The sequence below is a fragment of the Canis aureus genome, chromosome X (genome assembly GCF_053574225.1).
Source record: "Canis aureus isolate CA01 chromosome X, VMU_Caureus_v.1.0, whole genome shotgun sequence".
NCBI lineage: Eukaryota > Metazoa > Chordata > Mammalia > Carnivora > Canidae > Canis > Canis aureus.
Window position 1 is genome coordinate 68,466,659 of NC_135649.1, and position 72,089 is coordinate 68,538,747.

General features: G+C 40.4%; 1 protein-coding gene and 1 pseudogene across 2 annotated transcripts; one reads left to right on the top strand and one right to left on the bottom strand.

Annotated features, from left to right (window-relative positions):
• Positions 1-1,233: 1,233 nt before the first annotated feature.
• OGT (O-linked N-acetylglucosamine (GlcNAc) transferase) lies at positions 1,234-37,672 on the bottom strand. Of its 2 annotated transcripts, none has more exons than XM_077887575.1 (22): positions 37,411-37,672; positions 34,426-34,576; positions 33,313-33,556; positions 26,826-26,894; positions 23,413-23,529; positions 20,974-21,053; positions 20,030-20,225; positions 19,634-19,774; positions 18,957-19,057; positions 18,648-18,801; positions 18,457-18,558; positions 17,677-17,856; positions 16,457-16,615; positions 15,630-15,719; positions 13,142-13,267; positions 12,380-12,550; positions 12,158-12,274; positions 11,895-12,065; positions 9,642-9,794; positions 7,509-7,761; positions 7,138-7,261; positions 1,234-3,529 (listed from the first exon to the last, which is right to left on the bottom strand). In XM_077887575.1, exons 1-22 carry the CDS (start codon positions 37,445-37,447, stop codon positions 3,355-3,357), a joined length of 3,111 nt encoding a protein of 1,036 aa, XP_077743701.1. In that variant the 5' UTR covers positions 37,448-37,672; the 3' UTR covers positions 1,234-3,354. The 2 variants fall into 2 exon arrangements, with proteins under 2 accessions (XP_077743701.1, XP_077743700.1); XM_077887574.1 differs by having other exon boundaries at positions 34,426-34,606.
• Positions 37,673-39,883: 2,211 nt separating this feature from the next.
• Positions 39,884-41,910, top strand: LOC144308884 (suppressor of cytokine signaling 6-like; annotated as a pseudogene).
• The last annotated feature ends 30,179 nt before the right edge of the window (positions 41,911-72,089 follow it).

A 72,089-nucleotide genomic window follows, 5' to 3' on the forward strand; every position in this document is an offset into this window, starting at 1 on the left:
GGTACTTTCTGAATGGATCGGGAATTACCTAAATGGGGCTTGTCATTAAAACTCAATTTCTTGGGATCCCTGGGTGGCTCAGAGGTTTGGCGCCTGCCTTTGGCCCAGGGCGCGATCCTGGAGTCCCTGGGTCGAGTCCCGCGTCGGGCTCCCTGCGTGGAGCCTGCTTCTCCCTCTGCCTGTGTCACTGCCTCTGTCTATCCTGAATAAATAAATAAAATCTTTAAAAAATAAACAAATAAAAATCTCTACAATAAACTTGTAAGTTTACTTCTACAAGCCTTTTTTGTAAAAATGGGGGTTACTTAACTGTGTGCCTCAGAGGTTTGGGCAAAGAACCTTGATGTTAGCTGTAGTTAATATTAAGAGGCATGTGCTTCAAGTAAAAAGTGGCTTAGGACTGGAATCGAATCATGTTACCCGACCTTATCCCAGATGCCCAAGCAACTCCTTTAGATTGAAGGCAGGAGGAGATAAAGTGGGCTGAAAAGAAGGGAGGCATATTCGTGACATATAAAGAGGGTAGGGGTGAGAACCTTTGATTAGGCTACTGGACACCTTTCTCCACCCTGTTCCCCTGACCTTTTAGTAAACAAACAACTATCCACATTAGGGCTTTGAGGGTCACAACCCAGAACTTGGGAGGTAAATGAGCTGAAATTTTATTATTATTATTTTTTAATGTAAGCTCTATGCCCAACATGGGGCTTGAACTCACAGCCCCAAGATCAAGAGTAGCATGCTCTACTGAGCCAGCCAGGTACCCTTGAAATTCTATTGAAAAAATTTTTCTCATTTATGATCTCTGAGAAAACAGGCAGCTCAAACAGCCTGTTCTGGTCCCTGCTGCACTATCTTCCCTCCTATCTGTGGCTGAGTTCAACCACCACACAGAACATGAACAGTCCACACGAAAAATAAGACTATAGCAGTTTGAAGCCAGTGCAGTTGTAGGCCCAATAAAAACAATCATGGATGGGTGTGCTGGGAGTCACAGGCTTTGTCATCATCTTAATGCCAGCCCCACCCCTCTACCACACCTGGCTGAGAAAACAAAATAATCCTTAAGACCATAGCTACACTAGGGAAAGGTGGTCTTCCAGCTGTTTGGAGCTGTTCAAATAGAAGTTTGGTTACTGGATGACCCTATTGTTCTGTCTAATGCTCAATTTAACAGAACACAAAATACATCAGCCACCAAAAAAAAAAAAAAAAAAAAACCCATCAGCCATATTAAGGGCAAATCATTCATTTATTGTTTAAAGATCGCAAGACAACATCTGGATTTCTGTAGCACAATTTAAATGTTTTACTTTTTTGATAAAGCAGAGTATAATAGAAAAAACAATTAGTTTCCAGTAATATCTATATCTCTATTCAGAATTAAGTCTTCCACAGACATGTTACCTGGAAACAAAAGCCTATTACAATAAGCAAAGCTTCAACCAGAGCGGCTACTTTTCGTGCCAGGAAAAAGTTCATCCCTATAGGAGGAATGATGTGCTATGTAAAATGGCTGTAAGGTCACAGCCTTGAGGGCACTGGAAGTATATTATCCTATTCCACATTAAGTAGTTTGGTGAATTTCAAACATCAGTTTATCTGCAACCATGCTGGCAACCTTGAACTGATAGTTCCTTCGGGTAAAAAATAAATTAAATCCCTAAACTGATGTTTCTTGATTTATATATTGTTAAAAGGTACACAGTTCATTAACATGTAATTCTGGCAAGAATTACATTTGAGTCTCCTTGCTCAGATTTTGGTTAACAGTAAGAATCTTTCAGAAATTCAAGTTCTTAATAATTTGTCAGCTAGGATACATTCAGGCATCAGCTGCAACTACAAAATAGATGCACTGCCTCAGCACTTTGGAAAGACATAATCTAGAACACTACTAGCAGACAAAAAAATTATCTGTTACTGGATAGCGTAAGTACAGTACAGCAACACGAAACATATATTCATATGTTGGCTTGTTTAAGCCTCAAGCCTTCGATCCTTTGTTGTGATTCAATAATTTTATTCCTATGGTTTTTAATACCAAGAACTCAAGCTCCAGGAGGGCTAAAGTCTAATTTGTACTCCAAGTAGCAGTGCTGTTTGCTACTACTGAGGCTGATCCATACAGACTCTTCAAGACCAAGTCCAGAAGACAGTTATTATATAATACCCGAGAAGGTCTGAAAAATAATTACTCATTTACACAGCTGGTCCTTCAGAGCTTTTTACCTCTATTTTGCTTTTTTGATGAAAGTTATTTAATGTATTGAAGAGAACTGTGACTTACTGATCAAATATGTGAATACTTATACTTACCTGGGATTTCATTTCTGCTGAAAGAAATAGGAAGAACAAGACTCACTTAAAAAAAAAAAAAAACTTGAGAAAGGAAGGTAAAAATCGTATCATACACTAATCACTTTTGGAAGCAGCATAGAGGGGCAAAGGTAAAACACTGGTGAAATAGGTCAAAACTAGGCCCAAAAAAATCTATATTATTATCATCATCATCATCATCATCGACAGTACCACAACTATGCCCTGCATAATTAATAATCACTCCTAAGAATTTTCATTTGGCACCAGATGATGTGTTTAAGAGAAACACTCTGGGAGGTTTAAAATCAGACTTCGCTCTGTTAGCTGAGTTACAGGAGAAACTTTAAAGTTGGGGAAGGGAAGGGAAGGAAATGGGAAACGGACCAGAAAAAATTTTTGAGTCATCATCTAAACCAACAATGCACTGATAGCTCCAAACATTAGGTCAGACACTAAAACGACTGATATAGGCTCAAGTGGTTTATAAAACCTATAAAAAGACTACACCAGCAAAGTCCCCATTAATCTGTAGAGTTCAGAAACTAAAACAAGGAGCAACATTTTAGCTTAAAACCTTATCTCAAGAGAATCATATACACTTCACATGAATAAAAATACCTGAAACCAAACGTTTTTAAAAGCTCCAATACCCAAAATATAAAGAAAAAAAATTAATTCAGAAGACTCAATCAATCCATGGAATCACAAAACGGCTGGACAATCTCTATCTCCCCTCCAAACTAACCATCCCATGGAAGACCAAGGGAGATCAGACCTTCCAGGCCTATGCACCACCTGGTTGCTGCAAAATTCTGTGGAGATTCCTTGTGGAACGGCAGTTTCCCATCTCTTGTGTCTCTCCCTATCATGCAGGAAGCAAGTCTGGCTGTGCTATTCTATTATCATTTGTCACCCATCTGCAACATGATACCGTACAGATAAGTAAAAAGTATGTTATATCTAGTTAGTTCCCTTTCCCCAGAAGGTTGAGGCTCAGGTATTGGGGTAATCTCCTGTGCATACAGTCTTTATTTAGGCCGACTCAGTGACTTCAACAGGCTTAATCATGTGATCAGGTTTGTTGCCAGCTGCATAGTGCTCCCACATCTGTAGATAGAGCCGCTCTAGTTCCATTGTGTATTGTTTGGTGTTGAACAGAGGGCTGGATATTCTCTGCTTCCAGACTTTGCCACGAATTTTCTTCAGGCTAGGTAATAAAACAAAAAAGAACCAAGTTTAAAAATCGGAGCACTCAGTACCAGCCCTCAACAAATTCCTAGTCACCTTTATGGTAAACTATATGACTGGACTTCACACACTTTTCACTTCTGCCTGGCCATCCTGACCTCAATGCTGAAAAAGGAAAGGATCACAGCTAAGGTAATGCTAACTAACACTTATAATCAAGTTCACCTCCATGTCCTCTGAAACCATTCTGTTCTTTCCTAAAGAAGTACATCCATGAGACGCCATGCTCTCTCCATTTCACCTTACTTCTACCTTTATTTATTTATTTATTTTTTTATTTATTATAGTCACAGAGAGAGAGAGAGAGGCAGAGACATAGGCAGAGGGAGAAGCAGGCTCCATGCACCAGGAGCCTGACGTGGGATTCGATCCCGGGTCTCCAGGATCGCGCCCCGGGCCAAAGGCAGGTGCCAAACCGCTGCACCACCCAGGGATCCCCTTGCTTCTACCTTTAAAACAAAGAATTGGACATGTGTCTGCGTACTACTGGTTAGAATGTATACTGCCTACCCTTTTCTTAAGTGATTTAGCAAGGTGTGTGTTAAGAAACTTTAAATGTTCACAACCCTCTGACCGATCAGTAACACTTTTACATCTTTTCAAAAGGAAATCATCAGAGATGCAGATAAACCTGGCCATCAGACATTCATTAAGCATCATTTACAATAGCTAAGGGACAAACATAAGATGAAGTATTCAGTTTATGAATATTTTAACTAAGTAGGAAAAATACTCCAGGGGATAAGAAATGTACTATGTCTACTGCCATAATTTTCCACTTATACATGAATTATTTAGATATTAACAAAAAGCGCTCCTAGTATCACCAAAGCCATGGTTCTGTTCAAAACTAGGGAAAAGTAGCAATTAATTCTTCTGGGAACGGGGGGCTGGGGAGATTCTCCTCTATCTTCCAAATAAAAATACTTCTGTGCTCTATTTTATTTTTCTAAGTTTTCTCTATGTCAACAGGAGAATGATTGAACTGTGTGGTACATCCATATAATGAAATACTACTTGGCAATAAAGAAGAATGAAGTACTGATATAAGCCAACATCATGGGGACCGCCTGTGGTGGCTCAGCGGTTGAGTGTCTGCCTTTGGTTCAGGGCATGATCCTGGGTCCAGGGATGGAGTCCCGCATTGGGCTCCCTGTGAGGAGCGTGCTTCTCCCTCTGTGTCTGCCTCTCTCTGTGTGTCTCTCATGAACACATAAATAAAATCTTTAAAAAAAATAAAAAGTCAACATCATGGATAAATCTCACATTACTAAGTGAAAAAACCTTTAGAGTGCATACTGTATGGTGTCATCTGTAGAAGTTTCTAGAAAGGCAAAAACTAAGTTATAGGGAAAACATTCAGGCCAATAAATGGTAGTCTCTGAGGGTTGGTGTGGAGGACCAGCTGAAAAGGAACACGAAGGAACTTTTCTGGACTGATGATAATGTTCTACATACTGCTATAGGTTTGGATTATAAAGGTAGGTCTCAAAACTCAAATTTAAGATTTGTGTATTCCACTGTATGTAAATTCTGCCTCAAAAAATAAATATTAAACCAGTTAATAGGGATGCCTGGGTGGCTCAGTGGTTTAGCATCTGCCTTTGTCATGATCTCGGCATCCTAGGATTGAGTCCCGCATCGGGCTCCCCACAGTGAGTCTGATTCTCCCTCTGCCTGCGTCTCTGCCTCTCTCTGTCTCTCTCATGAATAAATAAAAATCTTAAAAAAAAAAAAACTAGTTAACAATGCCCATTCTGATGTATTTAAGAGTACGGATGTCTGCAATTTACTTCAAAATTTATCAAGTAAGAGGGATTACTAGATGGATAAAGGAATAAATGGATAGATATGTGATCAAGTATAGTAAAGTGTTAGTGGTAAAATCTAGGCAGTAGGTATAGAAGTGTTTATTTCTACAACAAAATGTTGGAGGAAAATGTCATATGAAATCAACTAAGCCCCCAAATTTTTAAAAATACACTAAAATATTTACGTAGTTATCTCTGGAATGATGGACACGAATCAATTTTTTTAAATGGCTGGGCTCGGGCAGCCCCGGTGGCGCAGCGGTTTGGCGCCGCCTGCAGCATGGGGTGCGATCCTGGAGACCCGGGATTGAGTCCCACATCGGGCTCCCTGCATGGAGCCTGCTTCTCCCTTTGCCTGTGTCTCTGCCTCTCTCTGGGTCTATGAATAAATAAATAAAATCTTTTAAAAAAATTGCTGGGCTCAAAATATTTACTCACTTTTCTTAGATGTGTAGATGTTCAATGGAGAAAATTTTGAAAATAATAAATGCTTAACATCTTTTGAATGCTTAACAAGAACTTTTAGAAGTGTTTACATGGAACACCCTTTTTTTTTTTTTAATCCTCACATCTCTGCAAGGTACGTACTATCATTCATCCCCATTTTGCAGATGGAAAAGGCAAGGCACATAGAGACTAACTTGCCCAAAGTCACAAAGCTCATAAATGGGGAGAATGTGGATTTAAACCCAGGCAGTCTGCTCAAAGAGGGTGCTTCTTTAAGCTTCTCTAGAATATGCTACTTCTCAGAAAAACACAAAGAAAAAAATTACTAACATTCAAAGAAAAGCCTCGTTTAAAAAAGAGACACTACTTCATTGTATGGCTAAAGCACTGCTTATCTAAGCACCACCCCTCTAATTCCCACCTACTTGAGGCACTGAAGTTATGCTGGTTTTTTCCTTATGCTACAGTGAAAATGTAGCACTAATAGAGTCAAAGGTCTGGCTGGTGTGTGTGTGTGTGTGTGTGTGTGTGTGTGTGTGTGTGTGTGTTTTAAGGCTCTTAAAACTTTGAGGAAGGGTTGTACCAACTTACTCCCTGTATGAAAAGGCCAGCACCTCAATGCTCCCTCATCATTGGTATAATACTAAAAATATTTTATTTTCTAGGCAAATAATGGCTATAGTACAAACGTTATTTTAGATTTACATTTCCACTTACAGAGGTTGAAACTTTTTCTTAACCATTTGTAGTTCTACTTCAGTGAGTTGTCTGCACATTTCTGTATTTAGCTTCCTTTTAAGGAGTTGATGATGTGAATGTTCAGTCTTTATATAGCCAGGCTATTATTTGACATAGGAACAAAAATTTGGGGGCGCCTGAGTGGCTCAGTCGGTTAAGCATCTGCCTTCAGCTCAGGTCATGATCCCTGGGTCCTCAAATGGAGCCCCACAAAGGACTCCCCAGGGACCTGCTTTTCCCCTCTCCGTGCTGCTCTGCCTACTTGTGTGCTCTGTCAAATAAATGAATAAAATCTTAAAAAAAAAAAAAAAGCTTTTCTGTCTCTCTTGCTTGCCTTTTCATTTTCCTGACTCACTTTTATTCAGCCAATTACTCTTTCCATAGTCAAATCTATTGCTCACTGCATTTATGAAAGTTTAGAAACTAGTTTTCTCATCTAGAGATCATACAACTAATTCACCTATTTTATATTATCCATATTTTACTATTTCATTTTGTAACATCTATATTCTAAATTTTCCTTATCTAGTCTCCTTTACCATAAAATTTGTTTGTGAAGAAGTTTACTTACTATTCTAGGTCAGTTCCCAGTTTCACAGCTATGTCTTCATAGTCTTGTCTATTTTTAGCAATAAGCTCAAGACAACCTAAACAAGTGAGCTGGGAAGCTGCAACTCGAGAAGCAAGAGTTTCTCCTGTAATAAAAAAAGAGAATAAACTGCATGTCTGAGAATGCAAATAGCAGTTATTAATGGTATTTCTGCTAAGCACCCACACAATGCTGATGAGAATGGAGCAGAGTGCTTAGACTTGAACAAAGCTCATTTTTTATCATCTTGCCCTAGTGCTGCTTCTAGCACATAATTTCACCTAAAAATGTTTCCCCCAAAAGGAGGTTTGAAAAAGAACAAGGAAGATTCCAATGATTTATTAGCAACTCACCTGGCATAGTCACCATGGGTGTTCCTGCCCAGAGGACATCCATCCCCGTGGTGTGTCCATTACAGAGTGGAGTATCCAGGCAGACATCAGCCAGCTGGCCTCTCCTGACATGTTCCTCTTTAGGAGCAACAGGTGAAAAAATGATACGGTTCTGGGGAAGGCCCATGTTTTGCGCATACTGTTGAATATTAGGTTCTCCTACTGCTGGAAAACGCAACAGCCACAGCACACTATTGGGAACACGCTTCAGAATCTAAAACGGGGAAAATGAGAATAATTTTTAATAGCAGCTCTGCCCTTCTCAAGAAGGATTCCCATAGAGCTCTAATAATTTTACCAGTCTATTCTTGTCACCAGGGTAGATCCTACTGTGAACTTTTGTCTTTCCCTTATAGATGGAGTTAGATCAACTGAATTATAGGTTTCTTTTCTGCTTAGCTATCCCCAGAGTTCAAAGAAAGAAAAGACTGATGTGAGACACAAAACAAGTTACTAATTGGCAAAATCTGATGCAGCTGTGTCCTGTGGGAATTGTTACTGACCGGGGTTTTTGTTGATGAGATAGAAATTTTCCATTTCAAATTTTAAGTCCCCCAGCATGACACAACAAATAAGGTTAGTTCACACTTGCCTGACTTTATGTGTGCCTACTCAAGATGAGGTATCAGCAGACTTTCTGTACAGAAAGGACCAGAGAACAAATATTTTTGGCTTTGCGGCCACATGGAGTCTGTCATAACTGCTCAATTCTGCCCGTCACTGGAAAACAGCCACAGACAATATGTGAACAAGTAGGCATGACTGTGTGTCAATAAAATTTTATTGACAAAAACAGGCAATGCCAGATTTGATCCATAGGCCATAGTTTGCCAACCCCTGATTCAGATCTATGTCTCTTCAATGTTACAAGTCTACCATCCCTTCCCTGAAAGGCATGAGAACAGCAATTTCAGAATCCGAGATACTTTAGATTTTTAAAAAGTAGTACAGTGCAAATATATAACACCCTCAGCAGCAACTCCCTACAAACAAACACATTAGTACCTCTGCAAGAGATGTAGGAATATTCATACTGAATGGAATATACAAAAGACCAAAAGACAGCCTAACATCAGTTCTGGTAGTTTTGCTGCCGAAGAAATTTCTCACAAACTTCTGAAAAAGCTTTTGGTTTTGGGATTATTTTGAATGCTGGGAAGTAAAGATTAAGGGACAGTAAGCCTGTACTCACCTGGTTCCTATCCCACTCATACTTCTTTAAAAAAACAAACAAACATGGGATCCCTGGGTGGCGCAGCGGTTTGGCGCCTGCCTTTGGCCCAGGGCGCGATCCTGGAGACCCAGGATCGAATCCCACATCGGGCTCCCGGTGCATGGAGCCTGCTTCTCCCTCTGCCTGTGTCTCTGCCTCTCTCTCTCTCTCTGTGACTATCATAAATAAATAAAAATTAAAAAAAAAAAAACAAACAAAAAACCACCCCATTATCAAAAACAAAAACAAACAAGAATTATCTCTATTTAACCTTATGGAGTAAGAGCCAGTTATGGATAGTAAAGTTTAGAACTTTCAGAGGTCCTATTTATGCAAACTGGTCTGATGAACTGAGAGGTAACAACATAAATCAATTCCTTCCTGGTTACAACTCTACCATACTGCGAGAGTGTCACACATGGGTGGATATACATGACAGCTTCTGCTATCAAACTTAGGCCACGGGTTGGCAAACTATAACCTATAAGACAAATCAGGCATGTTGCCTGTTTTAGTAAATAAAACTTTACTGGAACACATCTATCCTCCTACATTTACATTATGTCTATGGTATTTTCCTGTTCCAATGGCAGAGTTAATAAGCAAATGTGAGAGTATGGACTGCAAAACCAAAAATATTTACCATCTGGCCCTTTAAGAAAAAATTTGCTGATCCCTGGTTTTGAATACATAAATTAAAAAGGTTCATAATGTAATACTTAGACACTGGAAGGAGAAATAAAAAATGGCTGCAAATCTACTATTCTTATAGAAACGAGCACAACAGCTCCTGAAGGGGGGTGAAGGGCAGCCTCAGCAAGATGGGTCTATGTAATCTTTACTAGTCTCTAGACATGAATAATCAATCTACACATACTCACATTTGCCCACATCTGCAAAGTAGAAGGGTCAATTTTGTATAACTGATTAAAATTACAGTACACAATGGCATCTTCTGGTAACCCATACTGAGAACGTGTGGTAACAATAATGGTACGAGGAACCTCCTCTCCAGTGGCAGCTTTATTGTTGATCTGGAACACAAAAAACAATAGGATGTTTATATTTAAAGTCAGCAGTATGTGGTATTTTTTAATTAATAAAGAATCCTTGGGGTGCCTGGGTGGCTCAGTCGTTTAGGTGTCTGGCTCCTGGCTTCAGCTCAGGTCATGATCTCAGAGTTGTGGGATCAAACCTGGCATCAAGCTCTGTGCTTAGGATTCTCTCTCTCCCTCTACCCTCCAACCCTGCTTGTGCATATATGTACACGAGCACATGCGCACATATGCTTTCTCTAATAAATAAGTCTTAAAAAAAGAATCCTTAAAATGCCAAATAGTATAACCACTAAAAGTCATGTCATTTGAACTGTGAGAAAATATTCATGACATATTAAGTTCAAGAAAGGAAAAACGTTACGGTATTATCTTAATGGGGGCAAGCGGAAGACTTTACCTTGAAACTTATCACTCAAGCCAAAAAGTTCTTTTCAAAATCTTATTAATCTAACAGCAAGCTTTTGCTCACTTTTTTAATGAATGTCCTTTTCTAAATCACATCCATCCTTGAAAGTTAAATTATTCCTCCAAACCATCTTGACTGTGTCTCCTCACATTGATCACCACTATTTTTAAGTATCTATGTACACAATTATAGTCTTACCTTGCAATTCCCATACATCGAGGTACTGCCTTATATTGTTATCTAACTATTCCAGGTAGGTTTCATACATTTGGGCATCATGTTCTACACCCAAAGTTCTCTGTCCCTGTGTATTTCAAGAACTATATACTTTTTTTTCCTTAGGTCAAACACGCCTATCCTATTGTTTCAAATGACAGTTAATCAGAGATTAAGAAAAAATATGGCACTGTCTTTTTAGCCCAATAAACCTTGTAAATGATTATTAATTCCTTTATCTTAACAGGAACTTGCCTGAGAGAAAAAGAGTTCATTTTAAGCATCCGTGGTATAAACTGTTATACCACTAAAACTGTTAACTCCTAAAGAGAGAGATCCTTGCCTTATAATCTCTTGACAGAGATACATATACACTTATTCCAATATGCAACATGTTTATTGAACACATACAACATTACTGTGGCTAAGGTATGGGCCCTAAAGTAATTCAATTCAGGGAAGAATACACAAACATAGGGAATTATAACATGCTGTGCTGGATGTAAAAATGCATTTCAAATATTACAAAAGCAGAGAAGACAGGTGCCAATGGAACAGGGAAGGCAAGATTACTAATAGAGACAGGAATAGATCCTGGAGGAGCTGTATGAACTGAAAGTCTTCAAAGGGAGTAAGATTTAACTAAGGGAAAGAATTGAGTTACAGAAGCAAGAAACTGTACGAGGTCTACAGATAATTCACCGCTGATAAGAGGAAAGCTACAGGCAGGAAGTAACATATTATTAACACAGTAGACCCTCATTAAGTGATCTAATGACTGAATCCAAGAGCCTTTTATTTTATTTTTTTTTATTTTTTTTATTTTTTTCCAAGAGCCTTTTAAAATAAAAGGCTAGGGCAGCTCTTGTGGCGCAGCGGTTTAGCGCCACCTGCAGCCCGGGGTGTGATCCTGGAGACCCGAGATTGGGTCCCACGTCAGGATCCCTGCATGGAGCCTGCTTCTCCCTCTGCCTGTGTCTCTGCCTCTCTCTCTCACTCTGAATAAATAAATAAATAAATTTTTTTTTTTTTAAAAAAGAGCACTTCCAAGGAATTTCCAATACAATAAATTACTTATAAAAATAAAGTAAAATAAAAAATAAAACGCTAATAAAAAGCCTTTAAAAATAAAAGGCTTGTAAGATGTCAATTTCCACCACTCATTTCCTCAATATAAGACAGGGATAATGGTGCTTACATCTCCTAGAGTTATTAGATTTAAAGAAGATAAATGAGGGCAGCCCCAGGAGCTCAGAGGTTTAACGCCACCTTCAGCCCAGAGTGTGATCGTGGATATCCAGGATTGGGTCCCACATTGGGCTCCTTGCACGGAGCCTGCTTCTGCCTGTGTCTGTGCCCCCCCCCTCTCTCTCTCATGAATGAATAAATAAAATCTTAAAAAAATAAGATAAATGAATACTTGGTGGTATTATGCTCTATTATTCTCTTCTCACCTGGGTAGTTGCTAGTCCATTGCTAATACTGAATCCATTAATTGTTATCTGAATTTGCCCCCTGTTAATCATCTCGATAACCGCTTCTGCAATAGTATTCATAGGAATAACGGGCATATTAAGAGCTGTATTACTGCTGTCTCCATTGTCTCCTCCGTCAGGACATTTCATCTTTAAGAAAAAAATGACAAGATGTATCATTAGGGAAAAGATCCCAAATGCAGATAACTTTATTTCAATGACGATATTGACCAGGTTCTGACCTTGACAATTTTCACATCCGGCAGACTATCAAGAAATGCTTTGAGGTCAATGCCATTCAGAACAATCCGATTATCATAAATGTGGCCATTGGACTTAAAATCGATGACAGCTTTTTTCTAATCAAAAAAAAGTTTGAGACTCTTTTAGGATGCATAGGGACAACAGCAAGGAAATAAACGACTACAGTTCTTTGCAATGTCCACATAGCACTGTTTTTCTACCTTCAAGTGAGGGAACATATTCGCATGATCACCAATAAAGAAAGTATGGGGCATATAAGCCAGTTTCTCAGAATACTGCTCAGCAACTTCAGCTGGTGAAGTTTCCTGATCAGTGATGATATAATCCATGAAAAGCGCACCACTGGTCCCAGGGTATCCCAGCCACATTGCCTAAAAGATTAAAAAAAAAAAATCAGGCCAAAAGCTAAAAAGCCTCACCAAAAGAGTTCAAAATAATAAACAAACAAATAAGGAGGGTTGACTTCTTTAGCTAGGAGGAATCAAGTAGTATTTCAGCCTAACCTTCTCAGTGTTAAACGTTTTCCCAATTTAAAAAACTGAACTGTTCGTATTCAACTATGAATTGCATATCTCTATACAAATGTACCTGTGGGCACTGTGTTCTACATTAAAATTTCTTTGTCTTGGGACACCTGGGTGGCTCAGTGGTTGAGCATCTGCCTTTGGTCACAATCCCAGGGTCCTGGGATCTAGTCCCGCATCAGGCTCCCCGCAGGGAGCCTGCTTCTCCCTCTGCCTATGTCTCTGCCCCTCTCTATGTATCGCTCATGCATAAATAAAAATCTTTAAAAATAAAAAATAATAAAATTCATTGTCCCTGTGCATTTCAAGAACTATACTTTTATTAAGTCAAGCATATCTGCCCTATTGTTTTAAATGCCAAGCAACTGGAGGGTGGAAAAAAATCACCATCTTTATAGCTTAATAAACATTGTAAGCAATTACTATTAGTTCCTTTACCTGAATAGGAGCAGGCCTGAGAGCAAAGAGTTCATTTCGAGCACCCTTGGTATAACCATTCATATTGACAAGGATGTGTATACCATCCTGATGGATGCGATCAGCTGCTTTTCCATTGCATGGAATCTATGCAATAAAAAAACAGAACTCACTATGTATAATCTCAAACTAATTCAATAAGTTTTAATGGCATTAAATAGAATTCAGAGTCACAGGTACAAAACATAGTAAGAAGACAAATTACATTTATGCAGTATAAAAATATGGTTAAGTCATGAGAGACTCCTGACTCTGTGAAACACAGGGTTGCAGAATGGGAGGTCAGTGGGGGGGTAGAATAACTGGGTGATAGGCATTAAGGAGGGCATATGATGTGATGAGCACTTAGTGTTACGCTATATGTTGGCAAATTGAATTTAAATTTAAAAAATGTGGGGATCCCTGGGTGGCTCAGCGGTTTAGCGCCTGCCTTTGGCCCAGGGCATGATCCTGGAGTCCCGGGATCGAATCCCACATCGGGCTCCTTGCATGGAGCCTCCTTTTCCCTCTGCTTCTCTCTCATGAATAAATAAAAATCAATTAATCAATCAATCAATCAATTTATTTTTTAAATGTTGGGATGCCTGAGTGATTCAGTGGTTGAGCGTCTGCCTTCAGCTCAGGACGTGATCCCCAGATCCTGGGATCGAGTCCCACATCAGGCTCCCCATGCAGAACCCTCTCCCTAGGTCTCCACCTCACTCATGAATGGGTCTCTCATAAATATATAAAATCCTAAAAAATAAATTTTTAAAACGTTAATAAAAAATTTTTCATTAAAAAAATATGTTGGGCAGCCCCGGTGGCCCAGTGGTTTAGCGCCGCCTTCAGCCTGGGGTGTGATCCTGGAGACCCGGGATCGAGTCCCGCGTTGGGCCCCCTGCACGGAGCCTACTTCTCCCTCTGCCTGTGTCTCTGCCTCTCTCTCTCTCTCTGTCATGAGTAAAAAAATTAAATCTTTAAAAATAAAAAAATAAAAAATAAAAAAATAAAAAAATATGTTTAAGTGCCATTAAAATGGGCCTAAAACATTACAGAAATAGAATACACAGGAAAGAGAATTTACTTCTAGATTGAATGCATGAATAACAAGGCTTCATAGAGGAGCTGGATTTTGAAATGGGCCTTCAAAGATGGATAAGCACTTGAGGCAGTTGGACAGAACAGAATCTCAATAGAGAACAGTACGAATATGGAATGCCTGGGTGGCTCAGCGGCTGAACATCTGCCTTAGGCTCAGGGCATGATCCTGGAGTCCTGGGATCAAGTCCCACATCAGGGTCCCTGCATGGAGCCTGCTTCTTCCTCTGCCTATATCTCTGCCTCTCTGTGTGTCTCTCATGAATAAATAAAATCTTAAAAAAAAAGACAGTACAAATAAAGAACCTGGGTAAAGTGCACAGATTTTTAAAATATTGAGTAGATCACTTCTATTTGGTACAGAGTATATATGAGGGCAAATGGGAGGTGAAAAGTATTGGCAAACATGGTTGTGCTCAGACTTAAGACTGTGAAGGCTGGGGCGCCTGGGTGGCCCAGTCGGTTAAGCATCAGCCCTTGATTTCAGCTCAGACATGATCTCAGGGTAGTGAGATGGACCCCTGTGTTGTGCTTCTTGCTCAGCATGGAGTCCACTTGAGATCCTCTCCCACTGGCCCTTCCCCAGCTCGAGCTCTCACTTTCCCTCTCCAAAATAAATAAAATCTTTGGAGGGGGGAAAAAAAGACTGTGAAGGCCATGCTGAAGAGTTTAGACTCCGGTCACTAAGTAGAGTCCCTTAATTATCTCAAAGGTGGAAGGCAGTATGGTTCTTGTCATGAAGAGTCCAAATCCTGCATTGGTTGAGTATAGTCTCAAAGCAACAGTTACACTGCCAAAGATGTTGGTACACACCATTCATTAAATGACAAGAATGTCACAACCCTTTTGCTAGAACTTCAATGATTCATGTATCAATTACTAGATATACCATACACTGCATATCTCTATTAGTCACCAAAGTGGCCCAGAGTCCATAAAAAACCTCTACACTCACCAAATTAATTCCTCCACAGCTTTCAATCTTAATTTATCATAAAATTTATGCTCCTAGAAATAGCAACAGAACAAGTATAGAAATAAAGATAACCAAAGGCAAAGGCCCACAAAAATAGATTTAACCACGATGAACCACAGTTCCTATTTTAAGTAACCTACCTAATCCTCTTCCAAGCCACCATTTCCTAGAAGAGTTTTACATCCAAGCACAAAGAGACCCCATTTCTATTTCATTTGCAACCTCAACACAATCCATGCTCATTATAAATGATGAAGGAAATAAGATCAAAGTAATTGTCCATATGTAGTGGCTGATATAAATACCTATTATGAAAAATACAAGCTACACACCAATAGTTTCATTCGCTATTTGCTCAAAATTAAAAGTCTGAAGTATAGGAGTTTCACCTACCTGAGAAAGATCAATGAAATGATTGGCTTCTGCCATAACTTTCACTCTGAAGTTTGTGCCATCATCTGGGCTCAGGGCATAACAGAATACCTGAAAGGCAGCACACGATATGTTTAAAAACCTTGGCTCAACAAGATATGCAAGCAACCTCTTAAGTGTCCATCAACAGATGAATGGATAAAGAATTTGCCGAGGGTGTGTGCGTATATATGTGTAGCCATGGAACCATAAAAAAGAATGAAATCTTGCCATTCATAACATGGATGGGCCTAGAGAATATTATGCTAAGTGAAATAAGACAAAGACAAACACCATATGCTCTCACTTATATACAGAATCTATAAAACAAAACAAGTAAAAAGCACATAGAAACAGACTCATAAGTACAGAGAACAAAACTGGTGGTTGCCAGAAGGGAAGGGGGTGAGGAGAATGAGTAAAACAGGTAAAGGGGATTAAGATGTACAAACTTCCAACGAACAGTTGGAACTTAACAAGTCACAGGGATGAAAAGTACAGCACAGGGAATACAGTCAATAATGTTTATAAGTTTGTATGGTAATAATCAGTAACCACACTGCTGTGGTGAGCATTTTGTAGTGAATACAATTGTGAAATCACTAAGTTGTACATCTTAAACTAATGTAATACCATATGTCAACTGTATTTCAAACAGAAAACTAAATTTTAAACTAAGTAAAAACTTTGGTTCAAATCTTTCAAAGACACTGGGATGAACACCCAATGGTGATGCTAAAACCAGAAATGGTTTATTTGTTGTTTTTTCTAAACAGAACATGGTGCCTCTAGGGAAACACTAGCCTTACCTCAAATTTATCAGGATTGTGCATGCCTGGAATAGACTGCATAAGGTGAGAAGTAGGATGATTCCCAAAGTCAGAACTCACATATCCTACACGCAGTCGACCATCACTAAGCTTCAAGTCTTTTGGATGTTCGTATGGTGGTTTATGAAGGACGTTAATCTATCAACAGAAAGCAATGTTTGTTAGTACAGTTGAATCTGTACATAAATATTCATCTAGGAAAATTAAAAACAAAACAAACTTCTACTTCACACTTGTTGGGAATGGTTTGCCCAGAATACTTCTTTTAAGTCATACAGCCAATTCAATGCAAACTTAGCAGTTTATATAATACGCTCCATACTCTGACCTGTTCCTGAGACCTACAAAATCTAAAACTTGGAAACAGGGGATCCCTGGGTGGCTCCGTGGTTTAGCGCCTGCCTTCAGTCCAGGGCATGATCCCGGAGTCCCGGGATCGAGTCCCACATCGGGCTCCCTGAATGGAGTCTGCCTCCCCCTCTCCCTCTGCCTGTCTCTGCCTCTCTGCCCTCTGTATCTCTCATGAATTAAAAAATAAAATCTTTAAATCAATCAATCAATCTTGGAAACAGGGACACCTGGGTGGCTCAGCAGTTGAACGCCTGCCTTTAGCCCAGGGCGCAGTCCTGGAGTCCCGGGATAGGGTCCCCACATTAGGCTCCCCGCAGGGAGTCTGATTCTCCCTCTGTCTGTGTCTCTGCCTCTCTCTGTATCTCTCATGAATAAGTAATATCTTAAAAAAATAAAAATAAAAAAATAAAACTTGGAGACAGGAGGCAGTGCAGAGTATGATAAACCCTGCATTTTAGAAAATTCTGTAGAGAAGCGTTTTTTTTTTTAAACAGAATTACATCTAGCACGCCAATCTATTCTGCTGTGCAAATTTCCACCTTTCCACAAGTAGTGCTCTAATTTTCAAAGCAGAGTACAAAATACCAAACACCTTATTAAACGTTATGGTTTTCAAACTATAGGAAAACACCATCTATCTATTGTTATGATTCTCTTAGGGGACAGAAGGGGTTACGATCGAGACAGACAATGGAAAAGGCTTCTGGGGTGGCTGACAAAGTCTCATTTCTTAACATGGGTAGTGTACACCTAATGAGTGGATAACTCATTAACCTACATACGTATGATTTGCGTCATTTTCCGCATCTGTATTTTACTCTGCAACAGAAAGTTTAAAACAATCGCACCTTATCCAAGCAGAGGTTCCCATGCCTCTCAGCAATAGCCTTCCTGAAGCCATGAGAAAGAGGATATAACATACTATGATGAGGATGCACAGATGGCAACCTATTCTTCTCTAACTGGTCAGCCACAATACTGACCAACTTCTTCATTCGCTCATCATAGTCTGTCCAATCACAAACAATCTAGAGGAGACAAAAAGAAGTTACTATCCAGAAAACCCTTTTCCAAGATTTAACATTTTATAGGTCTTTGGCCTAATGTAACATCAGATAACCCTTTAAAAAACACCATCTCTTGGGGATCCCTTTGTGGCTCAGTGGCTTAGTGCCTGCCTTTGGCCCGGGGCATGATCCCGGAGTACTGGGATCGAGTCCCACATCGGGCTCCCTGCATGGAGCCTGCTTCTCCCTCTGTCTTGTGTCTCTGCCTCTCTCACGGTCTCTCATAAATAGATGAATAAAATATTAAAAAAAAAATCTCCAGCCAGGTTTGGATCAATGCGGCACACAGAACAATTAGAAAGTGATTGTAGGGCAGCCCAGGTGGTTCAGTGGTTTGGCACCGCTATCAGCCCAGGGTGTGATCCTGGAGTCTCGGGATCGAGTCCCACATTGGGCTCCCTGCATGGAGCCTGTTTCTCCCTCTCCCTGTGTCTCTGCCTCTCTCTCTCTCTCTCTCTCTCTCTCTGTCTCTCATGAATAAATAAATACAATCTTTAAAAAAGAAAAAAAAAGAAAGTGATCGCAACACTGAAAGCCAATTACTGGCCTATTATTCTTTACCTGTAGGCAATGAGCCAAGTTACAATAAGCATCAGGAAAATCAGGCTTCAGTTTCAGAGCAGTGCGGTAAGAAGCTATTGCTTCTGGAATATTCCCTGAATCCTGGAAATACACAAAGTGGGATGGTTGAAAGTCTTCTTAAAATTAAACATTAGGTGTCTAGATACACGTATTATAATAAACAATAGTACCTTATGAATGGAAGCCAAATTGCTGTGGGCATCTGCAAATGCAGGGTTAATCTGAATGGCACGAGTATAACACTGCAAGGCTCCCTGAACATCCTGCATCTCCTTTAGAGTGTTTCCCATGTTAGAATAGGCATCAGCAAAGGTAGGACTAATTCTAAAAGAGAAAACAAAGATCTTCTTTAGGACAAAAGTCGTTAACTCCCTGTGATATTAGTCTGTTGTTCTTAAAAGTCATTTAACACAAGCCAAATGTGTCAAATGCCAAACATTATAAAACGTTAAAAAAAAAAAAAACAGTGAGGGTCTTACCGAATAGCCTCCTTATAATGCATCAGAGCTTCCTGAAGTTTTCCCTGCTGCTGCAATACGCTTGCTAAATTGGAATGGGCAGCAGCAAACTCTGGGAAGACCTACAGAGTCAAGATGGTATCTGAGGTTTAAAAAAAACTTCTATACCAGCAATAACAACTTACCACAGTAAGTAAGTACCTTTATATCCCTACACTTATCTACCTTCTCCCAGTCTACTCATTCTTCAAAGCTGCGTACCTCAAATTCTCCCTCTTCATTTTGTACCTCTCCTTGTTGAAAAACATGATGAGGTAGCTCTCTCCTCATCCTAGTTTATGCTGATTACTCTAGTATCTCTCTCCTGAAATCTCTTGCTCTTAAACTCCAACCATACCCACCAGCCACCGTTACAGCCATCAGGCACTAAAATGATATATTTATTAACAACCTCTCTTGAACTGTAACTTACGGTTAATTTTTCTGTGCAGATCTACCTATAAAATAACGAATGCAATATAGAGACTTTCTTGACTATCACACAGGCCTTCACTCATACCTTAGATACTCAATTACTGGGTCAATGAATTATTCAACCACTATTTTTACAAAAAGAGGTGGATGACATGTCAATCTTTAACTGCCTTTCCTCTCTTATCACATAGACAAGATATTCAGCCACACCACCCTGAACATACTTCCAAAGCTTTCCGATATAAGCGAACAGCCTCTTCAATATTTCCCTGTTCTCGTTTGATATTGGCTAGGTTATTCAGAGAGTCTGCATGGGTGGGACACAGCCGGAGAGCTGTATTGTAACAATCTTCTGCTTCAGCAACCTAGAAAACAAAACAAATTATTCAAAACCTATAATGGAGGAATCACAGAGCCACCACGGATGTTATTCTAACAACTGCTTAGTTAAGCCTGATGGCTGGTAATATTCTAGAAAATAGGTATTTTTGCCATTCTCCTCTCAACCAAAACTCAAAAGTAAAACAATTTGCCACTTCAATACTTAATCACAATAGGTACAACAACGGCTTTTTAATCCTACCAGGTAACAAAAAAGTAGACTGAATAAATGTCCTTACACTGCCCTTCTCTTTGAGAGCATTGGCTAGGTTGCAGTAAGCATCAGGAAAATGTGGTTGCAGTTCAATAGCTCGCCTGTAGGTGTCTATTGCCAGATCTATCAGGCCTTGCTCATAGTATACACAAGCCAGGTTGCCGTGCACCACCGCATGATTTGGACTCAAGCTTAGGGCACGAAGGTAAGCTGCCACAGCTCTGTAAATAAAAAAAACACACACACACACACAATGCAACTAACTTTTAATGGATGCTCTGGTACAATTAATTCATGCTATACTATACCAAAGTATATCAATTAATTGTAATTAATCCAAGCTATACTATACTTAACCTCGTATCAAAATTTCACCTTAATAAAATATGTATTTCTAAACTGAAAAATTTCCTATTTCCACATAAGAAATCAGCTCTCCTCTAACAAAAAAAAAAAAGTCAAAAGTGAGGATTTACTTAGCTTTCTGAATCAGATCAAAGGAATAATTTAGTCTAAAAGGTAACCATTTCAACAGCTTTACAATAAAAGAAATTTCAATTAAATTCCCAGTGAGGGGATCCCTGGGTAGCTCAGCGGTTTCGCACCTGCCTTAGGCCCAGGGCGTGATCCTGGAGTCCTGGGATCGAGTCCCACATTGGGCTCCCTGCATGGAGCCTGCTTCTCCCTCTGTCTGTGTCTCTCCCTCTCTCTCATGAATAAATAAATAAAATATTAAAAAAAAATTCCCGGTGAGAAGGATAATGGCTTTGAGGAAAGCCAACAATGAAAAGTCAGGCAACAATGCTCTAAATAAAAGGTTAATAACACAGCAGACATGATGAGGGAAAAGCAACATAACTAGAAATGGAAAATGTATTTCAGTGGATCACTGTCATAATTTTAGTCCAAAGTTTCAAGTGTCAATATAATACACACTCAAGAAATGTATCAAATAGAGCATTCTCTCACCTGTCAAATATCCGTGCCTCTTTCAAGACATTTCCTAAGTTGATATAAGCATCCAGAAAATTGGGGTCAAGGGTAACAGCCTAAAAATTACAAGACAGCTACTTAGGACTAAGTTAGGATTTCAGGTTAACTTTTTAATTACAATTTTTTTCTTCTGAGATAATTTTAGGTCTCCATTTCATGTTCTAGCATAATTAAATATTATTTCTTTCATTAAAAAAAAAACAGGGGGTTGGCTGGCTCCATTGGAAGAGCGTGCAACACTTAATCTCGGGGTTGTGGGTTTGGGCCCCACACTGATTGGGCATAGAGATCACTAAAATAAATAAACTTTTTTAAAAAATCAGTTATTTCAGTACCCACTCATTATTCACAAATCTCAATGTTATCAAAATAACTTGTATAATGTGAGAGCAAAACATGTCCTGAGGGTAAAAAAAATTTAAACTAGGTCTGTTCCAATTTTACTGAGCTAAATACTTCTAATGGTTGGCCCTATTTTATTCAAGATTAATAAGCCTAATTCTTCCAGGAGTGGCTGGCTGGCTCAGTCTGTGGAACATGCGACACTTGATCTCAGTACTGTAGGTTTGAGCCTCATGTCAGATGTAGAGATTACTTAAAAATAAAACATTACAGGGACATCTGGATGACTTAGTCATTAAGTGTCCAACTTTTGATTCTGGCTCAAGTCATGATCTCAGGGTTGTGAGTTCAAGTCCCACGTTGGGCTCTGCACTGGGCTCGAAGCCTACTTAAGATTCTTTTCCTCTCTCTCTGTCCCTCCCTTCAAAAAATTAAATAAAAAATAGAATCTTAAAAAAAAAGCCTCTTTTAAAAAATAATGGTAGAAAGATGCAGCAGGCTCAAACTGAAAAAAGAAACATATCGCATTAATAAGAACTAAGTATTCAGGGACGCCTGGGTGGCTCAGTGGTTGAGAGCCTCCCTTCTGCCCAGGGCATGATCCTGGAGTCCCGGGATCAGGTCCCACGTCAGGCTCCCTGCATGGAGCCTGCTTCTTCCTCTGCCTGTGTCTCTGTCTTTCTCTGTGTCTCTCATGAATAAATAAATAAAATCTTTAAAAAAGGAACTATGTATTCAGTAAGACCCTAGTAAGATATGTAATTAGAGCTGCACATGCAGTAAGACACATTAAGGAGATACTAACCATTAAATGATTTCATCCAAATAAATCTGAAGTAGTCTTAAAACATGGCCAGATATACACAGAGCAGTGACTCTCAACCCTTGCCATAACATTAAGAATTCACCTCCTAAAGGGTGCCTGGGCTCTCTCACGTACCAGTTAAATTAGACCCTCTGAAGATGGGACCAGGACATTCCTATCTTTTATGAGCTCCTCATGTGCAATCAAGGTAGAGAACCACTGAGCAAGAGGTAGATACTCCTACAGTGTAATAAATGCAAACTTTAACTGAAATATTGAAAAGGCAAAGGTTATGAGTAATTGTGAATATATTAAAGCAGCATAAAGAAATACTTCCTCTTAACTTACTTCTATCATAAAGTACATAGTGTCTGGCTGTGTCTCTTCTGCCACTGATAAATGCCCAAATCTATTAATGGTGATACTCTGATTCTAGTATTCCTTTTTCATTCACTAGCTGGAACATTGCTATAAATAGAAACTCCCCCCTATCAACTACTGGGTTACCCTGAGGTCCAGTTCATACAAGAGAAGGAAGACAAATGCTTTATTCTTCCCACTTTAACCAGTTTTCAAAATGAATTGCTCCTTATCTTCCAAAGTTGACCAATGGCTTTTCTTTTTTTTTTTTACTTTCTTCTTAATATATTTATAAACTCATGGATTTAAACACATTTGACAAGTTTCAACATATCTCAGTTACTACTATTCCTTCTAATGTTCAAGTCCCATCTTTAGCTCTTTAGCCAGGTAAGCCTCTTTCAGTTGCCTCTTCAGTCCTTTCGACATAATCAAAGTAATGTATCAAAGCTTCCTTGCTTTCTGGTATGACAGGGCACTCCAGACTGTGTACATTTCCTACCCCAATCTAAAATCAGCCTTTTGACCAAGAAACCCGGCTTCTTTCCTTTAAAGTTGCCCGTTCAAAAAAAGGATTTTTAATTACTTAAGTACATTTTCAATGCAAAATGGGAAACTGCCGGGGAAGCAGGGGGGCACCTGGCTGGCTCAGTTGGTAAAGCATGCAAATCTCAATCTTGGGGTCATGAGTTCTAGTCCCACATCAGGTGTAGAGATTACTTAAAAAAATAAAATCTTTACAAACAAAACTAAAACTGCCATATCATATCCCATTTGGCAAATGCTGTAATACTGTCCGAGAAACAAAGAGATTAAGTGATTGATTAAGTAAAGGCCTATTACTTGGTTCTAAGTAAAAACACCCTGAAGCACTTCACAAGTAACCAATTATTAATTTCATTACTAACCTTTTCAAAATGATGAATTGCAAGCCAAATCTCTCCTTGTGCATTGAAAACACAGCCAAGATTACTCCAAGCTACTGCAAAGTTCGGTTGCGTCTCAATTGCTTTCAAATAACATGCCTTTAGGAGGGGTTAATGAAAGAAGATGGGAGGGGAAGGAGGTAAAGGGAAAAGGGAAAATTTGTAAAGGGAAAAAAAAAAGATTGGGGAGGGGAAGAAGGTGATATCATTATTCCTTCTCTGACCAGCCAAAAGTGACCCTGCAGCATAGGCTCGCTTGCGCCAAAACTAATGCGCTGCCACAGCTGGCTGCTCCTGCGCCTGCGCCACCAGAACCCAAGTGCAAACCACCATGTTCAGTTCTGCTAACCAAGAGCCAACCCTTTATACTGGGACTTATCTGGGAAGTCAGTTGCCTTAAAACTCTATGCTGGACTTCTCTTATCTGAACACCTAAGGCCTTTTGCTAGGTTTTCAAGTCATATCTAGAGGGTGCCACTCAAAGTTAAGTTTTCCCACCCCCCCACCACCCCTCACCAGTTTCCCAAAGCATGTTCTAAAAATGTTAATAGATATCACTAGAAAAAAGCATTTCATGATCAAATAAATTAGAAAAACAGAAAGCAAGTTTCTTTGCTACAGAACTTCCCTTAGCCTTTAATAGTTTATACAGGATTCCCTTCAACTTAGTTGATCATGGAACTCTTTTTCTCATTGGACATTTTATTAGAAAACTATGAAACACATTTTGGGAAATGCTGCTCTAAATGATAATGTTCCTCACTAACATCAAAACTCTGCTACTGAGGAGAAAAATGTTGTTCTGCTATGTTAGGTATGAGAAAGCCAGGCTATAAAAGTTACATCCTCACAATGTCCCTGACTCCCAAAGGGGACTGAAGCTGAAACCTCATATGACAGGATTGCACCTAGGTTGAGGTCCCTGTAATGCGAGCGCAAACATCGCTTGCGCAACCTAACAGCATCGCGCTGTGCAATCGCTGCGAACTGCTGCGCTACATAGAACACCCCTAGACGCAGCAAACGGCCAACCAGATCCATTAATCTACTAGACAGGCCCATAGAGAATATTTGTTTAATGAGATTAGTTGGACTCGAGGTATGTTAAAACCCAATTTTATCCAAAAAGGCTACACAATAGGACTGAGGGAGCCAGTCAATCAGATTACTCATCTAGTCAACCGTTCACAGGGGCTCATTTGCACGCATTGCGCATTAACGCGGCGCAGCCTTTGCGCTACTGCAGGGTCACAGCGCATCATCAGAAGAGCAGAATGCTGCAATCCAAACAAAGAAGAAAAAAGGAAAAAAATGAACAACAAGAAGAGTTAGAAGCTTTTACTAGTAAATTATCTCTAATAATTTTTAATATCAATTAACTTTTACTTATCTTTCACAGAATTGTGGCTATAGTATAAAACATTCTCTTACATAACTTGCTTGTAAATAAAATTATTTTAAGCTGTTTCTGAAGCCACAAGACAGAAGATTCAGGCATGGAGGCAAATTGTTTTGCTGTGGCAGTTACAAACCCGTTACCATATTTCTCATCATGTGACTTTTCGGTGCGTTCCTTGCTGGAAGAGGAGGAGGTGTGTGTCTGCCCTAGATCCAGGCCTCGAGCTCCCTTCAGCGAGGCACCTTACGCATGGAATAGGAGGTTTCACCCACCTGAAACCTTCTAAATACAATATCAATGGTGAAAAACCAAAAACAAGAGAGAAAATAAAAACAAGATCATTAGTAAAAGTTCAACAAAGCAATTGAAATTCTTTGGATGTCTATTACATATGGGAATGAGGACAGTCTCAAGTCTGTAACATGGGAAACATGCAGAAGGGAGAGGGTTAATCAGGGCTATTGCATAAGCAGGGATTTTTTGCTGGAAGAAAGGCTCTTCGTTTTCTACAAAGACAACTTAATTTTGTTTCCATCTACTAGGAATATGCTGGCTTGAATTTTCAAATGCACTGATTACAAAAGAAATACATTGCATTTCACTCAAGAGTATGTTCTTGTTCACTAAGTTCTCACAAAAACAGAATAAACATTTTTCAAACTAGGTGTCTCCAGAGCTCTGAAATAAAGAAGTCAGCAACCTAAGGCAGGCGCAATGTCTCAGCCTAAACCGATCTCTAAAGCTGCAGTGAAGTGCAATTCATGTTAGCTGTCCGCTTGGTGGGGTGACAATTAATTGGAGCTTATCAAATATTTGTTCTATAAATTACCAATTAGATTTATCAGCTAAGATTGAAATCCATTACAATTCATTAGCTGGAAACCTACATAAAGATTAATCCAAAGTGTCAGCAGAATTTATGAGCTATGCACTTAAAACTAGTGCCTTTTAACATCAGATGGTGCTGAAAAGCCTTCTCCCTCCCTGGATGAAGCAGTCAAACAGACAGCTACGCTGCGCATACACTCCACGCATTAGCATGCGCGTGGGGCTCAGAGCAACAGGTGGGAGTTTCAGAAGCATTCTGGTTTCTCCCCACTCCTCACCCCTGCAGCGCGGTTGCGTAAGGTGGCTTGTAACAAGACAATTTCATTTGTAAATTTAATTTACAATTATACCAAAAGCTTTAATAACCCAACCTGGTGTTCAAATTCATTATTTGGAAACACAGAATGCTAAAAGCCACCTTTCCACTTTGGCAAGTTTTCTTTCGATCAGTCCATTTCCCAAACAAACCAGCTTTGTCCTTTTTTTTTTTTTTTTTTTTTCAAGGAGGTAGGGCAGGGAGGAATAAAAGTAAGGAAGAAAAGAAGGTAGACAACTAGGGTTGGAAAAGAAGAAAAAGGAACTTAGGGAAGGAAGTGGGGACAAGAAGGGGCAGGATGTTCCAATTATTAATTTGCAATAATTTTAACAGCCTTTCTTCCACTGTAAAAAGGGTAAGGAAGATGAAGGGAGGAAGGTTAAGTAAGAATTTTAAATGCCAGTATTACAGGGTAACATTTGGATGAAATTCTTCTCCACTTACAAGCCACAAAGGACTTAGAAGAGCAGCATTTTCAATGGCACCTGCATCATATAGGAGTCTTGAGCCAAATCACAGGCGCTCTGCTTGTCACCAGCAGGCAAGCCTCAGATTTGAAGGAATGTTACTTATTCCCACATAAGATCATGATGGAGCCCATTGTTATAAAGATGATCTAGCTCAGCAGAAAGGCTCCAAAATGTTCAGGTTCTTGCTTTACCCCCAGATTTAGAACAGATACGCCAAAGCCTGGCCCTGCTCTAGTCTGAGGTGATTCATGCCGTCAGTTTCCTCAGTTTCACAGGACTGTTTTTTTTTTTTTGGAGATAGCTCAATGAAGTGTTGAAGACTTGGCAAAAAGTAAAAGTTTTCATAACACTGATGTTTAAATGTGTTCTATCAAACACCTACCTTGGCTTCTTCCAAGCGACCCAGGGCTTTGAGCAGGTTCCCCAGGTCACTGCGAACACAGTACAAATCCTAGAAACCAAGAGATATTCATTCATTATACTGTCAATCAAAAATACCTTGAAATTACTTTTATGCATTTAGCTCACTGTCCTTTTATTCTACCAACTAAAGATACTGCTTGACAATTTACAGAACCACAATCCCACATCCTCAATTCCAAATTCCATAAACTTATCTGATGATTAAACCTGACCAGATCTGACATGAAGTTATTTATAGAATTTATTGATCCTACTTAGTGTAAATACTCATACTTTCTGCTGCAGAAATATAATAATGTTTTACTAGAAGGTGCTGTTCCAGACCCACCTGGGAGTTTTATACATGGTATTACCATCTTTCTAAAATCTTAAAAATTGTCAATTTTGAAATGCATTTGATCCCACCAGTTTCAGATAAAAGACTATGGACCTTACTATACCTTCTCCTCTCTCTAAAATGTCACCTTAAAAAAAAAAGCATCAAATATTTGTTCAAAGGTTATGATGAATCACTCCAGTATCAAGAGCCAAAAATTTTCCATAGTGGAAAAAAAGTATTTAGCTGTGACTGGCTATCAGCAAATCTACCCTTAGGCTGTCAGGCATATTTAGAAACCTTGACTTCATTTCAGTATTAGACAGAAGGATTACCATCCAACCAAAGCTTCAATCCTGGCACCTGCCACTAGATTACTCATTAGTATTAAGTGCCATTAGAATTGAGTGGGTGAATAATGAAAAGCAGTTGACTCTGCTTTTTATTAGCAGCATAATTGTGTTGCTAGTCATCTGACTCACCAGTCCGTTCATCAGTATGAAAGACTCATCAGAATAGTGAGCTTAAATTTTTATTTGTCCTTTTTTGCCTTTGTCATTCAAATCTATCAGTCAACAAGCACAAACAATGGCAGTAGGGAGTAAGCTTATCATTCCAAACTGTTCTAAGGGTAAAAGAGCCTTAAATTAAGTCCCAGTAAGGGAAATTTTCCCAATTGTGCCAAAGTATCATCATATATATAATTCTATGCACAACTGTATTATGGTTTCCAGAATCAGGTGATTAATTTAACTGATAAACAGCTTTTGTGATTGTATACCATCATCCATCAAGTGAACCAAAAAGTCAGCCAGCAAAAACACAGGCTGCCACAGAACACTGTTATGGTTACCCATACTGGGTCAGTTCCATGATCTACCTGATCTGTCCTGTCCATCCAGCAATGCCTATAGTGTTTTGGGAGAAAATGATTATCTCCCATGATCTCAAATACAAAAGGCGAATACTAATTCTCAAAACAAGAATCATAGGTATCATTAATCTTATTTTTTTTCATTAATCTTATTACAGGTTTATCTTCCTCTAATGAGTCTAAGCATTTTTAACCCATTTATACTCAGAAGTAATGATTCTATAATCTTGCCATGTACTTCGTATAATTTTTCTTCCTAAACTTTAAGGGTTACCATTCTGTTTTGGCCAAACATAACCAAACAATCCGATCTGTTCATACAAGCTCCTTCTACCCATACCTGATTATTGCAGTTATTTATCTTTGGACTTTTACCAATTCCTATGCCTTTTCTGAGCCATAATAATCAAAATCTTGCAGTAATTCTCCAACAGTGACCCTAATGGACTATATATCTTAGCCAACTATTATACTTTTACCTTCTAATTTCTATCAACTCTTGGGTGGATGCCATCCAAGTCCTGACAGTGTCTATCTATATTTATATTTAATAATATCATTTTGATCCATTACACTATACTAAATCCAGTTAACACAATGCCTACAGTTAAAAATAGATTATCTTCAAGATTACTGTAAGATAATCAACAAGGCAATTTTAGAGAAAGGTAAAACACTTCATATTAAATATAATACTGAAACCCAATTCTCCCATTTGGGGATCCAAATGTCTATGCGCAAACAGCAGATTTCTAGGAAATTCAAGGATACCACTATTCTCCCAAAAGTTCAAAACCTAAGACTGCTTCAGAATGAGTAAGAATTTCATATATAACCACCCCTCCTAAAATAAAATAGCATTTATTTCCTGCCTTTCTTCCTAGAGCCCCCATCCCTACCCACATCTATATATACACATACAAACTAAAATCAGGTTGATAAAAACCTACAGTAGTTCTTAAATGCCTCTCAAATTAAATTTAACCTCCTCAGCCTCTCTATTCTTTCTAAATCTTCAAATGGACTCTCCTCTACTACACTCACTTGTTGTTACTACTTGACTCACCACTTCAGCCAAGGAAGTCTACTTGCTATTTACCTCCCTACAGAATGCTTAGGTTATAAGCACCCACTCAAGAAAGTCTTCTGATTAATACTCTCTAACAATAATCACCCAAGGAACTTACGCCCTTTTTCTCTTTATGGGTCAGGTCCCAGCTCATACTATAATCCTCAAACTTTTTCTCCCTGCACATCACCCCAATTCCCAATACAGCGCTACACACACAATAAGCACTCAAATATTTAAATGTGACATTTGCACAGCAAACAATAAAAAGCAGAGAGAAATAGAAATATATGGTTTTCCACAGTTTAGCACAACCATAACAATGTGACAGTAACATGGTAGTCAGGATGCCAGTAGCTCTCAACATTATGCATCCACAGTCAAAGCCAAAGCAACATTTCCACAACCAACAGAGATCCTTAGAGCAACTCAGAGTTATAGCCATTTTACAAAGAACAATTTTGTACATAATTCATAAAAGGGACTGCCAGGTTTGGGAATTGTAGTGAACCATCATGTAGAAGACTGCCAGCTGCAATCACACCTTCCAATACAGTGGACTAAAATTTCAGTGAAATTATTAAGTCCTCCAACATTACAGAAGACAATAAGACAATTCAGAACATAAAAACAGCTCTAAGTCTTAAAACAAATTTTTAAGATTTTATTTATTCACAAGAGACAGAGAGAGAGAGGCAAAGACACAGGCAGAGAGAGAAGCAGGCTCCATGCAGGGAGCCCGATGTGGGGCTCAATCTCAGGACTCCAGGATCAAGCCCTGGGCTGAAGGCTCAACTGCTGAGCCACCCAGGCATCTCAGTCTCAAAATTTCTATAATCAAGTCACAGAATAATTTCTATCATTAACTGGAAAAGATAAACACTGCTGAAAACATATTACCAAGAATATTAACCATAACATTTCACTGCTGCAAAACCAAACTAACCTGATTTTAACTATTTTCAATAGAATGCCAACTGCATCTATATGATTCAGGACAATTCCTTGCCAACAAGAGCACAATTTAGGAATAGCCTCAAGACACTGTCAGTACCAAACTGACAAAGGCATTTGACAGTAAGCTGAAATCTAGTTGAGACTAGATATCCAGGACGCCTGGGTGGCTCAGCGGTTGAGCGTCTGCCTTCGGCTCACAGCGTGATCCTGGGATCCAGAATCAAGTCCCACATCAGGCTCCCTGCACAGAGTCTTTTTCTCCCTCTGTCTCTCTCTGTCTCTCTCATAAATGAATAAATAAAATCTTAAAAAAAGACTAGATATCCTGCAGGGCTCCTGGGTGGCTCCGATGGTTAAGTGTCTACCTTCAGCTCAGGTCATGATCCCAGGGTTCTGGGATTGAGCCCACATCCAGCTCCCAAGTCAGCAGGAAGTCTGCTTCTGCTTCTTCCTCTGCCTCTACCCCTGCTTTTGCAAAAGATCGGCAGGGGGCTGGGGCTGGCTCTTACTCTTGCTCTCCCCCCGCCCCAAAATGAATAAATTAAAAAATCCTTAAAAAAAAAGACTAGATATCCTGAAATAAAACATGATTGCTATAGTCATTTAGGTGAAATCAAAGCAGTTTGCACAATCCTTTTCATTCTTACTGGTGAAGGCACAGAAATAAAGGAGCACCCTCAACTAGTAGAAACAGAACCAGATGGGAATGCAGAACTGTTCAAGGGGTAGTCCCATGATGTATTTTTTTTAAAGACTGATTTATTATTCATGAGAGACACACGGGGAGAGAGAGAGGCAGAGACACAGGCAGAGCGAGAAGCAGGCTCCCCCTGCGGGGAGCCTGATGGGGGACTTGATCCCCGATCCCAGGATCACGCCCCGAGCAGAAGGCAGACACTCAACCACTGAGCCACCCAGGCGTCCCTCCCATGATGTATTTTAACACTGTTTTACTTCTTTGGTAGGGCACAATGACAAGCTTTCTATTAACAGGTTAGATATTGAAAAACATGGTTGTGTCTCCCACTTTAGTTTTCCCTTCTCATCATACTCTTACAGTTTCATATAAGGTCAGCATCAGTGACTGCTCTGCCACACATATAAACAATTGGAAACCAGAGCCAAAGGGATCAGAGTTCAAGATGTGGGGCCACAGCTATGTAAGAGGACAAAAGTGAGTTCATACTAAATCAACAAGAGAAGGGTGGAACCAACCCTGATTAATTAAGGGAAGGAACTTACTGTGACAACTAGGTGGACAAGTGAACTCTGAGCCTTTGCAAGAACAGGCTCCAAGCCCCAGTGGCAGCACATACATGGTTCCCCCCCATAATTCTTTGGGGTAACTAGCTAGATAGTACTGCAATAAAAATTAGAAAAAGCCACTCTAATTTATATATTACATACACTGAGTATTTCTGAAAGGATACAGAAAAAAATCAGTTTCATTGGCTATCTCCAAGAGCAGCTGGGAGACTTTTCATTGTATCCATACAAAAAGCAATGAACAAAATAATAATAAATGTTAAAGTCTTAAAATTAACTGGAAAAATAATCAATAGATGTCAAAATTAAAAAGTGATTTCAGATCTTTTGCACAAATTACTAAATTAAGCTGCAGTTTCTGAACCTGTAAAACAGGAACTAAGGGAGAGTAGGATGTGGTCAGTGGTTTTCAAACTCTACTCAAGGGCTGCCTTTCAGGATGGGTGCCCTCTGGGCCCATCATCCCTTTTTAAAATATTTTATTTCTTCTCTTCTGTGTTTACTTTCAAGATATTTCAAGCTCAATCAAAAGAAACAAAGAAAAAAAGACAAACAAAAACCCAGACCCTTAAACAGAGAACAAAGCAGAGATTGCCAGAGGGGAGCAAGTGGGGTAAATAGGTGAAGGGAATTAAGATACATTTACTGTGATGAGCACTGAGTAATGTGCAGAATTGCTGAGTCACTATGCTGTACACCTGAATGTTAATTACATTTGAATTTTTAAAAATGACTACCAAGAGAAAATGATATTAAATTTTTAAAAATGACTACCAAGAGAAAAAAAATGATATTTATAATGAAGTTTTAATATCTTACTTCACCATTACTGGCTGTGTGATCCCAAGAAAGTTACATGATCCTTGACTATTTTTTTTAATTGGTAAAACTGGCAATAATGCCATCTACTTCAAAGGATCATTGTAAGCATTAAGACCAACATCTGAAACAACTGGCACAGTATCTGAGCACATAGCGGATTTTCAATAAATGATAGCTAACATAATTACTTTAATTAATCACTTCCAGACTTGTTGCAAAATTAAACGACCACTTAGCTTGGTTATGTATTCTTCATTTTTTCTGGATTCCTACACTCCCCATCATTACCTCTTAAGTTTCTATCTTCTTTCCCTAACTACATCAAAAGTTCTAAGGACCAGTCTTACTTTTTTTTGTATCTTTCAAAGACCCTAATGCAGTGTGAACTTAATGTCTGCCAGCTGGGCCTCACTTGTTTGCCAGAAAACATCTGTAATTTAGGGACCCTGGATGGCTCAGCGATTGAGCGTCTGCCTTCAGCCCAGGGCATGATCCTGGGGTCCCGGGATCAAGTCCCACATCGGGCTTCCTGCATGGAGCCTGCTTCTCTCTGTCACTCATGAATAAATAAATAAAATCTTAAAAAAAATCTGCAATTTAGACCAAAAAATTTAAGAACGAATCCAAAACCTGGTTTGGATACTATTGCCTCAATTCTACCACTTTTAATTATGTTGAAAGAAAGAAGAATAAGCTACTGAGGAACAAATTTTGCAGCCTACTTTTCATGTCACTGATCCATATAGTGGCATCTTAACTATTTCATATTACAGATTAAGGCCCTTTATCCACTACTCCTTGAAAATCAATTAACTGTTACAAATACCTATCAGAATATACCCAAATTTAAATCAAAACCACCCAAAGAAACTATGTCATGTTCTGCACTTTTACAGGCAGTTTAAAGAGATGTAGAATTTCTTGCAGTAAGGATAAATTCCATGCTCCCTCATGTAACTTGCTAGATAAAGCGAATTTTTTAAAACAACACAGATTCAGTCAAAGCAATTTCAACCATGTTAAATAAACGAACATTTCTAAATTCTTAACTTTACTCCATGCAAAAACCTATTTAATGTCTGAAGTAGCAAGCTGTTTCTTTCTCGGCTTTTGTAATAATAACCATTAAAATTTTTACTCACAGGATTGTACTGAAGAGCAGAGACGTAAGCTTGTACTGCCCCTTCCATGTCACCTGCTGCTACCAATGCGGCTGCCAGGTTAATGTAACCATCGATGAAATCTGGTTTGAGACGTAATGCATGCCGGTAATGCTCAATTGCTTCCTGCAACTGCCCTCTTTCCTTGTACACATTCCCCAAATTCGAATAGGCTTCTGCCAGAAGGGGGTTCTGTTTAATTGCCAGAGTGCTAAAGTGAGCAGATCTGGAAAAAGCGAAGAAAATTGTTGACACATGGGTATGCACGTTACAAAAAGAAGGTATGGCCCATAAGCAACTAAGTTTCTGAAGCTCCTGCGCCATCACTGCTAACTGTATAACAATACATTATCTTTTAGCTACTGTATAGTAGGAAAAATTTTGGAAATCAAAGTTTTTCAAAAGTAGGGGTATCCCAGATCTCAAATTGGAATTCTTTTTCCTTAGGAGATAAAATCTTATTAAAGTTTTCTTACCAAATTGCCACATTGTAAGGCATAAACACTAAGATCAAGAATGAAAATGCTATGTGCGTGATCCTTTTTACATTTGTTGATAAAATGTAATGACACTCATCTTCAAATGTTTAAACAAGCCAGAATGGCAATTTATTAAAAGGATAAGAACACAGATTCTTCCCTTTTGATTAATTCAACTGATTAGCTAAAAGTAGTATATCATAATGATGTGTGGATTTGCAATTTGAACCACATATGCACCTCCTACCACAGCAATATATACCATCATTTCTGAGCATTTCCATTTCTCAAGCTGACACATCTTACAAAGGTGAGACTGGATGCTCAGATATATACTAAGAATAATTTATTACCTAAACAGAGTTAAGAAGGCAAATGTAGGTGGAAAAATCTAGAAAAGGTCCCTTGTCATACTGATAATATAACCATCACCACAAAAGAAGGGGAGAAAAACTGGCAGCTGGGCATGTCACAAGTGGGCAAAGAGCAGATGTGCGTTGGTGGCTCAGTTAGCAACCCAGTACCAAAAAATTTCAAGTTCAAATATTTAAGTATCATTTTTTAAGCTCAGCACCCAGAGGCAGCAATCACCAGCAGGTACCCCCACATCTCCTACCTGTCCAGCCTTCGACACTGGAAGTGTATAGATGAAAGTAATAAAAGCACACCAGTATTGTCTGGCTCTTGTCTCCAGAGCTGCATGCAGTGTCTCTCTGCTGCCTCAAAATCTCCTGCCTGATATTCTCGATGTGCCAACTCAGCTAACCCTTGGAAGGAAAGCATACGTTTCGTTGGTTCTGGAGAATCATCAAAACATTTGAGGGAAGGAGGGGGGAAAACAAAAAGTTAGAAATGCCAACAAAAAAATGTAAAAATATGGTATATTAAACTTAAAGATGAAAACGCTTGAAACTATGTAAAGCACTAGAGTGTTCTGCACGTTATTTATACCTCCAAGTTAACATCAGGTGCAGAATTGGCATTTTTAGAATACACCATTAACTTTTCTTTCCCAGACTAGATAAAAACACTTCCGAATAAGATTACATTTTATGAACAAAAATACTTTGTACTTTTAAATTATATATAAGTCAGAAGGAGTATCTGAAGATCACTAAACATTATTCCCTATACCTTAGTTAACACACAGAAACAAAATATAAAACGTGATTTGCAAGGTCACAAAGACTTAATGTCAGAATATCCTACTGGAAACATAATACTCTGTCACATGTTTCAGGTTGGATTTGTGGGGGGGGGGGTGGGATATTGGTAACAATCTCTCTTTTAACCTGAGAGAGCGCCAGATGCCTTTTAACTCTTAAAATTACACCTATTATTTGTAGATTTCTCAATTTAATTTTTTAAATTAAGGGATATACTAGAAGCCAGCATAAGAGGGGGGGGAAACTCTAAAAGTCAAGGTGCTATTTTTAAAACAGCTGATAAGATAAATTAGTCTCTCAAGAACCAAAATACTTGAGGGATCATCAAACGTTTTAAATAAAGACCCAAGATTATACTGCTCCTCTATTATCCCAAATTCATGGTGGAGACCAAATTAGCTAAATTCCACCCACGCTGGTTTAAGACGAGCATTTTCCAAAAAGCTCTGATACTAAAAGGATTAAGACATTGCAAACAACCCTATATAAACCAGTTACCTACAACTGCAATGATTTTTAAGAATGGGAAAATGCTAAAATATAAAACCATTCGATAAAGTGGGACAGAATGAACAACAAATGAAAAACACTTTGCTCTGTGTAAGTGACTTAATTCAAATTCATAATGAGAAAGAGTATAGCTAAAGCCCAGAGACTGCGAGTAAAACAACAGACTGCCTAAGTTTCCACTGTAAACACTTAAACAGTGATATATTACTAGGAATTTGACCATAGCACTTTCATTAGAAGTTTGGAATAGGAAACCATGTACAAATTATTTAAATTCTACCAAGGTCACAGTGACAAGTCAAATTTGAGCCTTGCTCCCCAACCCTTAGGGCTGGCAAGTGATCTGTATACTCAGGAAAGCAAAGTAAATTTCCTGACAGAATGTAAAGCTGACCACTACACAAGAGCAGACTCCCATCCAAATCCGGGTAAAGTTTCTCAAATAGAAACTAATGAATTAATCACATTTTAGACAAATCTCTTGAACTTCCTAGCTCCTCGTTTTAACACATAACTTTGTCAACTTTTCAAAGCCCCTTATTTGCTAATATCAACACCTGAAATGACAACGTCCTCAAACAAAATACACACAGAAAAGGACCAGCTAGTACAAAATCTTCCATCTTTAAGGATCCCTGGCAGAAAGGAGAACACAAATTATAAATCCCACTACCCACAATCTCACATAAGATGCAACTGAAGATTCGCCTACTACTTACTGCACAATGTCCACAAATACTAAAACCCTTGATATGTCTCAACTGAGAAACAACAAAATAACCTCGTGAGAAACCTAAGAACCGCAGCCCAGTTCCCCCCCGCTCCTTCCGCCCCAAATAGCCTCAATATGGAAAGGCAGCTGAAGGACACTCCTATAATTTGTTTCTCTTATTTTTAGTAGAGAATGCTCTCGATTGAATTGTCTAAAAGGGCAACCGCCTTGCACTTGTGCAGCTACACTCCAGTTGCTTTACAAACTCTTCAAGCAGGGATGAAAACTTAAAAAAATACACACCCTATGAATAAAGAGATACTAAGCTAAAGAATGGGGATGGAAGACCCAGAGGCGGCGGCGGAGGAATACAGGGAGAAAGTAACACAAAGCAGGCATTCGGCGGGCAGGGTGGTCAATGCCCAGGCACCAGCTAAGCTCCAGCATGGTTTCTCCCCAAAGGGTAGGAAGTGGACCGCAGGGCTGGCAACCTCGCGAAGGGAAGGGTGTGGTTCCCCGCGGGAGGGGAGGAAAGACGGGATGGGAAATCCAGGCTGGGGGCAGCGGGTAGAATCGGGCGATGGCAAAAGGAACCCCTGGAAATTTCCAATCTAAACCGGGGCCGCTCGACAGAAGGAACACCAAAAAGGCGATGCTTAGCGGGGTGTTGCTCAGTATCCCCTCTTCTCGAGATTACTTACAGCACACCAAAGAGCTTTTGCTCGTCCTCGGGTGATGCAAAGTGAGGACATGATTACACCGGAATGGCACCCCCGCCCTAGACTGACAGAGAAGAACCAAATCCGGCTAAGGGGAAAGGGTTGGACGGGGGTCGGGAGGGCAGAGAGGTGGGGACGGTGGCCTGAATGAGGGGAGAAAACTGCTGCGAAGGAGAGTGAAAGGGCAGAGATTCCAATGCAGTCCATTCCGAGACATTCTAAGAGCACACGTGTGATAGAAGCGTCCCGAAAGAGTAGGAAGCTAGAAAATTGATGGGATTAAACAAGAAAAAAATGGAAGCAGAAAGGAAGCAAGAATGAGGAAATGTACAAGGAGCGGACAGAGGAAAACCCAAAAACAGATGCCGGTAGACGACGGAAAGCTCAGCAATGCCACTGATGTAATGAGGATGGCCGGGGGAAGGAAGGGAGTGATGAGAGAACGGCGCGAGACCCCAACAGGGCATCTGCCAAGGTAGAACGGACACCGGTACCTGTGCTGTCGGCCACGTTGCCCACGGAAGACGCCATCTGGAGCTTCTTGAGAACGAGAGGAGGGTAATTGACCCGCTGCCGCCACTACTGGCAAGAATGTTTCTGGAGGTAGTAGGAAGAGGGCGGCAGCCGTACCAGTGTTTTGGCAGGCCTAAGAGGCGGCAGCAGTCACAGGTTTCGAACCTTAGGAACTCTGGTTGGCCATCTACCTCTCACGGTCTTGAAATGGCGGCGACGGCTCCTCGGCCGAAACAACACGGGCCGGAACTACTTTCTGTTACAATCAAGTACCAGCGCGGAAGTAGCGCGGTAACCAGCGCTACCGACAAAATGACTATAATCAAAGTCGCTAGCTCTCGTGTAACCTTCCGCCCAGGGCCCATTGCGACAAACACGATTGTGTCGAGAGCGCATGCGAGCAACTCTGTCAACCCTACTGGCGCTTAGGACACTGGCTGGGGCAGGAGCGGCCAAGTTTTTCAATAGCGAAGCGGAGGGTTAAATAACTCCGTCTATACGACGGGAATATTTTTGTCGGAGTTGTTATAGTCTGTTGCCTAGCCGGTAATGTAGATTTTTCATATCAGTGCCAGAGGCGTCTAAAATATTTCATCAACTTTATTCAGGTAAAAATTGATAGTTACAGGGTCGAGGGATCAATCTGAGCAAGTGCATTTAAAGGTTTATATTTCAAAGACTGAGCTGTTGTTCAAAATGATGGCAGAGAAGGTTATAATTTGACGAGTCTTAATTCTGATTCCAGACACTGGTTTTAAGCACTTTTGATGAAAAACACTGATACTTTCACAGGGCCAAGTGAACCCAGACATCTCAGATCGCACCCATATAGCCCGAAATTTCAAAATCATCTGGGTGTTCAGTGTAGTTCCTCCCACAGCATTAGGGCAAATGCTTCATAACTCAGGGACATGCTAAGAGTTTGTATTCCAAAGGCAACCATAAAAAAATGTTAAAGATGATTCGTATTCGTCAAAATCCTTGACTCTCTCCTGAGTCTTAACTTCACTGCCACCAGATAGCTTTGTATATACTAACCATCAATGATTCCATTTAGCTCAAAGCAGTTCAACAATGACAGTTGAATTCACTTGCTAACTACCTAAAACCACACATCCAGATTGAGTCTGAATTGCCTCCACTTCCCTGAACAAATCAACTCTTAAATTCTCATAGTTTCAAGCCCATTGTTCAGATATTTTGTAACACTGGTATTAATATATATCTCCTTGCAGAAAGGATTTAAAGTAACTTGCCACATCAGCAAGAAATTATTATAAGCCCATGGAGGGAACAAGTTGGATCTCTCAGAGCGTTTTTATTAAAAAAAAAAAAGTTATCCTTGATCTCAGAAAACAGGTCAGTGAATTTCTTCAAAACGTTTCTACTACCCAGTCATTTGACTATGATAAATAAATTAAAAAATCTAAAAACCCACCTAAGCCCTCGAGTTCTACTTCAGTTTCTTCAAAACAGTTCACAAGCTGTTCATTACATTTGTGAATGCAGAGAAAATTCATGAAAATTTCTTCCATCACATCCGATGATTAATAGTCACATGCAGGGAAAAAGACAACGTTCCCTACACAAACTCTCTCTAGAAATTGGGTACCAACCTCTTCTCTCAAATTGATTTAACTGGGAACACCTTTTCGCTCCCTTCTCCTTGCAGATGCCCCATCTGTGGCGAATAAATTCAGCTTTTCAACTTTTAGAACAGATTTCTCAGATTCCACTGGCAGATGTTGAGGCCTTCCTGATTAGTGGGTGCTAGCTAATTAAGTAAAACTCTGTTGTTCAGTGTCAGATCATGTTCCCTGTCAGGCAGCCTATTTAGCATATCCATACTTGTGGTCTAATTTTCCTTATCCTGAGAGAAGTGTCAGAGGATATTATGGTATATTTTGCTGCTGTGAAAGGCTGGACGGTGAGGCTCACAGGGGTTCAATCGGGAAAAACCCCAGCTGAAGTCTCAAGAACCCCCTCCAGGTGCCTTCCAGGAATAGCACCTGAAAGGTTTAGTTTGTAGGACTTACTCATTGGACAAACACACCTTCTTTGGCAAGTTACTTTTACTAGCCCCTCTCTTTGTGCAAGGCACGGTGGGGGGCACAAAAACCAACGAGACGAGATCTTTGCCCCCAAGGAATTCGAAGCCCAGTCAGGTAGACACAAAAAGCCACCGGAGCATAAAACAGAAGAGTATTATTTAGGTGAGAAAATGCATTAAGGTCTGTAAATATCTGGAGAGGGAACTAGTCACTTTGGGCTGGAGGCCCGACCAGGGGCATTGGAGAGGATGCTTTGGTGTATTCTCTTGCACACCAATTTCTAGTTATTTATTTTTTCTCTCTCCCTGTGACGTGCAGCGATTCTAAAGTCAGAATCATCCGAAACAAACCAGCCCCTTCTTCCACCCCAGCCCCAAACTTTGCCTGCCCGCTAACATCGCCGATGGCGCATTCGGTTTTTGTTAACGTGCAGCAGATTACCACAACGTTTAGCGGCTTAAACCCGCACACATCTCTCGGCACTCGCGCCGGCTTTGGGCGAGCGAGCGGGAGTCAGGCTCTGGCCGGGCCGCCGCCGCCACCACCCGCCGCGCCGCCGCCGGAAATGGCTCCAAGGGTTAAATGAAGCTGGAGACACACACGCGGGTGCATGGAGCCCCGCAGGCTCTCCAGATGTTCGCGAATAACCTTCCAGAGAGAGACTGAGCCCCCCCCAACCCCCACCCCGGGATCGGAGAACGAGTCGCAACCGGGAAGTAGTCCCCGAAACCTTCCAGAAATCTTTGAACCTGAATAAAAGTAACCGGGAAACTGACTTCGTGGTGGTACAATAACCATCCCTAGCCAGTGTTGGGAAAATACCACTCCTTATTTGGTAGCTGCTAAGGTGGACATCTGGCCAGCTGTGATGGCCACAGTGGAGATTAAAACGGTGTGGGGGAAATAGATCAAAGAGTCACAGCTTAACGGGTAAAGAGGCGGCTTTCTGCAGAACAAAAGCAGAAAGGCGAGGGGAACACACCCTCTGGGAGCTCCGCCAGCTGAGGATACCTTTTCCTCTCTCAGCCCCGAGAGTCTTTAAAGATCTGAGAGCTCAAAGACCAATAAAGTCCACTGCCCTTGGCCATCACCACTAACGTCCTACCCTGTGCCTCTTGACCCACAAACTCTAAGGAGAGGTGGATCAAAATGGAGGAGGCAAGAGGCACAGCTTTGGTTCATTCTCCCAATCCAAATCCAGCACGGAATGACGTTTGAAAAGATTCCTCACAGTCTTCAGCCTGCAACTGTTTGCCAGGAAAAAAATAATTCATAAAAGAGTCCAGAATCTCAGAATGGACGCTTGCATCATCACCTCAATGAACACGTGTCTGCTGGACTCAGTACTGCATCTGGTGTTCTGTGCCTGCAGACACTTCTCCCATGGAAGTTTCTAGGGTTCCTTCTCAAGTGGATGGGAGGGTACTCTTTCTCCGAAAATGGAAGTCAAGTGGACCAGGGCCTACAGTCATTGCCCCAGAGATCTTTGTGGATCCGTCTGTTAATGGCTTGTTGACACCATGGGTGTCACATTGCAGAGGCCAAGAGCAAGTCATGATGATGTCCCCCCCACGCTCATCATCACTACCTCCAATGCAGAATAATCACATCCAAAGGAACTTTAGTGGACTCACCAGCACAGACATCCTTGTGTCTAAAATTATGTGCTATCATTTGAATTTTGATCCTGACTCTGCTCCTGGGGTTGTAAGAGTTTATGACTCAATGGAAGGTAGTGGTCATATGGTTGTGACAAGCTTTACAGTGTTGCTGAAAAAAACTTGTGAAATAAAGATGATACTGGAAACCAGTCACATACCGGGGGGCAGAAGGAAAATCTAGTCAATGTGCCAGATGGTTCTTTTCTTGTTCTCAATAGTTCTGATGACTGTTACCTTCTAAGCTGGGGCTTTCAGGTGCCTGGGCGGCTCAGTTGGTTAAGCATTTGCCTTCAGCCCAGGTCATGATCCCAGAGTGCTGTATGGCATCTGGATCCCTGCTCAGCAAGGAGGCTGCTTCTCTGTCTCTCCCCCTCTCCTCCTGCTCTTGCTCTCTCTCTCTCTCTGAAATAAATAAAATCTTTTTTAAAAAGATCAGCTCGAGCTTTCGCTCCCATGGTAAACACTTCACACCAGAATTGAACACTCAAACAGAGGGTTTCACTTTGATGAACAACCAGATGTGGATGGACAAATTCCTGATCTGATTAAATATTCAACCAGGGACTCTGAAAACGGAGCTTTTTGTTATTCAGGGCCATAGTTGCCTGAATCTGCAATTAACCCTATCAGACTGACCGAGTATCATGATTCATGCAGGTGCGTTCTTTGTAATACCTGTCTCACTTTGTTATGTTATACCAGAATGGACTTAATTCAAAATCTGCCCTTGCCAAACAAAATGAAAGATTAGTGACAGGAGAAACATTAATGAAAATTAGGAGAACCCTGCATCTTGCACTCTGAGTTCAAGAAAACAATTGAAATATGGTTTACAAACTTTCATTGCTATTAAAATCTTTTGCTGCTACAACTCTTAGAATTTTTGACGAAAAGACTAATCAATTTGTTCAGGAGTAGGGAAGTGTAGGCAAGGTGTCCTGAGCTTCCTTTTAGCTCCTTACAAAGGAAAGTCTTGAGATTTTAGAAGTGTGAATTATCTTCTATCATGGGCAGAAAAAAAATCACAATGTGAATTATCACATTCTCCTTAATCCACGACCCCCCACTGTCCTTTGCTGCTCTCTGTTGTGATTTCTATGCATTGAGAGCACATTGCTTGTGTATTCAACCCAAAGTAAAGTCGAATGAAAGTTTTACTTTTTTAAAGATTTTATTTATTTATGCATGAGAGACACGCACAGAGAAAGGCAGAGACACAGGCAGAGGGAGAAGCAGGCTCCATGCAGAGAGTCCGACGTGGGACTCGATTCCGGGTCCCCAGGATCATACCCTGGGCTGAAGGCAGCGCTAAACCGCTGAGCCACCAAGGCTGCCCAAATGAGAGTTTTAGAATAAAAATTGTTGTCTCCTGAAATGGCCTATTTTCAAAAGATAGTGTTAAAGAGACATATTCATGTGAAAAAAAGCAGAATTTACATAAACACTGAAAACGATTTTTAATCTCATAGTTTATTTTTTCTTTTTTTTATTTATGATAGTCACACAGAGAGAGAGAGAGAGAGAGAGAGAAAGAGAGAGAGGCAGAGACACAGGCAGAGGGAGAAGCAGGCTCCATGCACCGGGAGCCCGAGGTGGGCTCCAGGATCGCGCCCTGGGCCAAAGGCAGGTGCTAAACCGCTGTGCCACCCAAGGATCCCAAGATTTTGTTTATTTTTTCATAGACACACACACACACACACACACACACACACACACACACAGAGGCAGAGACACAGGCAGAGGGAGAAGCAGGCTCCATGCAGGGAGCCCGACGTGGGACTCGAACCTGGGTCTCCAGGATCACACCCCAGGCTGCAGGCGGTGCTAAACAGCTGCACCACCAGGGCTGCCCAATATCATAGTTTAGAAAGATTTAGAATTTAGAATTGACTTTCTTTTCTCAATTATTTTTAAGATTGTGCTACTTTTTTTTTGTTGTGAAAAGTTGAATTTTTCTGTTGCCTTCATTTTCAACCAGGGGTTTGTATATTTTTTAATGGCCTTACATTTAAAAGATCTTAAATGTATGTCACCAATTTAGAAATTGTTGCCTTTTCTGTCCTTAAACTGATACAAATTGCCATAACAAATAAAGACCCATGGAACTGAAACTATTATTAAAGAAAAATTACATGATGTTAGATTCCTATGATAGCAATTTTTGGTGAAACTTTCCTTTGGCAAACATTTTCTCTTAATTTCTTCAGCTTAGTCAACAATTTCTCAGGTGGAACCTGATTGTTCAACTCATTTTCATAAATGGATTGGATCCTCTTTACAACAGTCAACTTTTTATCAAGTTTTTAATTGATTTAGATATAAGGAAAACATTATTTTGCAGTTGGATTCATATTTTTCATTATCTAGTTACTAGTAAAATGTGCTAGATTTGACCCCTGCCCCCACCAGATACTCTAGTTCCAAAATTGTGGAAAATGTGAAGTATTATATGAGAAAAATACTAAAACCATATCACATATGGAAGTCTTATTGCCTACCATATATACTGCCATTTTTTAAAAGATTTTATTTATTCATGAGATACATAGAGGGAGGCAGAGACACAGGCAGAGGGAGAAGCAGGCTCCATGTGGGACTCGATCCTGAGACTCCAGGATCACAACCTGGGCCAAAGGCAGATGCTCAACTGCTGAGCCACCCAGGCATTCCTACACTTCCATTTAAAAAGTTTTTTTGTTTCTTTTTAATTTAGCTAAGTCTTGATTAATTTGGAATCATTAGTTAATCATTTTACCTCTGATTCAGTAGTCTGTGGGGTTATCCCTTGTATTTTTTAGTTATTTTGAGGTGCAGAATGTTTATTCATTGCACAGTGAATACTGCTTTGAGATTATCCAGCACAGAACATGTTTCTAGCTGCACAGCCTTAAAGGGAATTGTTTTTATCTAAGATGAAAAATGTAACTCTATTAGTTTTCTCTATTCTCAAGTGAACACAAGGGTTAAGAGTCTTAAATCAAACTTGTGACTTTGTCATTCAAAATATCTGCATATCACCTGTCTCACATTTAGGTCTTTCATCCATTTTTAATTTATTTTTGTGTATGGTGTAAGAAAGTGGTCTGGTTTCATTCTTCTGCATGTGGTTGTCCAATTACGGATAAATTCTTAGAAACATATAAACTACCAAAACAGAAACAGGAAGAAGCAGAAAATCTGAACAGACCCATAACCAGCAAAGAAGTTGAATCAGTAATCAAAAATCTCCCAACAAACAAGAGTCTAGGGCCAGATGGCTACCCAGGGAAATTTTATCAATCATTTAAAGAAGAATTAATACTTCTTCTTCTAAAACTATTCCAAAAAATAGAAAAGGAAGGAAAACTTCCAAACTCATTCTATGAGGCCAGCATTACCTTGATCTCAAAACCAAAGACCCCACTAACTAAAAAGGATAATCACAGACCAATATCCCTGATGCACATGGATGCAAAAATTCTCGACAAGATACTAGCTAATCGGATCCAACAGTACACTAAAAGGATTTTTCAACACGACCAAGTGGGGTTTATTCCTGGGCTGCCGGGGTGGTTCAACATCTGCCAGTCAATCAACACGATACAGCACAATAATAAAAGAAAGGATAAGAACCATGTGATCCTCTTAATAGATACAGAAAAAGCATTTGACAAAAAACACCATCCTTTCTTAATAAAAACCCTCCACATTGCAGGGATAGAGGGAACATACCTCAACATTATAAAAGCCATATACAAAAGACCCACAGCTAATATCATCCTCAAAAGTCAATAACACGACAGGGGTGCTCACTCTCACTACTGCTGTTCAGCATAGTACTGGAAGTCCTAGCCTCAGCAATCAGACAACAAAAAGATATAAAAGGCCTCTAAATTGGCAAAGAAAAATCAAACTCTCACTCTTCCCAGATGACATGATACTCTATGTAGAAAACCCAAAAGACTCCACCAAAAAATTGCTGGAACTCATACAGGAATTCAGCAAAGTTGCAGGATATACAATCAACACATAGAAGTCTCTTGCAAAGCTACTTATTTCTAAACAATTTTTTGAAGTCTAGTTGACAATGTTACATTAGTTTCAGGTGTAGAACACCGTGATTCAACAACACTATACATTATGCTATGCTCACCGTATGTAGCCACCATCCTTCACCATAAAATGCTATTACAATACCACTGACTAGGGCAGCCTGGGTGACTCAGCAGTTGAGCATCTGCCTTTGGCTCAGGGCGTGATTCTGGAGTCCAGGGATCGTGTCTGAGTTGGGCTCCTTGCATGGAGCCTGCTTCTCTCTCTGCCTGTGTCTGTGCCTCTCTCTGTGTCTCTCATGAATAAATAAAGTCTTTAAAAAGGAAACAATACCACTGACTATACTCTCCATGCTATACCTTTCATTCTCATGACTTATTCATTTCCTAGCTGAAAGCCCATACCTCCCACTCCCCTTCATCCATTTTGCTCCTCCTCCCACCCCCTCTTCCTTCTGGCAACCACCAGTTTATTCTCTGTATTTATGAGTCTGTTTATGCTGGTTTTGTTTGTTCATTTATTCTGTTGGGATTTTTTTTAGATCCCACATATAAGTGAAATCATATGGTATTTGTCTTTCTCTGCATGACTTATCTCACTTAGCGTAATACCCTCTAGGTCCATCCATGTTGTCACAAATGGCAAGATCTCCTTTTTTGTGGCTGAGTACTATTTCTTTATAGATAGTATATGTATGTCACATCTTCTTTATCCATTCATCTATCAATGGACACTTGGTATAGAGAACAAACTGATGGTTACCAGATAGGAAGCGGGGAGGGGAATGAATGAAATAGGTGATGGGGATTAAGGACTACACTTGTCATGATGACCACCGGGTAATATATGGAATTGTTGAATCATATTGTATACCTGAAACTAATATAACATTGTATGTTAACTCTACTGGAATTAATTTTTTTGTTGTTTAAAAAAATGGACCCTTGGGTTGTATCCATAACCTGACTAATGTAAATAATGCTGCAATAAATTACATAGGGGTGCATATATCTTTTCAAATTAGTGTTTTTGTTTTCTTTAGGTAAATACCCAGTAATGGAATTACTGGATCATATGATGTTTCTATTTTTAATTTTTTAAGGTTTATTTATTTATATTAGAGAAAAAGTGGGAGTGGAAGGGGAGGGGAAGAGGAGAGAGAGAGAAGTAGACTCCCTGCTGCATGGAGAGCCCAATGTGGGGTTTGATCTCATGACCCAAGATCATGACCTGAGCCAAAATCAAGAGTTGGATGCTTAACCAACTGAGCCACCCAGGTGCCCCTCTGTTTTTAATTTTTTTAAAGATTTTATTTATTTATTCATGAGAGACACACACGGAGAGAGAGGCAGAGACAGAGACAGAGGGAGAAGCAGGCTCCATGCAGGGAGCCTGATGTGGAACTTGATCCCGGGACTCCAGGATCACACCCTGGGCTGAAGGCAGGCACCAAACCGCTGAGCCACCCAGGGATCCCCTGTTTTTAATTTTTGAGGACTGTTTTCCATAGTGGCTGCACCAGTTTGCATTCCCACCAACAGTGCATGAGGGTTCCTATTTCTCCACATCCTCGATAATACTTGTTATTTCTTGCCATTTCGACTTAGCCATTCTAACTGGTGTAAGCTGATATTGTGGTTTTGATTTGCATTTCCTTGATAATGAATGATGTTGAGCATCTTTTCATGTGTCTGTTCACCATCTGTATGTTTGTACCATCATCTTTGGAAAAGGACTTATTCAGGTCCTTAAACAACTTTTTTTTTTAAAAACAACTTAAGATATATCTAGGATGAGGTAAAAGTCCTTGTGCATCTATATTAGATGGCAAGTATTGACAGAGAGCCACTGTATATTAATAACACCTATTGAAATAACTTCTCCATGTTTCTAGAAGCAATTACATGTATCATTTATGAAATTATGGTACACAAAGGTCTTTGGACTTGCCCCAAGCCCCATTTCATCCCGTGTACATAGCCTGTTCCTCAGGTTTTCCTCATGTGATACCATGTAAGTAAAATCTAGCTATTTAGTGTCAAGTTTAAATTATTCTGATTTTCATGTAAATGTTTTATTTTTTATCTAAATGTTTCAAATTTTCTGTTTTTTGTTGGTTGGAGGGACAAATGTTAATATTATTCTATTAGGGAAGCCAATTTTTATGTGCCTTTGCATATCCATAATATAAAATACTGTAAAGAAAGATGCTGTTATAATGTTATTGGAAATTGTTCAGTTCTGATAGTGTATCAATAAAAATGAGGGCAGCCCCAGTGGCGCAGCGGTTTAGCGCCGCCTGCAGCCTGGGGTGTGATTCTGGAGACCCAGGATAGAGTCCCGTATAGGGTTCCCTGCATGGAGCCTGCTTCTCCCTCTGCCTGTGTCTCTGCCTCTTTCTCTGTGTGTGTCTCTATGAATGAATAAATAAAATATTTAAAAAAACCTATCAATGTCAACATCGCGAGTGTTTTTTTTTAAATGAAAATATTTGCCAAGAAACTAAGTTCGTAAACAGAAAGAAAGGAGTATTATAGGACACTTGGTGGCTCAGTGGTTGAGTGTCTGCCTTCGGCTCAGGTCGTGATCCTGATTTAGAATGTTAGTAACTTTTTTTTCTGTGCAATAATACTAGCTCAGAGGCGTCTGGGTGGCTTAGCGGTTGAGCTGCTGCCTTCCGATCAGGTTGTGATCCTGGAGTCATGGGATCCAGTCCTGCATAGGGCTCCCCACGGGGAGCCTGCTTCTCCCTCTGCCTATATCTCTGCCTCTCTTTGTGTTTCTCATGAGTAAATAAATAAAATCTTGAAAGAAAGGGGTATTTTAGTATTTTCTGCTTTCATATATAAGAGAGAGCCATTTGATGTAGGTAGCACAACATAATGTGAAAGTTTAGCTTTATATGATACTGAAACAGTCTAGTTAAAAATGGAGGAGAAAAAAAGAGATAAAATTTCATCCTCCAGTTTGGTCTAAGTACATTCAGGATATATTTTTGGATTCTATTGAATGGTAAATTAAATGACATATGTAAACCTCATACTTGACTTTTAAATATGTGCTTTAAAAAATCTCATATCAAGGCAAAAACTAAAAGGAAAGAAAACAGGAAAAATGTGTCCCTTCACCATAATAAACGGATCAAATTGGTTTTTGTCATATGTTTCATCAGAAAACATGAAGAAGGCCCAGCTATTGTCAGGCTTACTAGACAATTATTGTGCATTTTTACAAATAAGAAAGCTATAGAAAGGATTTAGAAAATTTCTCTCTGTGTGTCTCTGTCTCTGTCTCTCAGTCTAAGAAAAACTATTCTCTTTTGACTTGGTACAATAATTTGAAATTTTAGAAGGTCAAAATATTTGTCACAGGAAATGATCGTAGAACTAAAAATAGTTTTTAAGGACACCTGTGACCATCTTGATCTTAAGTAAAGTCACACACCAAAGTTTAAATCATTGGCATATATGAAATAAACCATAAAGTATGCGTTATAATTTTTTAGCTAGTATTATTATTTTTAAAGATTTCATTTATTCATTCATGAGAGACACAGAGAAAGGCAGAGACATAGGCAGAGGGAGAAGCAGGCTCCCCGTGGGGAGCCCTATGCAGGACTGGATCCCATGACTCCAGGATCACAACCCTGATCGGAAGGCAGCAGCTCAACCGCTAAGCCACCCAGACGCCCCTGAGCTAGTATTATTGCACAGAAAAAAAAGTTACTAACATTCTAAATAGGTTATGCACAATATCTAATCTACAGGTCTAAATATATTCTTTTCCTTTTTAAAGGTTTTATTTATTTGTCAGGGAGAGAGAGAGAAGGAGAATGCCACTGGGGAGTGGCAGGCAGAGGGAGAGGGAGAAGCAGACTCCCAGCTGAGCAAGGAGTCCTGATGGGGAACTCCTGGGATGGGTGACCTGAGCTGAAGGCAAACACTTGACTGACTGAGCTCCTCAGGCATCCGTAAATATTTTCTTTAAAATACTTTTAGAGGGGAATGCCTGCATGGCTCAGAGGTTGAGCAGCTGCCTTCCGCTCAGCTGCTGATCCTGGGGTCCTGGGATCGAGCTCCGCATCGGGCTCCTCGTGGGGAGCCTGCTTCTCCTTCTGCCTGTCTCTGCCTCTCTGTGTGTCTCTCATGAATAAATAAATAAAATATTTAAAAAATAAAAATAATACTTTCAGAGGGCAATTAAAAGAAGATGGGGTCACAGCCACAGCAGAGCCCAGGACACCCCGCTCCTGCTCCTGACTCTCTGCTGTTCGCTCCCCAGTCGGTCAGGAAGCCGCAGCACAGCCATGGCATTTAAAGACACAGGGAAGACACCCGTGGAACCAGAGGTGGGATTCACCAAATTAGAATTACTCTAACCAGTTGCAATGTAAAATCTTTGGAAAAGGTATGTGCTGACTTAATCAGAGCTGCGAAGGAAAAGAATCTCAAAGTGAAAGGACCAATGCAGATGCCTACCAAGACTGAGAATCGCTACAAGAAAGACTCCTTGCAAAAAAAGGGGGGCGGAAAAGAAAAGGGGGGAGCGGGGCGGGGGAGAAAGACTCCTTGTGGTGAAGGTTCTAAGACTGGGATCGTTTTCAGATGAGGATCCACAAGCGACTCATTGATCTGCACAATCCTTCTGAGATTGTTAAACAGATTACCTCCATCAGTATTGAGCCTGCAGTTGAGGCTGAAGTCACCATCGCAGATCCTTAAATCAACCTTTTTAATAAACTGATAATCTGTTGTTAAAAAATTAATTAAATAAATAAATAAAATAAAATACTTTCAGAAGGATACCTGGATGGCTCAGTCAGTTGGGCTTCCAACTCTTGGTTTTGGCTCAGGTCATGATCTCAGGGTCGTGAGATTTAGCCCTGCATCAGGCTCTGTGCTCAGCGGGTGTCTAAGACTTTTTCTCCCTCGCCCTTGTCCCCTCCCCCACCTCTAAAATAAATAGATAAATAAATAAATAAATAAATCTTTAATAAATTCTTTCAGAAATTGCTATTTTAATTATTTTGCATTTCACATTATATATGAGATTGCTTTATGAATGATTCAAAATATATTTTAATCTATATTTGAATTTTAAAGTCTTTTAAGCAAATGTGAATTCTTTTTTAAAAAGATTTTATTTATTTATTCATGAAAGACACACAGACAGAAGCAGAGACATAGGCAGAGGGAGAAGTAGGCTCCCTGTTGGGGGGCCTGATTAGGGACTTGATCCCAGGACCCAGGGATCACAGCCTGAGCCAAAGGCAGATACTCAACCACTGAGCCACCCAGGTGCCCCTTAAATGTGAATTCTTAACTTGAAAATGAAATTATACTCAGCAATACACAGTTTTATGGAATAGTCTGATAAGGAAAAACCTCCAGTTTTATAAATAACATTAAATATCTATAATAAAGTTTTGGTACACCAATAATCACAGATGCAATTTCTTTTCATTTTTTTATTTTTTTAAAGATTTATTTATTTATTCATTCAGAGAGAGCGAGAGAGAGGCAGAGACACAGGCAGAGGGAGAAGCAGGCTCCATGCAGAAAGCCCAACGGGGGACTCGATCCCGAGTGTCCAGGATCACACCCCGGGCCGCAGGCGGCGCTAAACTGCTGCGCCACCGGAGCCGCCCTCTTTTAATTTTTTTTAAAGATTTTATTTATTTACTCATGAGAGACACAGGAAGAGAGGCAGAGACACAGGCAGAGGGAGAAGAAGCAGGCTCCATGCAAGGAGCCTGATCGATCAGGACTCGATCCCGGGCATCTGGGATGAGGCCATGAGCCAAAGGCAGACACTCAACCACTGAACCACCCAGGCGTCCCTCTTTTCATTTATTTTAATACTTTTTTAATCCCGTAAAGGTTTGTTTTTTTTTAATGAACATACTTTTTAAAAAAAGATTTTATTTTTAAGTAATGTCCACACCCAATGTGAGGCTTGAACTCACAACCCCAAGATCAAAAAGATCAAGAGTCATACACTCCACTGACAGCCAGCCAGGCTCCCCTATGAACATCTTTTTTATTAATCAATCATGACATGGCAAAATGTGTAGTTACCTTCTGAAAAGTGTTACAAATTTTACATGTAGAGGTGATGAACAGTTCTTACAGAATTTTGTAATAAATACACATTTTGGGTTAATATTTAGAGTCATGATGGAGTGTCATGAAAGTAATATTTTCATTCCAGACTGTTATAGTTTGTTATCTGTAGATCTCAAATCAGATATGTACCATCTGTACTTAGAATCTCACAGAATGAATTATCCCAAGTCCATCAATTGTAATTTCTGGTTTGGGTTGTAAACAAATAATAGTAATTTCTTGCACACTTCTGGAAGTAAATTGTATAAGAATTTATGTATCTGCTTCTAGATACAGTATATAAATAAAAATTTCATTCAACACACACACACACACACATTTATTTTTTCAGAATTTCCATGGAACAGGAATCCAAGCACAAGTTAACTGAGTCCTCTGCTCAGGGTCTCACAGGCTGAAATGAAGGTGTCAGCCAGGCTGCAAACTCATCTGAGGTGTAGCGTTCTCTTCCAAACTCATGACTGTGGCCTGATTTAGTTCCTTATGGTCATAGGACTGAGGTTCCCATATCCTTGATGGCAGTCAGCAGGAGGCCACTCTCAGCTCTTAGAGGCAAGCCACATTCCCTGCCATGTGTCTCCCTCCATCCTCAAATTCAGCAATAGGGAGTCTCCCTTGTGTCAAATACCTCTCATGCTTTGAATCTCAAAGAGCCCAGTCTCTCTCGCTTCTTAAAAGTTGTGATTTAAAAAATACACCATCTAAAATTTACCATCTTAACCATTTTAGGTGTACACTTCAGGAGTGTTAAATATATTCACATTGTTATGCAACAGATCTCCAGAACTTTTTCATCTTGCAACACTGAAACCCTATATTCACTGAACAACACCTCCCCACTCTCCCCCTCCCCCAGCCCTTGGGAACCACCATTCTACTTTCTGTTTCTATGAATTTGACCACTTTAGATACCTCATACCATTTTACCACGTTTGTCCACGTGGAATTATACCACATATGTCTTTCTGACTGAAGAGCCCAATCTTTTTTAAGATTTTTGTTTTTAAGTAACCTCTATACCCAATGTGTGGCTTGAACACAACCCTGAGTTTGAGAGTCTCATGCTCTACTGACTGATCCAGCCAGGTGCCCCAGCCCAATCCTTTTTAAAAGCTTGCCTGATTAGGTCAGCTTACTTAGGATAATCTCTATTTCTTGAAGTTGGCTGATTTGGGATTTTTTTTTTAATGTTATTTATTTATTTATTTATTTATTTATTTATTTATTTATTTATTTATTTATGATAGTCATACAGAGAGAGAGAGAGAGGCAGAGACACAGGCAGAGGGAGAAGCAGGCTCCATGCACAGGGAGCTCGACGTGGGATTCGATCCCGGGTCTCCAGGATCGCGCCCTGGGCCAAAGGCAGGCGCCAAACCGCTGCGCCACCCAGGGATCCCCGATTTGGGATTTTTTAAAAGATTTTATTTATTCACGAGAGACACACAGAGAGAGGCAGAGACATAGGCAGAAGGAGAAGCAGGCTCCCCACGGGAAGCCCAATGCAGGACTCAATCCCAGAACTCCAGGATCATGACCCAAGAAGAAGGCAGATGCTCAACAACTGAGCCACCCAGGTGCCCATGATTTGGGATCTTAATTACAACCACACAATTCCTTCACAGAAGCACTGAGATTCATTTTTGACTAAATAACTGGGAGGAGATGTGCATTCACCAGGGGCCCATGACTGGGGGGCCATGATAGAATTCTACCTACCACGAATGTCAGAGTAAACCTGAAGAAGGAGGGCATGATGACTGGTGCCTGTCAGACAGATCAAGTTCAATTTTCACATATATCATCAGTACCTTCCATTTGCCACATGCACACATTAAGGTAATAGAGCAATGAAAAAGAGTAGAACAGCCTAATCCCGTAATGTTCAGGATATCAAATTCTTGTCTCAGAGTACTTGAAGGATTTAGTAGAGGGAAGCAAAAGCAAGTAAAGAGAAATAAATTACCTGTAATCAAAAGTCTTCGATAATTGTATCCCTTGCCCCTTATGGTGCACAGAGTGGAGACATTAACGAAAAGATCCCCTACTCAAAGTTCCCAACAGCTGTTTCTGGGGTGGACAGCTGGGCTCTAAATGCCAAAACAGAAAGGATAAACTGACCACGCTTCATATTGCACACTGAATATAGGTAGAGCTGCAAAAACACATGTGTGATATCAAAATAGCTCTGGGATTCATCGTCCACCTGCAATCCTAGTGACATTCTCTTGGTGCTGGCCTAGACAGTTGCGATAGCCCTCTTGCCCATCTTTAGACCTCCCTACCTTACTCTAAGTTCCATGCTTCATCTTAGACCATCTAAAATACAAATCAGAGCAGCAGCTGAATAGCTCACTCAGTTAAGCGTCCAACTCTTCATTTTGGTTCAGGTCACCATCTCAGGGTGATGAGATCATGCCCCATGTCGAGCTCCATGCTCATCTTGGAGTCTGCTTGGGACTCTCTCTCCTTCTCCCTCTGCCCTTCCATCCCCCACTTGCACATTCTCTCACTCTTTCTGTCTCTGAAAAAAAGAAAGCTTTAAAAACATAAAATAAAATACAAATCAGAATTAATATTCTGCTGAAAACTCTTCAGGGACTGTCCATCATGTCAGCTCCACCTGCTAATCCAGCCTTATCTCTTGCCATCTCCCTATGCTCACATTTATACTGGTTTCAGCTGCCTGAAAGTAGCAAGCTGTTCCACACTTCCAACGATGCCTTTCCCAACCTTTTCCCTCTATTTGGAATGACCAACCCCTCCATCCCAGTCTGCCTAGACAATTCTTTTTTTTTTTTTAGAGATTTTATTTATTTATTCATGAGAGACACAGAGAGGCAGAGACACAGGCAGAGGGAGAAGCAGGCTCCCCGCAGGAAGCCCGATGCAGGACTCCACTCCAGAACCCCGGGATCACGACCTAAGCCGAAGGCAAACGCTGGACCCTAAGCCACCCAGGTGCCACCAGGTACCAATTTTTCTCCTCATTCTCTCAGCTTAAGCTTCTCTAAATGATAGTAGTCTACATTTGCTGCCTCTGCTTCCTCAAATCCACTCATGCCTCCACCTGCTGCAAAATGTTTCCGCTGGGATTTCTTTTGGCAAGTCACCAGTGACCCCCACACTGCCAAAGCCCATAGCTACTTTTCAGCCTTCATATTATTGGACTTCCCTGTGCATTTGACATTGCTGATAACTACCTCCCCCTTGAAATGTTACTGTTCCCAGTTTGCCATCACATTGAATTAATTCACTTTGCTGGCTATTCTCTACTTCTCTGGCCATTTCTGTTTGTTCTTGCTTTTATTTTCTTATCTCTTCCTCCTTCCACCTCTGAAATGTTAATCTTCCCCAATGCTTTGTCAGGAACTGTGAAGGGTCTGAGATGTTACCTCATATGCACACCTATGGACTTTTAGTATGAATACTAAAGAAACATGAGGCACCTGGATCAGGGAACAGAGTTTTTTCTTAATATTCACGACCCGGGCACCTGGGTGGCTCAGTCTGTTAAGCGTCTGCCTTTGGCTCAGGTCATGATCCTGGGGTTCTGGGATCCAGCCCTGCATTAGGCTCCCTGCTCGGTGGGGAGCCTGCTTCTCCCTCTCCCACTCCCCCTGACCCTGCTCTCTGTCTCTTTCAAATAAATAAATACAACCTTAAAAAAATATTCACAATCGGATCAATAGCCACAGTAACATTGCCATGTTGGTCCCCACACCCAGACCCACATGTGACAGGATAAGAACTGATGAAAACTTTCTGTATGAGTGGTAGGTTTTACCCCATAGATGAGAGATGGAGAACAATGGATTGTCTCCAGTTATATATGGGAGAGAAAATGCAAATCAAAACCACAGTGAATTATCATCTCACACCTGTCAGAATGGCTAAAATCAATAACACAAGAAACAACAGGTGTTGACGAAAATGTAGAGAAAAAAAAGGGAGCCTTGTGCACTGTTGGTGGGGATGCAAACTGGTACACCCACTGTGGAAAACAATATGGAATTTCCTCAAAAAATAAAAAATAGAACTGTGGCCTATGATCCAGTAATTGCACTAGTGGGTATTTACCCAAAGAATACAAAACACCAATTCAAAGGGCTACATGCCCCCCTATGTTTATAGCAGCATTATTTACTGTGGCCAAATTGTGGAAGCAGCCCAAGTGTCCATCGATAGATGAATGGATAAAGAAGAAGTGGTGGTGGTGGTGGTGGTGGTGGTGGTGGTGGTGTGTGTGTGTGTATAGGATTATTACTCGGCCATAAAAAAATGAAATCTTGCCATTTTCTGTGACATAGATGGAGCTAAAGTATAATGCTAAGTGATATAAGCCAATCAGGGATAGACAAATACCTTATGATTTCACTCATATGTGGAATTTAAGAAAACAAATGAACAAAGGGAAAAAAAGAGACAAAACAAAAAACAGCCTCAACTATAGAGCACAAACTGATGGTTACCAGAGAGGTGGGGGGAGGTTGGTAAAATTAGGTGATGGGGATTAAGAGTACACTTATCAGGATGAGCACTAGGTGATATATGGAAGCGGTGAATCACTAAATTGTACACTGGAAATGAATGTAACACTGTATGTGAACTACACTGGAATTGAAATAAAATTATAAACAACAGAAAAAATATATATGGGAGAGAGACAGCCATCCTGCTCCCTTCTGAAAGAGAAAACTGTTCCTTGGAGGCAGAGGCGAGGCCGGAAGTAGAGGATCCTGGTTCTTACACTAACATTTTGTAATGTTAGCGTCTTCCCAAAGGCCAGATAAGCCCTGTTATCTCCAGTTTTTTTACAGCCTAGAGATGTCTCTAAGGTCTAGGCTTCATCCCTTTTGAAGTGTTAATGCCTAGGGAAATAATGCTCTTCTTCCTGGCATCTTGGGAGCTTCACCAGGGGCCTTAATCCTGGCTGTGACCCTTTGAATCTCTTGGGGGAGATAAGAGAAGTTTTATTATCCATTCGGATCAGAGCAGTTAGTTAGACAAATGGCTAAAGATGTGAAAAGTGAAACTTGTCTAGCAGAAGTGAAAGCAAATATTTTCTATCTGTATATTGTATACAGCCCCGTGTCTCAGGTGACTAGGGCTTTTTACAGGGCCACTGAGAAACCCAGGGTGGTTTTATTTCCCACACCAGGATTCTGTCTTCTCAACTCACTCTACAGGCTCCCTGGACCATCCCACCCAGTCTTGTTTTAGCTGTTACCTGTATGCTACGCGCTTCAAATATCTCACCCCCTGCCAGACATCTGTATCTGTGTGTTCTCCAGACACGTCACCCTCCACATGTTCACACTGGAACTCCTCATCCCCACCCCGACGGTCTTGTATGCTCTACATTAGTTGACAACAGCACCATCTGTGTCACACTTGTGGCTGTCCTCATTATTTGAATAGCCTTTCTATATATAGAAGAATTTCCACCTTATGAGCTTTGCCTCCTTCTTGGAAGAGTCAGAACTCTTCAGCCAGCCTTCCTGATAGATAGATAGGACACGGTAGGGGAACTTAGGCTCCTCCAATCAGAAGCACCTGCAGCACTCAACCACTGAGCCACCCAGGTGCCTCACAATTTAGTTTAAACTTTAATAAGACATAGGTTTTTCCCAGTCTCAGTACGTATTGTGATGTAGAGGATTGTTATAATTTTCTATTGCAAATAGTTACAATTGTGTGGATTCCTGGCTTGCTTTGTTTATTTATTTATTTATTTATTTATTTATTTATTTATTTATTTATTTAATGTTTCAAGTTTTTAAAAAAGATTTATTTATTTATTCATGAGACACACAGAGAGAGAGAGAAAGGCAGAGAGAGAAGCAGGCTCCATGCAGGGAGCCCGATGTGGGACTCGATCCTGGGACTCTGGGATCACACCCTGAGCCAAAGGCAAGACGCTCAACCGCTGAGCCATCCAGGCGACCCTAATGTTTCAAGTTTTTATTTAAATTCTAGTTATTTGGGATGCCTGGGTGGCTCAGCGGTTGAGTGTCTTGCATTTAAAACCCAGTGCTGGGACGACTGGGTGACTCAGATAGATATACTCTGCCTCTCTGTGTCTTTCATAAATACATAAAATCCCCCAGTGCTCATCATAACAACTGCCCTCCTTAATACTTATCACCCATTTGGCCAATCCCCCACCCACATCCCTCCATTAACACTCAGTTTGTTATCTATCCTTCCTTAAGAGTCTCTTATGGTTTCTTTCACTCTCTCTTTTTTGTTTTTTCTCCCCTTCCTATGTGTTCATCTGTTTTGCTTCTTAAATTCCACATGAGTGAAATTATATGGTATTTGTCTTTCTCTGACTGATTTATTTCACTTAGCGTAATATATTCTAATTCCATCCACACCATTGCAAATGGCAGGATTCCATTCTTTTTTGATGGCTGAGTGATGTACCATTGTGTATAGATATGTGTGTGTGTGTGTGTGTGTGTGTGTGTGTGTGTGTACATCACATCTTTATCCATTTATCAGTCAATGGAGATTTGGGCTCTTTCCATAATTTGGCTATTGTGGATAATGCTGCTATAAACATGGAGGGGGGAGGGTGCCTTTTCAGTTTAGTCAATTAGAGCAACAGCCTCTGTGCTGCTATCAACCAATATCTTTGACAAATATACTCCTCATCACACAAAACAGGAACCTAGAATCATCTTGATTCTTTCTCACCAATAGTCAATCAATGTGAGTCCTCTTAATTTTATCTTCCAAACATTTCTTTTTCTTTTTTTAGAGAAAAGGAGAGTGGGGGAGGGACAGAAGGAGAGGGAGAGAGAGGATCCCAAGCAGGCTCCATGCCCAGCCAGAGCCTGACGTGGAGCTCAATTGCACGACCCTGAGATCGTGACTTGAGCCAAAATCTAGAGTCAGATGCTTAACCGACTGAGCCACCCAGGCACCCTTCAGGCATTTCTTGATTCTGACCCTTCTCCCTTTTTTTATTTTAAGTATTTCATTTATTTATTTGAGAGAGTGAGAGAGAGCACAAGCAGGGGGAGTGGCAGGCAATGGGAGAGGGAAATGGATGTGAGGCTTGATCCCAGGACCCAGAGATCATGATCTGAGCCAAAGGTCATGACTTAACTGACTGAGCCACCCCAACACTCTTGACTCCTCCCCTTTATCCCAGTTATCACTTCCTTAGTCCAGGCCCTGGTAGTTTTTCCGCTGGACTACAATGCCTCCTAATTAATCTTCCTTCCTCCCATCTTGCTCCCTTCTAGTCCTAATCTCCACACTGTTAATAGAGGGATTTATCTAAAACATAAGCCTGGCTGTCATTCACTTGCTCTCAAGCTCATTTCTTGCCACCTCCTATTGTGAAAAATGTTGCTATTACAACATGGAACCAGTTGTAATTACTCCCTATGTGCACGCACACACACATATATCCTCTATATCCTGGCTCCCGTGCATTTACTTGTGCTCTTCCTTCCGACTAAAATGAAATTCCTTACCCCCTCACTTGGCCACTTCCTGCTCATTCTTTCAAACACCCCCAGGCTTGTCAGGTGACTCTTCTCTTTATTTACACAATACTTTGTGCATGTATCTATCATTGCACTTAATGCAAGGCACTATAATTATCCATTTATGATTTATGTAACTGTCTCTCCCACCTAGATTGTGAGCTCTCTGAAGGGAAAAATGAGAACTGAAATTCTATCATCTATCTATCTATCTATCTATCTATCTATCTATCCATCTATCATCTATCTCCTTAATGTCTACCTTAGTGTCTGGCATTTTGCATGCACACAAAATGTTTGATAATTGATTCATAAATTGATTGACTCAATTCATACATCACTTCTATGAAAATTTTTCTAAACATCACTGTCCTCTCATTCTCTGGACCTCTCCTAAAGCAGTTAGTGGTTCCTTCTTCTATGCACTTGTAAAAATTCCTCTTTTTTTCTTTACTTGAGGTAAAATTTACATCACATACAATGAACCATTTCATTTATTTTTTTAGTTTATTTAAATTCAATTTGCCAACATATAGTATAATACCCAATGCTCATCTCATCATGTGCCCTCCTTAAAAATGAACTGTTTTGGGAACACCTGGGTGGCTCAATGGTTGAGCATCTGTCTTTTGCTCAGGTCGTGATCCTGGGGTACTGAGATCAAGTGCCGCATCAGTCTCTCTCTCTCTCTGCCTATGTCTCTGCCTCTTTCTGTGTGTCTCTCATGAATACATAAATAAAATCGGAAAAAATGAACCATTTTAAAGAGTACATTTCAGTAGTATATAGTATATTCACAACGTTGTATAACCATCCCCTCTGTCTACTTCTAAAACAGTTTCATCACCCCAATGGGAAACCATATACTCATTAAACAGTCACTTCCCTTTCTGCTGCCTGCCCCCCCCCCCCGCCCCAGGTCCTGATAACAACTAATTTGTTCTCTGTCTCTGTGGACCTATTCTGGATATTTCATAAAAATGAAATCATACAATATGTCATCTTTTGTGTCTTTTTTCTTTTTTAAAAAAGATTTTATTTATTTATTCACGACAGACACAGAGAGAAAGAGAGAGGCAGAGACACAGGCAGAGGGAGAAGTAGGCTCCATGCAGGGAGCACAACGTGGGACTCCATCCCAGGTCTTCAGGATCACACCCCAGGCTGAAGGCGGCACCAAACCGCTGAGCCACCCGGGCTGCCCTGATATACTATATCTTATTCCACTCATCCACTGATGGATATTTGGGTTGTTTCCATTTTTGGCTATTGTGAATAGTGCTGTTATGAACATGTGTGTACAAGTTGTGGTTTGAATACCTGTTTTCAATTCTTTTGGGTATATAACTAGGAGTGGAATTGCTGGATCATATAGCAATTTTATTTTTTAAAGCTTTTTGTGGAATCATCAAATTGTTTTCTTTGTTTATGCATCTTTAATTTTATTTATTTATTTTTTAATAATAAATTTATTTTTTATTGGTGTTCAACTTGCCAACATACAGAATAACACCCAGTGCTCATCCTGTCAAGTGCCCCCCTCAGTGCCCGTCGCCCATTCACCCCCACCCCCCGCCCTCCTCCCCTTCCACCACCCCTAGTTCGTTTCCCAGAGTTAGGAGTCTTTATGTTCTGTCTCCCTTTCTGATATTTCCTACCCATTTCTTCTCCCTTCCCTTCTATTCCCTTTCACTATTATTTATATTCCCCAAATGAATGAGAACATATAATGTTTGTCCTTCTCTGATTGTCTTCTACAGTGACTGCACCATTTTACATTCCCACCAGCAACATGCAAGGGTTCCAATTTTCCCACATCCTTCCTAACACTTGTTATTTTTCTTAAAAAAAATTATAGCCACTCTAGTGAGTGTAAATTTGTATCTCATTGTGGGCTTGATTTGCATTTTCCTAACGACTAGCAATGTTAAACATCTTTCATGTATTTGTGGGCTATTTGTATATCTTCTCTGGAGAAATGTCTATTCAAGTCCTTCATCCATTTATTTCAATTTTTAAAAAGATTTTATTTATTTGAGAGCACGAGCAGGGAAAGGGTCAGAAGGAGAGGGAGGAGCAGACTCCACACTGAGTGGGGAGCTGGATGTGGAGCTTGATCCCAGGATCATGACCTGAGCCAAAGTCAGACACTTAACCAACTGAGCCACCCAGGTGCCCCCTATTTTAATTTTTAAAGATTTATTTATTTATTTATTTATTTATTTTAAAGAGAGAGAGAGAGAGAATGTGAGCAGGGGGAGGGGCAGAGGGAGAAGGAGAGAGAAGCATACTTCCCAATGAGTGCAGAGCCTGATGCAGGGCTTGATCTCACAACCTTGAGATCATGACCTGAACCAAAATCAAGAGTCAGATGCTCCAACTATTGAGCCACCGAGGCACCCCATCCATTGATTTTACTAGACTTAATTCTTTTAATGAAGTTTTACATTTACAGAATAATTGAGCAGATATTACATAGAGTTTCACATACCCAACTTACTCTCTCCACCTCTACCCATTCCCACTCACACATGCTCAGTTTTCTTCTTTTTTCTTTTTTTAATTTTTATTTATTCATGAGAGACAAACAGAGAGGGGCAGAGACATAGGCAGAGGGAGAAGCAGGTTTCCCGCAAGGAGCCCGATGCAGGATTTGATCTCGAACCCCAGGATCACGCCCTGAGCCAAAGGCAGATGCTCAGTATAGTTTCACTGCCCCAAAAATCCCCTGTGCTCTAGCTATTCAACCTCTCTTCCTTCCTCTCCTTGACTCTCTGGAAACCACTGACCTTATTATCTCCATAGATAAACTTTATTTTTTTGAAAAGTTTTATATTTGCAGAAGAACTGAGAAAATAGTACAGAGTCCTCATATATCCAACATTCAGCTTCCCCTATTATTAACATCTTATATTACTATGGTACATTTGTTATAATTAATGAACCAATATTGATTCACCATTATTAGCCCAAATCCACACTTTCTTCAGACTCCTTTAGTTTTTACCTAATATCCTATTTTTTGGTTCCATAATCTCATCTAAGATACCATATTACACTTAGTCATCATGTCTTCTTGGTTGTAATGGTTTCTCAGACTTTTCTTGGTTTTGATGACCTTAATAATTGTAGGGAGCGCTGGTCAGGTGTTTTGTAGAATGCCCCTCAATTTGGATTTTTCTGGTGTTTTTTTCATGATTTTTAAAAAAAATATTGTATTTATTTATTCATGAGAGACACAGAGAGAGAGGCAGAGACACAGGCAGAAGGAGAAGCAGGATCCCCGCAGGGAGCCCGATGCGGGACTCGATCCCCAGACCCAGGATCAAGCCCTGAACTGAAGGCAGACGCTCAACTGCTGAGCTACCCAGGTGTCCCTTTTCTCATGATTAGACCTGGATTATGAGTTTTCAGAAGGAAGACCACAAATGTAAATTGCCATTGCCATTGTGTCATAGTTACAATATATACTATTAACATGAGTTTTCACTGCTGATGTTGACTATCTGACTGAGGTAGTGTTTGTCAGATTTCTCCCCTATAAAGTTATTCTTTTCCCTCCTTTTCATACTGTACTTGTTGGAAGGAAGTCACTATACACACCCAACCATAGCAAACAGAAATTAATGCTCCACCTCTTTGAGGGCAGAGTAACTACATTGATTATTTGGAATTTTTCTGTATGGGACATCTGTCTCTTCTCTTCTTCTTCTTTTTTTTTGTCTCTTCTATTTCTTTATTCAATCACTTATTTATATCAGTACAGACTCACAGGTCTTTATTTTATTCTTTGTCCCATACTCATTTTTATGCTCAATCATTTTTCTTTCTTTTTTAAAAGACTTTATTTATTTATTCATAAGAAACACACGCAGAGAGAGAGAGAGAGAGAGGCAGAGACATAGGCAGAGGGAGAAGCAGGCTCCTTGTAGGGAGCCCGAATGGGACTCGATCCTGGGACTCTGGGACCATCCCTAGCTAAAGGCAGACACTCAAAGCTGAGCCACTAGGCTCAATCATTTTTCATTTTTACTTTCCTTTTTATGCAATTAACAGCACTCTGGCATCAAACAACCAATAGGGCGGTTCACTTGACACCCCTAGCACATTGTTCCTGATGCTGGGAAACATTTCCAGGGACATGCAGGATGTTTTCCTTGACAGAAGCAATGATAGCTCTTTGTAAGTATTTACTGAAGTTGATTTTCCCCCTTGAGGTACAGATAAAAGGGATGCCTTTGGGGAGTGCTTCCCTATGCTTATCAATCCCAGACTGGATGGTGAAAATACTTTAAAAGATGCATTAGTCAGATTTCAACCAGAGAAACAGAACCAGTGGAAGACATATATTAAGAAATGTATGGGACGCGTGGGTGGCTCAGCGGTTGAGCGACTGCCTTCTGATCAGGGCATGATCCCAGAGTCTGGGATCAAGTCCCACATGGGGCTCCCTGGAGGGAGCCTGCTTCTCCCTCTGCCTGTGTCTCTGCCTCTTTCTCTGTGTCTCTCATGAATTAAAAAAAAAATACAATCTTTTTTTAATAAATTTATTTTTTATTGGTGTTCAATTTGCCAACATATAGAATAACACCCAGTGCTCATCCCATCAAGTGCCCCCCTCAGTGCCCGTCACCCAGTCACCACCACCCCCCGCCCACCTCCCTTTCTACCACCCCTAGTTCGTTTCCCAGAGTTAGGAGTCTTTCATGTTCTGTCTCCCTTTCTGATATTTCTCACTCATTTTTTCTCCTTTCCCTTTTATTCCCTTTCACTATTTTTTATATTCCCCAAATGAATGAGACCATATAATGTTAGTCCTTCTCCGATTGACTTATTTCACTCAGCATAATACCCTCCAGTTCCATCCACATCGAAGCAAATGGTGGGTATTTGTCGTTTCTAATGGCTGAGGAATATTCCATTGTATACATAGACCAAATCTTCTTTATCCATTCATCTTTCGATGGACACCGAGGCTCATTCCACAGTTGGGCTATTGTGGACATTGCTGCTAGAAACATCGGGGTGCAGGTGTCCCGGCGTTTCATTGCATCTGTATCTTTGGGGTAAATCCCCAGCAGTGCAATTGCTGGGTCATAGGGCAGATCTATTTTTAACTCTTTGAGGAACCTCCACACAGTTTTCCAGAGTAGCTGCACCATTTCACATTCCCACCAACAGTGCAAGACGGTTCCCCTTTCTCCACATCCTCTCCAACATTGGTTGTTTCCTGCCTTATTAATTTTCCCTATTCTCACTGGTGTGGGGTGGGCTTTCATTGTGGTTTTCATTTGTATTTCCCTGATGGCAAGTGATGCGGAGCATTTCCTCATGTGCTTGTTGGCCATGTCTATGTCTTCCTCTGTGAGATTTCTGTTCATGTCTTTTGCCCATTTCATGATTGGATTGTTTGTTTCTTTGCTGTTGAGTTTAATAAGTTCTTTATAGATCTTGGAAACTAGCCCTTTATCTGATATGTCATTTGCAAATATCTTCTCCCATTCTGTAGGTTGTCTTTTAGTTTTGTGGACTGTTTCTTTTGCTGTGCAAAAGCTTCTTATCTTGAAGTCCCAATAGTTCATTTTTGCTTTTGTTTCTCTTGCCTTCATGGATGAATCTTGCAAGAAGTTACTGTAGCCAAGTTCTAAAAGGGTGTTGCCTGTGTTCTCCTCTAGGATTTTGATGGAATCTTGTCTCACATTTAGATCTTTCATCCATTTTGAGTTTATCTTTCTGTATGGTGCAAGAGAGTGGTCTAGTTTCATTCTTCTGCATGTGGATGTCCAATTTTCCCAGCACCATTTATTGAAGAGACTGTCTTTTCTTCCAGTGGATAGTCTTCCCTCCTTTGTTGAATATTAGTTGACCATAAAGTTGAGGGTCCACTTCTGGATTCTCTATTCTGTTCCATTGATCTACGTGTCTGTTTTTGTGCCAGTACCACACTCTCTTGATGACTGCAGCTTTGTAGTACAACCCGAAATCTGGCATTGTGATGCCCCCAGCTATGGTTTTCTTTTTTAATATTCCCCTGGCTATTTGGGGTCTTTTCTGATTCCACACAAATCTTAAAATAATTCCAAAACCAGACAAAGACCCCACCAAAAAGGAGAAGTATAGACCAATATCCCTGATGAACATGGACGCAAAAATTCTCAACAAGATACTAGCCAATAGGATACAACAATACATTAAGAAGATTATTCACCATGACCAAGTGGGATTTATTCCCGGGATGCAAGGCTGGTTCAACACTCATAAAACAATCAATGTGATTCATCATATCAGCAAGAGAAAAAACAAGAACCATATGATCCTCTCATTAGATGCAGAGAAAGCATTTGACAAAATACAGCATCCATTCCTGATCAAAACTCTTCAGAGTGGAGGGATAGAGGGGACATTCCTCAACATCTTAAAAGCCATCTACGAAAAGCCCACAGCAAATATCATTCTCAATCGGGAAACACTGGGAGCCTTTCCCCTAAGATCAGGAACAAGACAGGAATGTCCACTCTCACCACTGCTATTCAACATAGTACTAGAAGTCCTAGCCTCAGCAATCAGGCAACAAAAAGAAATAAAAGGCATTCAAATGGGCAAAGAAGAAGTCAAACTCTCCCTCTTTGCAGATGGCATGATACTCTACATAGAAAACCCAAAAGCTTCCACCCCAAGATTGCTAGAACTCATACAGCAATTTGGCAGTGTGACAGGATACAAAATCAATGCCCAGAAGTCAATGGCATTTCTATACTCTAACAATGAGACTGAGGAAAGTGAAATTAAGGAGTCAATCCCATTTACAATTGCACCCAAAGGCATAAGATACGTAGGAATAAACCTAACCAAAGAGGTAAAGGATCTATACCCTAAAAACTACAGAACACTTCTGAAATTGAGGAAGACACAAAGAGATGGAAAAATATTCCATGCTCATGGATTGGAAGAATTAATATTGTGAAAATGTCAATGTTACCCAGGGCAATTTTTTTAAGAATATATTTATTTACTCATTAGACAGAGAGAGAGAGAGAGAGAGAGAGAGAGGCAGAGACACAGGCAGAGGGAGAAGCAGGCTCCATGCAGGGAGCCCGACGTGGGACTCGATCCCCGGTCTCCAGGGTCACGCCCTGGGCCAAAGGCAGATGCTTAACCCCTGAGCCACCCAGGCTGCCCTACCCAGGGCAATTTACACGTTTAATGCAATCCCTATCAAAATACCATGGACCTTATTCAGAGAGTTGGAAAAATACTATCTTTAAAAAAAAGAAGGAAGAGGGAGAAGAAAGAAGTATAGGAAAAAGAGAAAAAGGAGAAGGAAGATGCCAGGAGGTCAGCAGAGGGTTTCCATAACCAAGGTTATAATCTTAAGTAGAAGGATATGAAAAGAAAAGCAAATTGAACCAGCCACATTATACCACAGACATGAAGCATTCCCTATGAAGGAACTGTACATACCCACTAGACAAGACGTTTTATCACATACTCCACAGAATCTCAGAAGGTCCCACAGAAGAGGGAGGATTCTGTAAGTGGAAACAAAAAAGAAGTGGAAACATTTGCCCTTGGCAGGAGTAGCAGGGACTCTGTGGAAGTGGATGGCTTGTTGCCACAGTCATTTTTATGTTCAAGAGATCACTGGATAAAGCCTCTTTGTAGTCAATCAAAAGGGATAGTGCCATAGTCTTTCATCTAGAAATTTCACTTTGAGATGTTTTCTATATTCATTTATTCTATATATTTTATATATTTATTCTGTATATAGTGTATATATTTGTCCTCTATATATTCTATAAATAGATATTTGAAGTGACACATGTACAAAAATAGTCACTAAAACATTGTTTGCAAGAACAAACAGTTGGAAGTAACCTAAAAGTTCACCAGTAGGAAATTGATGAAACAAACTAGGGTACAGTTAACATGTAATATTATGCAATCACAAAAACAACTAGGGACTCTCTATGGACTGACTTGGAAAAAACTCCAGGATGTACTATTAGGTGAAAAAATGCAAGGTGCAAAATAGTGGACACATAATACTTCAATTGTGAAGATTTAAAAAAATATATAGGGGATCCCTGGGTGGCTCAGCAGTTTAGCTCCTGCCTTTGGCCCAGGGCGCGATCCTGGAGTCCCGGGATCGAGTCCCACGTCGGGCTCCCGGCATGGAGCCTGCTTCTCCCTCCTCCTGTGTCTCTGCCTCTCTCACTCTCTCTCTCTCTCTCTCTCTCTCTGTCTATCATAAATAAATAAATAAATCTTTTAAAAAACATAGATAGGGCAGCCCAGTGGCTCAGCGGTTTAGCGCCGCCTTCAGCCCAGGGCATGATCTTGGAGACCCGGGATCGAGTTCCATGTCAGCCTCCCTGCGTGGAGCCTGCTTCTCCCTCTGCCTGTGTCTCTGCCTCTCTCTCTGTATCTCTCATGAATACATAAATAAAATCTTAAAAAAAATTTTTTAAAAATAAAAAAAATTAAAAAACGTAGATACATGTTGATAAATAGAATATCTGGAAGAATATACAAGAAATTGATAACTGTTGCTGCCTCTAGGGAGGGTAAGTGAATTGGGGGAAATAAAAGGAAGGGAAACTTACTCTTTCCACATATCTTTTTGTAGATTTTAATTTTTGAAGTCTACATTATGTACACAAAAATTAAATACTGTATATAAAGCAATGCTCAAAGGGGATGGGGTGGTGTTTTCCCAAACTGTGAGTCTGGAGTATGTAACATAATCTCTATCAAACTTTCTGGCCTCTACCTGCTCCTGGTGTTTCACACAGGGTTGAATAGCACTTCTATAACTAATTTGCAAAGCACTCGTATTTTTTATGGTGCCTGGCCAAAAGCTGAAGCCCTTAGGAGCATAAGAGGGCATTTCCATTTCTTCATCCAACTGAAGGCAGGGGTTTTGGAAGAGCAGGGAGGATATGAACATAGGTGAATTTGATAGCTATTCATAGCTATTTTATAGTGTTAGAAAAATCAATTTGGCCTTTTGGACCATGATTTAGGAGACTGAAATAACAGGGTTTTAGCTATAGAATGAGGACATTTCATAAGAGAGAGAGTATTTACTTGGAAACATACCAATCTTATTTTATGGATTTTAAGCAGAAAGGAAAGAGAAATATGTTCAAGTGAAACTATAATTGGTTGCAATGAAGCACATTAAGAATGGCATTAAAGAGGGGTGCCTGGGTAACTCAGTTGGTTAAGTGTCTGACTCTTGATTTGACTCAGATCAGGATCTCAGGATTGTGAGATCGCATCTCACATTGGGCTCCATGCCGAGTGTGGAGCATGCTTAAGATTATCTCCCTCTCTTTCTGCTCCGCCTCCCCTTCCCTCTCTAAAGAAAAAAAAAAAGAATGGCATTAAAAAAATGACAGTAGAGTAGGTGTTGCCACTTTCACAAGATTGGGAAGGAGCTAATATCTCATATGAGAGTTCCAAATGCTCTGTTTATTGCACATACCCCCCAACCTGTTTTCCCCATCATTTGCTTTTCTCAGAGCCTTTTCCACTATGCCCTCTGGAGCCCGTTTCAAGAGAAACAAATTACACTTCTCCCTGGTTTTAACTGCATATTCCCCTCCAACCTTTGCCTTCACTGAACTGAGGCTCTTTCCTGCAGTCTTCCCAGAAGGAGAGTCCTTCTTCTCTCATAACCTGAATACAAAAGATATGAAGGGGAGGATGAGGAAGCTTTCTCCTTGCACCCCATTGTAAAGTCGACCAGTCATGAATAAACAATTTCTGTTTGTTCAAGGCTCATGGCATTTGGCTTTATAACTCTCTGTGCAACCTTAAGACTATCATTCCAGGAGCAAAGATAGGAAGACAGCAGCAGAATGGGAGGACCCTCAGCTCACCTTGTCCAAGGAATACAAGTAGATAACTATCAAATCATCCTAAATATCCCAGAAATCAACCTGTAGACTGACAGAACGAACTTCACAACTAAATGTAGAGAAGAGGCCACATTAAAACAGGTAGGAAGTATGGAGACACAGCTTAGGAGAGAAACAGATCATGGCCATTGCAGTGGGAAGGGAACAGGGTCATAGAGAAGGACAACAGACAGACTAGCAAATAGGGGAGTGCAGGGGGAAATGAATTCCCATAGCAATTGCCTTGAAAAGTGAGAGGGGCCAAATTTTGTGACTTCTGTCAACCAGCAGGGCTTAAAGACTGGAGTTTTATTTTTATTAGATTTTATTTATTTATTCATGAAAGACAGAGAGAGAGAGAGAGAGAGAGAGACATAGAGGCAGAAGCAGAGGGAGAAGCAGGCTCTCTGTGGGTGTCTGATGTGGGACTTGATTCCAGGACCCCAGGATCACGACCTGAGCCAGAGGCAGACGCTCAACCACTGAGCCACCCAGGCATCCCAAGGCTGGAGTTTTAAAGGTCAGGGGGCTTGAGTGGGATAGAGACCATTGTCCTGCTTTTGGAGAGAAGGTAGGCAAATAAACTTCGACACAGCATGAAAACAGTGATCTGAAGAGCACCTGGGGTACAGTGGGGAGATTAGTCACTCATTTGGGAGCAGAGTGTGTCCCAGAGAGACAGCATTCCCAGAGACCCCTCCAGGAACAAAGGAACCAGCAGGCACCATCTCCTCCCCCACCCATCAGCATAAGTACAGGGCCACTTGTGGAAACCAGTGCAGTGCCCAAATTTGCTACCTCACTTGCTTACACCAAGCCCCCAACCCTGCACTCCGGTGGAACTACCCCTCCCAGTCACCCTAACATCAGTCCCAGCTGGGTGGGTACCCTCCCCCAGAAGACCAGCCTAAACCCAATCCACACCATGTCACCTTACCTGGGAATTTTGTGGAGCTTTGGTTGTGGTGGAGGTGGGCGACAGGTTAATTTCACAAGCAGACCAGAGCACACGTAGTTAAAACTCACCACAATCAGAGTAGGAACCAAACATTGCCCACAACAAACAAAAAGAGCCTCTTCAGACAACTGGCTTGAAGGATAAAGGGGCCAGGACACAACAACAGAGCACAGGACACAACAACAGAGCACACGCAGCACACATTGGAAATACTCCCAAAAGAGCCAGGTCCTGGGAAACAAGGGTCAGTACATTGCAAGGCACTTTAGGACCTCGTCTTCCTAAAGCCATTCATTACACTCAAGAACAGGAGATGTAGCTGACTTCCCTAACACAGAGAAACAGGCACAGAGACTTACACAAAATAAGAAAGCAGAGAAATTTGCCCGAAACAAAAGAACAGGACAAGGCTATGGCCAAAAATCTAAGCAAAACCAGATATAAGTAACATGCCTGGTAGAGAATTTAAAGCAATGATCATAAGGAGTACCTTGGACTTGAGAAAAGAGTGGAGGAGGACATCAGTGAGACCCTTAACACAGAGATAAGGAATAACAGCAGAGATAAAGAGTTCAATAAAAGGAAATGAGAAACATGCTTGATGGAATGAACAGCAGGCTAGAAGAAGCAGAGGAAGGAATTAGAGACCTAGAAGAAAGAGTAATGGAAAGTAATCAAGCTGAACAAAGGAGAGAAAACAGAATTATGCAAAACAAGAATAGACTTAGGGAACTCAGTGACTCCAATAAAAGCATTAACATTTGTATTATAGGAGTCCCAGAAGAAGAGAGAAAAGGGGACAGAGTATATATCTGAAGAAATAACAGCTGAAACCTTCCCTAATCTGAAGAAGGAAACAGACATCCAGATCCAGGAGGCACAAAGAACCTTAACAAAATCAACAAAAGCAGATCCACACCAAGACATATTGTAATTAAAATGGCAAAATATAGGGATGCCTGGGTGGCTCAGTGGTTGAGCATCTACCTTTGGCTCAGTTTGTGATCCCGGGGTCCTGGGGTCGAGTCCCGCATTGGGCTCCCCGCGTGGAACCTGTTCTCCCTCTGCCTGTGTCTCTGCCTCTCTGTGTCTCTCATGAATAAATAAATAAAATTGTAAAAAGGCAAAATACAGTGATAAAGAAAAAATATGAAAAGCAGCAATACAAAAGTAGAAAGCTCCATACAAAGGAAGTCCCATAAGGCTATCAGCGGATTGTTCAGCAGAAACTTTCCAACCCAGAAGAGACTGGCATGACATATTCAAGTCCTGAATGGGAAAAACCTGTAGCCAAGAATACTCTATCTAGTGAAGCTATTATTTAGAATAGAAGGAGAGATAAAGAGTTTCCCGGGCAAACATAAGCTGAAGGAGCTCATGACCACTAAACCAGCCCTGCAAGAAATATTAAAGGGAACTCTCTGAGTGGAAAGGAGATAACAAAAGTGACGGTATGAAGGTTGTAAATACAAAAGAGGTAAAAATGAATATTTCTGTAAAAAAGCAATCAAGCAGGGGCACCTGGGTGGCACAATCGGTTGAGCATCTGATGCTTGGTTTTGGCTCAGGTCATGATCTTGGAGTCCTGAGATTGGTCCCTGCATCAGTCTCCACATTCACTGCAGATTCTGCTTGGGATTCTCTCTCCCTCTCCCTCTGTCCCTACCCATCCCTTGCTCTCTCCCTCTCAAATAAATAAATAAATAAATCTTTTTAAAAATTAATCAGTGAGGGTTCCTGGGTGGCTCAGCAGTTGAGCATCTGCCTTTGGCTCAGGGCGTGATTCCAGGGATCGAGTCCCCTATCGGGCTCCCTGCATGGAGACTGCTTCTCCCTCTGCCTATGTCTCTGCCTCTCTTTCTGTGTCTCTCATGAATAAATATATGAAATATTTTTTTAAATCTTTAAAAAATTAATCAATGTACTCATAAAATAAAAGGATGCAAATTATGACACCATATATCTAAAACTTGGGGAGGAAAGGAGTAAAGAATAGGTTTACGGGCACCTGGGTGGCTCAGTGGTTGAGCATCTGCCTTCGGCTCAGGGCATGATCCAGGGGTCCTGGGATCGAGTCCCGCATTAGGCTTCCTGGAGGGGGCCTGCTTCTGCCTCTGCCTATGTCTCTGCCTCTCTGTGTCTTTCATGAATAAATAAATTTTTAAAAGCTGTATTAATCAAAACAGTATGGTACTGCACAAAAAACAGACACATAGATCAATGGAGCAGACTAGAAAACCCAGAAATAAACCCACAATTATATGGACAATTAATTTTCAACAAAGCAGGAAAGAATATCCAAAAAAGACAGTCTCTTCAACAAAAGGTGTTGAGAAAACTGGACAGCAATATGCAAAAGAATGAAACTGGATGACTTTCTTACACCACACACAAAAATAAATTTAAAATGGATGAAAAACTTAAATGTG

Excerpts from the sequence above, each read along its gene's own strand:
- OGT (XM_077887574.1), bottom strand. The coding sequence starts at position 37,447 with ATGGCGTCTTCCGTGGGCAACGTGGCCGACAGCACAG. Across the intron at positions 34,607-37,410 it reads CAACGTGGCCGACAGCACAG|AACCAACGAAACGTATGCTT; the intron begins GTACCGGTGTCC and ends ATGATTCTCCAG. Across the intron at positions 7,262-7,508 it reads ACCCATGGTGACTATGCCAG|GAGAAACTCTTGCTTCTCGA; the intron begins GTGAGTTGCTAA and ends TTTTTATTACAG.